Source organism: Bufo gargarizans, chromosome 3, assembly GCF_014858855.1.
Source record: "Bufo gargarizans isolate SCDJY-AF-19 chromosome 3, ASM1485885v1, whole genome shotgun sequence".
Taxonomy (NCBI): Eukaryota; Metazoa; Chordata; class Amphibia; order Anura; family Bufonidae; genus Bufo; species Bufo gargarizans.
This window is the reverse complement of record NC_058082.1, coordinates 392505541-392577629: the sequence shown is the minus strand read 5'-3', so window position 1 is coordinate 392577629 and position 72089 is coordinate 392505541. Positions and strand designations below refer to the sequence as shown.

Genomic DNA, 72089 nt, shown 5'->3' with positions numbered 1-72089 from the left:
CTCAACTGAGATGGCCGCACATACTGAGTTTCCACCTTCAACTGGCCCCTAAGCTGTGATAGGGAGAGCATGCACATGCCCCCTTAGCTGCAGCAGAAAATAAACTCTTTGAGCTGCCAGATTTTATAAGGACAAGAGGGATGTCATTGTACTGTCCAAAATTCACGGTAACTGCATCACTCCTGTCCCTGTGCGAGATACCGCAGCAACGGTCCTCAATCCCGATTGTATCGTCGACTACAATCAGTATATGGGAGGAGTTGATCTCTCTGATAAAGTCCTCAAGCCATATAACGCAATGCACAAAACCCGGGCATGGTACAAAAAAGTTGTGGTCAACTTGGTACAGGTTGCCTTGTACAACGCTTTTGTGCTGTCCCGGAGCACTGGCAACACAGGGAAAATCCTCCAGTTCTATGAGGCAGTCCTCAAGGCCCTGATCTGATGGAGGCGATGATATTGATATTTTGTAAAACTAAAATAAAAAAGTAGACATATTGGGTATCGCCGCGCCCGTAAGAATCTGCGCTATAGAAATACCCCATGACCTCACCCCTCAGATGAACACGGTCAATAAAATAAATACGGTGCCAAAACAGCTATTTTTTGGCAAATTTTCCATTTTAATAAATTTTTTCCAGCAAGAAAGCAAGGGTTAACAGCCAAACAAAACTTTATATTTATTACCCTGATTCTGCAGTTCACAGAAACACTCCATATGTGGTCTTAAACTGGTGTATGACCAAACGGCAGGGCGCAGAAGGAAAGGAATGCCATATGGTTTCTGGAAGGCAGATTTTGATGGCCTTTTTTTGGGCACCGTTTCCTGTTTAAAGAACCCCTAATGCACCCTTAGAGTAGAAACTCCATATAAATGACCCCATCTAAGAAACTACACCCTTCAAGGTATTTAAACCTGATTTTACATACTTTAGTACAGTGTTTCCCAACCAGTGTGCCTCCAGCTGTTGCAAAACTACAACTCCCAGCATGCCTGGACAGCCTTTGGCTGTGCAGGGATGCTGGGAGTTGTAGTTTTGCAACAGCTGGAGGCACACTGGTTGGGAAACACTGCTTTAGTAACTCTTTAGGTATGGCAAATGGAGATGAAATTTCAGAATTTCTATTTTTGGTATCCTTGCCTCACAGAAATGTAATATAAAGCAACCAAAAATCATATGTACCCTAAAAATAGTCCCAACAAAACTGCCACCTTATTCCATAGTTTTCAAAATGGGGTAACTTTTATGGAGTTTCTACTCTAGGGGTGCATCAGGGGGGCCTCAAATGGGACATGGTGTAAATAAACCAGTCCAGCAAAATCTCCCTTTCAAAATCCACACGGCGCTCCTTTCCCTCTAAGCCCTACCGTGTGCCCGTACAGTAGTTTATGACCACATATGGAGTATTTCTACAAACTACAGAATCAGGGCAATAAATATTGAGTTTTAAAAATAGCAATAGACAATTCAGAGGAGCTCACCAGCAACCTACTGGAGCCCAGTCTTTCAGATACCAGCTGAAAACCAAAGAATACTGAAACACAATTAGACTGGCTCACAGTATTTTTGCATTTATTACACTTGATAAAAATCACAATTATTTACTATTGTAATTATAAAATGATAAAATTAATTGCCCACTAAATGTTAAACATATCCTAATAATATATCAAAGTAGCATAAATAGGTGGGTATTTTAAATGCGGAGCTCACGCATATACCCAACTAACAGGAGTACTCCAAAGGGATAATAGGACCACTTGATTATGCTGTGTGGTGTCAGTCAGTAGCGCATTGAATCCATACTTTGACAATGTTCAGATAGTTATGAAATAACTTGCCAAGTGCTCAACATACCAATCAGTAAGAAGATATCCACCCTGCGGTCCACGGTATGTTCTTATAATGTCCGGAAGATACTTTGTACTTATTTTCGTAGCGGTATCCGCTAACTACCTCCTGCCACGAGGTAGTATCACCGCTTCTCCTTCTCGGCGTCTCACGTGACCTGACCTATAGATGGTTCACTTGGTCGGTGATGACATCCACCTGCGCCAGTCGGAGTAGCGGGAGTTCGTGTAGCAGAGCTATACCGGTACGGGGTTCAATTCCCCTTCACAGGAACTGTTTAGATGGTAGTTGAATCAGTCCTCTTTAGAGAATTAAGTCGCTGCCGTTACCGCATGGATTTTTCTCAGGTGGTTCTAGATGATAAATAGCACGGATCCTTTTTTGCACTTAGACAGAAATAGCGCACCACTGGCTGGGTCCAGTTCACACTGATTTATCCTAGACGCGTTTCAGAACCGTAGTTCCTTCTTCAGTAGGCAAATGTGAAATGCTACATGTAGACAGACTGGACATGTCTTTATATCCCCTTTTTGGGTTTAATGAAATATCTGGTCTGGATTCTTAATTATTTGGCTGCAAGGGATTTACCACTTGCAGCCTGATTTTGTCATGGATCCAGACACGGGATTTTGACACACATGTGTCATGCTTAGTGGGCAACATATATATGCTATATAGTACCAGATATAAAAAGAACTATAGACATTATTTTTAAAAAATAGAAATCCTTCTATATAGAAATAGAAATAAAAATAAAGATAGATAATAGGTGAAATGAACAATAAAAAAAGACAATAAAGATAAAATGGAGTACAATTGTCATAGAAATAAAATCAAGATTTAGAAAATGGATACAGAAAATGAATGAATGAAAATAAAAATACAAATAGACATATAAAAATAAAATAAATATGAAAATAAAAATAAATATAAAAATAAAAATCAGACATGGATAAGCAATGATGGTATGGTATTGACAACTTTATAGATGGATCCTGGGTGTGAAGGTCCTGGACTGATTTACGTGGGAGGGAGGGGGGGGGAGGAACGCAGGGAATGTCGGCGTGTCGCTACACAGCCCAACACCGACTAACCATGTGGTCCCACCCCCCTCCCCTATAGGAAACCAAAAATTTCTATCTCTGAATTCAGCCCCTGTGGCATCAGGGACCCAAACTCAAAGATCTTCTTTGATTCTTGTCTGGACATTTTTGCCAAGAAGTCCCCTCCTCTCCAGTCTGATTTAACTGACTGGATAGCACAGTATCTCAATTTACTAGGATCTCCTGCATGATGTAATTTGAAATGTTTTGACAGGGGGTGTGTTTCTGATTGTTTTTTAATGTTATTAATATGTTCTGCGATCCTAGTTTTGAACACTCTTTTGGTCCGTCCTATATACTGTTTTGGGCATGGACATTGTATGACATAGATAACTGCCTTGCTATTGCATGATAGAATTTCTTTAATCTCCCACTTGAAATCATTGGATGTTGAAGATATAGTTCTCAAGTTTCTCTCAAAGTGGGTCTGTCTGCAATTGTGGCAGCAACCACACCTGAAAAAGCCTTTTAGATTGGACCATGGAGTTATCATTGGTTCTATGCTCTTTTTTCTTATCGTGGGGGCTACCTGAAGCCCTAGATTGGGGGCCCGAGTATAGACAATTGGAGGAAGAGCCGGGAGTATAGAGCCCAAGATTTTATCATTTTTTAGATGATGCCAGTGTTTATGTATGATGTTGTTCACCATCCAATAGTCTTTATTGAATGGGAGAATCATTTTTGCAGTTTGTTCTTTATCTCTAATGCTTTTAGATATTGCCTCAGATTTAAAAAAGGTAGTTCTATCCAATTGTCTTACTTTTTTGATTGCATCCTCCAATAGTCCATTGGAATATTTTTTAGCTAAAAATTGTGTTTTCATGTGTTCTGCCTCTGCCTCAAACTGTTCTTTTTCTGTGCAATTCCGTTTTAAACGTCTAAACTGGGAGTAAGGGACATTTAAAAGCCACCTTGGAAGGTGGCAGCTTGTGCTTAAGATAAAACTATTTTTGGCTACATCTTTTTGAAACGTGCTACAGACAAATGTTTTCTGTTTTTTGTGTATATGCAAGTCCAGGAACTCAACAGCTTGTGAATTAATATTTGCCGTAAATTTCAGATTGAGCTCATTATCATTAATTTCTTGTATGAACTGCATCAGTGAGGCATATGAGCCTCTCCATATTAATAAAACATCATCAATATAGCGCCGCCATAGGACCAGGTCCGCCCCGAGTTTGGGGGAAATGATGTCCTGTTCCCATGCTAAACCATCCCGACCAAGTGAACCATCTATAGGTCAGGTCACGTGAGATGCCGAGAAGGAGAAGCGGTGATACTACCTCGTGGCAGGAGGTAGTTAGCGGATACCGCTACGAAAATAAGTACAAAGTATCTTCCGGACATTATAAGAACATACCGTGGACCGCAGGGTGGATATCTTCTTACCGATTGGTATGTTGAGCACTTGGCAAGTTATTTCATAACTATCTGAACATTGTCAAAGTATGGATTCAATGCGCTACTGACTGACACCACACAGCATAATCAAGTGGTCCTATTATCCCTTTGGAGTACTCCTGTTAGTTGGGTATATGCGTGAGCTCCGCATTTAAAATACCCACCTATTTATGCTACTTTGATATATTATTAGGATATGTTTAACATTTAGTGGGCAATGAATTTTATCATTTTATAATTACAATAGTAAATAATTGTGATTTTTATCAAGTGTAATAAATGCAAAAATACTGTGAGCCAGTCTAATTGTGTTTAAATATTGAGTTTTGTTTGGCTGTTAACCCCTTGCTTTGTTACTGGAAAAAATGGATTAAAATTGAAAATTTTCCCAAAAATTTAAATTCAGAAATGTAATCTCCATTTGCCAAAAACTCTTGAGGAACACCTAAAGGGTTAACAAAGTTAGTAAAAATCAATTTTGAATACCTTGAGGGGTGTAGTTTCTTAGATGGGGTAACTTTTATGGAGTTTCTACTCTACGGGTGCATCAGGGGGCTTTAAATGGGACATGGTGTAAATAAACCAGTCTAGCAAAATCTGCCATCCAAAAATCACACGGCGCTCCTTTCTCTCTACGCCCTGCCGTGTGCACGTACAGTAGTTTATGACCACATATGGGGTGTTTCTGCAAACTACAGAATCAGGGCAATAAATATTGAGTTTTGTCTGGCTGTTACCCTTGCTTTGTTACTGGAAAAAATGCTTTAAAATGGAAAATTTGACCAAACATTTAAATTCTGAAATGTCATCTCCATTTGCCATTAACTCTTGTGGAACATCTAAAGGGTTAACGACGTTTGTAAAATCAGTTTTGAATACCTTGAGGGGTGTGGTTTCTATTGTGTAAGCCTCACAAAGTGACTTAAGACCTGAACTGGTCCTTAAAAAGTGGGTTTTTGAAAATTTCAAGATTTGTTTCTAAACTTCTAAGCTTTGTAACATCCCCAAAAAAATAAAATGTCATTCCCAAAATGATCCAAACATGAAGTAGACGTATGGGGAATGTAAAGTAATAACTATTTTTGGAGGTATTACTATGTATTATAGCAGTAGAGAAATTGAAACTTGGAAATTTACAAATTTTTCCAAATTTTTGGTACATTTTTTTTTGTGATAAATAAAAATGCATTTTTTTTTTTTACTCCATTTTACCAGTGTCATGAAGTACAATATGTGACGAAAAACTATCTTAGAATGGCCTGGATAAGTAAAAGTGTTTTAAAGTTATTCACACATAAAGTGACACTGGTCAGATTTCCAAAAAATGGCCTGGTCCTTAAGGTGAAAATGAGCCCAGTCCATAAGGGGTTAAAAGACAAAAGAAAGGACTGATTTCCTAAAAAGTCCTTATGATATTTTAACAAACCACATCTACATAAAGCGGACATTTTCAGCACAGAATTTGACCTGAAATGCAGATTTTTTTTTTTAAACTCGTTTTATTCAAGGATAGCAAAACAAGTATGGCGTACACATGACATCACAAAGGCCCACGCAGGGGTCTATCAGAAATGATTAACACAAATGCTACAAATCCGCAGTTCTGGGGATGCAGGTAGGAGGCATACATGTCAGTAACACATAATCAACAGGAGTGAGAGAGCCCCAGTGGACTCCCCCAGTAACATCCTATGTCAGAGATCTCGAGAGACACCAAGGAAAAGATCCTCACTGGTCAAGCAAACCTCAACCAACCTCTACGGGCGCGTTGCGTGCAAAGTAAGCGGCGAGGAGCACCACTCAGACCAGACCCTATCAAACTTCTGTGTGCACCCCCTGTGTTTATAGACCACTTTTTCCATGGAAATCGCACTATTTACCAGCGACAGCCATTGACCCCTCGAGGGAAGAGACTCCCCCATCCAGCGCAGCGCAATCGCTTTTCTGGCCAAGAACAGGGTCCTTTCCAGGAAGAACCTGTGGTAATGCGACCAAGTTTCCTCGTCTACAATACCCAGAATGCACATCTTGGGGCACAGCCGCATCGTCGGAGGGACCAAGGTCTTGAGAACCTCCAAAATCGAGACCCAAAACTGACGTATGCCCGGGCAGTCCCATAACATATGCCAAAAGTTGGCGCCCTCCGCGCCGCACCTGTGACACCGAGTGTGATCCAACCTCCCCATTTTGTGCAATCTGGTGGGGGACAGGTAACTATAATGTAGTATAAAGAGCTGTGTCATTCTATTATTGATCGAAGGGGACACCCTTGTCGGAGCCAGCAGTGCCTCCTCCCATTCCTCAGAAGTCAGAGAGGGTATGTGCCCTTTCCATTTCGTCTCCACAGCAAGTGGGGTCGCCCGCATTTGACAATCCAGCAGGTGAGTATAATATATCATCCCTGATATCATCCCTCTAGGTCCCTGGGATCTCAGAACACCAATGATGGGGTACTTGGATATACCTCTGTCATCTCCTCGAAATTGGGCTTGTACTGCGTGCCTCAGCTGGAGGTATCTATAAAAGAGGGTACGCGGTACTCTAAACCTCTCCTGTACCTGGGAAAACTAGATCAGCTGCCCTCCCTCAAATACATCCCCTAGAGCGCGTATCCCATGCCTCCTCCACTCTTATACTCCCTCCAACCGTGACAGATGCAGTAACATGCAGTTATCCCATATGGGGATCTCGCTGGGCAGGTCCTTGTATAAGTTTAATTTTGACGCCTGCCAAACTTGATGGGCCAATTTATGAATCGGGAGGACATTCTGCTGTCCACAGGCCATAGCGTGCTAAGTCCGAGATGCCCATGTAAGTAAGCCTCAGCGTTAAGCCGAGGAGCTTCGGTAACCCAGCACCTCAGAAACCGCAACTGACTGGCTATGAAGTACATAGACGCATGCAGCTTTGATCTCTGAAGAACCGGGAGCGAGAGCTTTCTTCTGGCATTACCCCAGACAAAGGCCACGGTCATGGCGTGGATGCGCTTAAAAAATCCCCTGGGAATCGGGGTACAGGCATGGGACAGCAAGTATAGACCCTTAGGCAACAGTATCATTTTCACCAACTTCAGTCTACCCATAACTGATAAAGGAAGGGACTCCCACGTTCTAAATTTCTCTTGGAACAACGACTCTAAGGGGTCAATGTTCAGCGCATATGAGAGCTGTGGCGATTTGGTGATCATGACCCCCAGATATTTGAATCTATCCACAACAGGTAGGTTGCAGTGAGTATCCGGCCAATCGTGGTCCCACAACGGCATGATCGCCGATTTGCCCCAGTTTATATGCAGCCCAGAGAAACGCCCAAAGGACACAATGACCTCGATCGCTCTCGGGAGAGATGCGTCTGGGCTGGACATAAACAGAACCAAATCATCAGCGTACAGCCCAATCCTATCTTCCCTATCATCCACATTCACCCCCCGGAGCACAGGATCCTGCCTAATCCTTAAGGCCAGATGTTCTATCGCTATGGTGAACAAGAGAGGCGAGAGTGGGCACCCCTGCCTCGTACCTCTGAGCAGAGAGATTTTGTCTGAGAGCGCTCCATTGAGTTGAATACGGGCAGAGGGGTTCTTATACAGAATTCCAACCCATCTAACAAAATTGGGACCAAAGCCAAATCCCCTCAGCACGGCAGATAAAAAGGGCCATTCTAGGGAATCAAAAGCCTTAGCCGTGTCAAGAGAGGCCATAGCCCACCTTTCTTTCTGAGCAACTCCAATTTGGGCAATCACTTGCGCCCTCCTAATATTATCCGATGTGGACCTTCCGGGCATAAAGCCAGATTGATCAACATGAATTACAGACGTTATCACCTTGTTCAGTCTGTTGGCCAATATCCTAGTCAGGATTTTATAGTCCAGGTTCAAAAGCGAAATTGGACGATAAGATCCGCAGTCCAGCGGATCCTTGCCAGGCTTCAAAATCACGACAATGGAGGCGTCAAGCATGGATTCCAGCAAGGATCCGCGGGAGTGTACAGCCCTAAATAATTCCAGCAGCTGTGGGCCCAGGATCTCCCTATATCTAGAATACACCTCCACTGGAATGCCATCCGGGCCAGGAGCCTTACCCGCTGGCAAATCCATGATAGCTCTCTCGACTTCCTCCAGGGTGATATCCTCCTCCATAATGCCTCTATCCAGGCTGCTCAACTGAGGGTGGGGCACCTCACTTAAATATGCCTCTAGATCCCCTTCTGAGTATGTGGCCACCGATTTATACAAATCCGCGTAAAAGCTGTGTAAGCACTGCAAGATGCCCTGAACCGACTCCACTATACCGCCATCTGTCTCCCGGAGACGAAGAATTGGCGGGGCCATGGTATTGGCACGCGCTATATGAGCGAGCAGCTTCCCTGCCTGATTACCCGTCTCAAAAGCCTGTTGCTTAAGGAAAAACAGCTTCCTCTTGCTCTTCTCTTCCAGATGCAACATATACTGTCTACCCGCTATCAACCACTCCCCTCTGCGTTCCTCCGTGGGAGAGTCAGTAAATGCCCTCTCCGCCACCCTGCATCTAGCAAACAATTCCTCCTCCTTATGCTGTGATTCTTTTTTAACATAGGATATAGAGGACTTGATGCAACCTCTAAGGTATGCTTTTAAAGTTTCGCATAATAGCAGGGGATCAGTGGAGGCTCCCTGGGCCTCAAAGAACATCTTAAGCTGATCTGGGATCCTGTCCGTTAGGCCAAACAGGGAAAGCCAGAAGGGATGGATCCGCATTTTGTTACCCGGACTCAAGGGGCCAGACATTGTCAGCTCAGCCAGAATCGGGCATGATCAGAGGGGCCCTGGGGACCATATCTAACGTCCACCACATCCGTGTACACTAAGGAGTTGCAGAACAGGTAATCTATTCTTGATAGAGCACCTCTGGAGGGGGTGAAGCAGGAATATTCCCTGGCAGTGGGATTCCTAGCCCTCCATACCTCTATCCAGCCCATCTCCCGAGAAATCCTAGCAAGGGTTGAAGAATCCCCTCCCAACCCACCTCTGTCAGCCCCGCCGCTAAACCTATCCGCAGCTTCGCTCATCACCTGATTGAAGTCTCCCATACACAAGAAGCGGGCGGCAGGGTATTGAGTCACAAAACCTACCACCGCTTGCAGCAAGGAAAGAGAGGCAGGGGGCGGGTTATATAGGTTGACAATCACATATGGAAGGGTGTCTATGTAGGCAAATACAAAAATATACTGACCCCCCTGATCTACAACCGACCTTTGGATCTCACACCGGAGGCTCCTGTGAAACAGTAGGGCGACCCCCCTAGAGTGTGAGCTGCCATAGGCATTAAATAAATGGTGAGCCCAAGGCTTCTTCAACCTGTGGCCCGTTTCTGGGGTGAGATGGGTCTCCTGAAGTCCCAATATCTGGGGGTTAAAGGACCTGATCTGGGAAAACACTGCAATCCTCTTTCTAGGATCCCCCAGCCCTCTGACGTTCCAGGACATGACTCTCAAGGGGGCCATATCGACGTGTCGTAGGAATCTCTGACATACACCCTCCCATTGGCTGCATTCGCCCCCAGATTAAGCATCTGAACCCTCCATGTCAGCGGCCATTCTGCAATTGAAACGGTTAGTGATAGCCATACTTGATACGAGCAAACAGGAGCATACTGTAACACAACATATAACGAGAACATGAACAACCTGAGTGTGTCAGGCTTTAGGCCAGCTAAAGCTGTTAATACCACACAGGTGACGCTCCCACCCCCCTTGCAGCACAATAATGAAAACCGCCATCCACTTCTCCAACAAAAGGAGCGCAAATAAACATCATCCATTAATCGCATCGTAAGTGTCCCCATAATTCTCTTCTGAGACCAACAAAACAGTGCATTAACGTCACCTCAACGCAGCAAACATTAAGGCCAGTATCAGCATCAAAGCCTTTCGAATAACAGGGTCCCGCACTTTGCAGACATGTGGGGGCACATAGTACTTGCGATGCGAACGGCGAGCAGATCAACGCGGCGGAGGGCGCGCAGCCATCCTCGAGGCCCAGTCCTCGGCCTCCCTTGGGTCGTTGAAGAAAACGGTCTTCTCTCCGTCAATCACCCTAAGGCGAGCTGGGTAAGCCATTGAATATTGTAGATTCAGCTCACGGAGGCGACGCTTGACTGCAACAAAGGTAGCTCTCCTCTTCTGGAGATCCGCGGAGAAGTCCGGAAAGAGGGAAATTCTAGCATTCTCATGCCGGATGTCTTGCTTGCTCCTAGCCTGGCTGAGGATGAGATCCCGATCTCTCCAGTTTAAGAGGCGCACCAGAAGCGGTCTGGGGGGGGGCTCCGGGTGGTGGTTGCCTGGCGGGGACACGGTGGGCCCTTTCCACAGCGTAGGCTGATGTAAATGATGCCTCCGGGAACTGCTCTCTGAACCAGGTTTCCAGGAACGCCGCTGGGTCTCGTCCCTCAGCCTTTTCAGGTAGGCCCAGGATCCGCACATTATTGCGTCGCAACCTATTTTCTAGGTCGTCACACTTCTGCTGCCATTGGCCCACCGCTCGCTCTAGCACCTGCACTCTCCCCTCCAATGGTCTGGTCGAGTCCTCCAGGGCCGAGACCCGATCTTCAGTGGTCTTGACTCGGTCCCTCAGCTGTTGCATGTCATGGCGTAGCAGGCTGACATCGACTCTCACCTCCTCCAGCTTGCCCGTGAGCGAGGACTGACACGATGATATCGCCACCAGCAGCTGATCATATGCCGCCTTGAGGGTGAACTCGGGCTCGGTGGGCTCTTCAACCTCCGCCTGCTGCGCAGCCTGTCCTCGGGTAATCGCAGCACGCGAGGGTGAGGCAGGCGCGGCGCCATTTTGGGCCTCGGACCGAGCGAACTCCTTCAGCCTCTCTGCGGCTGTTTGTGCTTTGTTGGGCCCCATTACTGGTGTGCGGGGTCTCCTCCTGCGTTTACACACCGTCCAATCTGAGCCTGGGGTCAGGCAGTTTGTCAGGATGGCGAAGGATTGCAGAGGGTGTACGCGTGCTCTCATGCCGGCAGTTGGCCACGCCCCCCTGAAATGCAGATTTTTAAGGTTACTTTTAGGATGCCTGCACATGGTGCAGATTTTCATGTGAAAAAAAGCACTGTGTAATAGAGTACCAGCAAAGTGTATGAGATTAGACAAATCTCATCTACACGTTCTTTTTACCTTAGGTGCAGAAATTTACCTGATATGTGGATTTTTAAATCTGCGGCATGTCAGGTGTTGCTGCATTTTTCTTGAGTGGATTTCACCCTTTTCAATTTAAGGATGAGATCTGCAGGAAATTAAAAATAAAATTCCTTCCCGACTCCAATCAGGCAATCAGAATAACTCCCTGGATCAACGACCCCTCTCTAGTAGCTATAGCCTGTAATATTATTAAGCTCCAGAAATACGTCCAGGCCCCTCTTGAATTCCTTTATTGTACTCACCATCACCACCTCCTCAGGCAGAGAGTTCCATAGTCTCACTGCTCTTACCTTTTCTATGTTTGTGTACAAACCTTCTTTCCTCCAGACGCAGAGGATGTCCCCTCGTCACAGTCACAGTCCTGGGGATAAATAGCTGATGGGATAGATCTCTGTACTGACCCCTGATATATTTATACATATTAATTAGATCTCCCCTCAGTCGTCTTTTTTCTAAAGTGAATAACCCTAATTTTGATAATCTTTCAGGGTACTGTAGTTGCCCCATTCCAGTTATTACTTTAGATGCCCTCCTCTGGACCTTCTCCAGCTCTGCTATGTCTGCCTTGTTTACAGGAGCCCAGAACTGTACACAGTACTCCATGTGTGGTCTGACTAGCGATTTGTAAAGTGGTAGGACTATGTTCTTATCACGGGAATCTATGCCCCTTCTGATGCAACCCATTATCTTGTTGGCCTTGGCAGCAGCTGCCTGACACTGGTTTTTGCAGCTTAGTTTGCTGTTTATTAAAATTCCTAGATCCTTTTCCATGTCAGTGTTACCGAGTGTTTTACCATTTAGTATGTACGGGTGACTTGCATTTTTCCTTCCCATGTGCATAACTTTACATTTATCAGTGTTAAACCTCATCTGCCACTTATCTGCCCAAGCCTCCAATCTTTCTAGATCCCTCTGTAGTAGTATACTGTCCTCATCAGTGTAAATTACTTTACACAGTTTAGTGTCATCTGCGAAAATTGATACTTTACTATGCAAGCCTTCTACAAGATCATTAATAAATATATTGAAGAGAATAGGGCCCAATACTGACCCCTGAGGTACCCCACTAGTGACAGTGACCCAATCTGAGTGTGTACCGTTAATAACCAACCTCTGTTTTCTATCACTGAGCCAGTTACTTACCCACATACAGATGTTTTCTCCCAGTCCGAGCATTCTCATTTTATATACTAACCTTTTATGTGGTACAGTGTCAAATGCTTTGGAGAAGTCCAGATATACGACATCCATTGATTCGCCGCTGTCAAGTCTAGAACTTACCTCCTCATAGAAACTGATTAAATTAGTCTGACATGACCGATCCCTCACGAAGCCATGCTGATATGGCGTTATTTGCTTATTTCTGTTGAGATGATCTAATATAGCATCTCTCAGAAAACCTTCAAACAGTTTACCCACAACAGATGTTAAACTTACCAGCCTATAGTTTCCAGGCTCTGTTTTTGGCCCCTTTTTGAATATTGGCACCACATATGCCATGCGCCAATCCTGTGGGACATTCCCTGTCAGTATAGAGTCTGCAAATATCAGAAATAAGGGTCTGGCTATGACATTACTTAATTCCTTTAGGATACGGGGGTGTATGTCATCCGGTCCTGGCGATTTGTCTATTTTAATCTTTTTAAGTCGCTGATGTACTTCTTCCGGGGTCAGACAGGACACTTTTAATGGGGAATTTATTTTTGCATTCTGCATGTCATCTGACAATTTATTTTCCTCAGTGAATACATTGGAGAAAAAAATATTTAACAGCTTTGCTTTCTCCTCATCGCTCTCTGCGACTTTCCCCTCATTACTCTTTAAAGGGCCGACACCTTCAGATTTATACTTTTTAACATTTATATAATTGAAGAACATTTTAGGGTTAGTTTTACTCTCTTTGGCAATTAATCTCTTGGTCTCTAGTTTGGCCGCTTTTATTTGTTTTTTACATGTTCTATTTTTTTCCTTATAGTTTTTCATTGCTTCCGTGCTCCCCTCCTGTTTCAGTGAATGATATGCTTTCTTTTTGTCATTTATTGCTTTCTTTACAGTTCTATTTATCCACATTGGTTTCTTTTTGTTCCTTAACCTTTTATTACCATACGGTATGTACCTCTCACAATGAGATTTTAGGATGTTTTTAAAGATATCCCATTTTGTGGTTGTATTTTTATTTTTGAGGACTTTGTCCCAGTTAGTTTGGCCTATGGCCTCTCTTAGTTGGCTAAATTTAGCTTTTTGGAAGTTTGGTATTTTTGTTCCTCCCTGTAGAAACGCTCTTTTGAATGATAATTGGAAGGTTATTACTTTATGGTCACTATTTCCCAGGTGTCCCCCAACCTGTACGTCTGTTGTTCTGTCGGGCCTATTGGTTAATACTAAGTCCAGTATGGCCGTCCCTCTAGTCGGGTCCTGAACCAGTTGGGAGAGGTAATTGTCTTTGGTTATTGCCAAGAACCTGATTCCCTTATGAGATATACAAGTTTCAGTTTCCCAGTCTATATCTGGGTAGTTGAAGTCCCCCATAATAACCACCTCATTATGATTTGCCGCCTCGTCTATCTCGTTTAGTAGTAGATTTTCTGTGGACTCTGGTATATTAGGTGGTTTATATATATTAGGTGGTATGAGATTGCACAAACCTCATGTACTCTTTGCCGTGCGGATTTAGAAATCTGCAGCATGTTGGCTATATTTGTAGCTTTGGTGTGGATTTCACTATTTTCAAAGGAAGGGTAAGATCTGTGGCAAAACTGACCTAATACACACCGAAACCCGCAATTAACACTTGTGGTTTTTGGTGGGGTTTTGGGTTCAAAGACATAAATTTGTGTGGATATTCTGTACGTTCACCTGCACACTTTGCAGATTATGTGCAGTTTTTCCACATGGATGTTTCTGTGGAAAAAAACAACGCATAATACAGTGCCAGCAAAGTGAATGAAATCTGACACACCTCATGTACATTTAGCATATTTTTTCCAAGGAGAAAATCATCTGCTGTTCCCATTTTGAAATGTACAGCGTCAGTTATGTGTGCTGGTTTTAGTGTGGAATTTGCAATGTATAGGATGAAATCCATGGCAAATCTGCAGTAAAATACACAACAAATTTGCATGTAACACATAATTATGCCAGGTTTTCATTGTGGATTTGGTTCTCTTGAACAGTGTGTCCACCTACATGAAGATTGCATGGAGCAATAAGTCATATGGACAGGGAACATATCCCAACACCAAATAAAAGGAATACAAAAATCCTAATCTATTTTGGTGGGGGTATCTATGTAGATACTGTTACACAGTAAAGGGAATTGTATGTGGAGGCAGGTATTTTCCTCTCAGTGTGTGCTGCTGGACAAATTAGCAGTCAGGTAAGGTCGAACCTTTGTGTCAGGTGGAGGTGGGAGTCACTCTCGTGGTGGCTCTGCTGGACTCAGGGAGTCGGGTGACCTTTGTGAGGACTTCCCTGGTGCAACCCACTGAGTGTACGGGATGGAAAGTCGGGGTGTTCAGCATACATGGGGATTTAAGAGTACCCCACTGCTCTGGTGTACCAAATCACATGTGCCAGCAGGCAGATCCAGCATGCACTATAAAGTGATACTAGGAAGAGACTTTCCATTGTTTCCAGCCCTGTGACCGGCCGTTGTACATACTGATCCCCGGGAGATAGGGAAAGCTCCAGTAGCGAGGCATGGGCCGGTTGTGGTGTTAGAACACCAGAAACCCAAGGCGGAGGGGCCCACGGTAGGTCCAGTGGGTGAGGGGGAGACAATCCCACTGAATAGGATAGGTAGCATAGGAAGATAGCTCAGCCAGACCAAAATCGGGCCTATAATCGAGCATCTGGGGTCCGTAACTGTTGCCTGGGAGATCCGGTTTTAGTTTTTGGGCCTCCTGTACAGTATGTTCCTCGCTAGGTGGCAGGGACCCTATAAAACATAAGAGAAAGTTGGAGACACAATATACAAGGTACGCCAGTCAGGTCGGCAAAAGCCGAGGCAGGTCTACCATGTCAATTTACTAAAACCTTGGAAGGTTAGGGAGACCTGTACTGAGAACACCCCTCGGCTGTTCTAGGGGAAGAGATTCCGGTCCCTCTGCTACAGGGGAAGCGGCTGCCACAGAAAAGATTACTGACAGCCTTTTCCGCTAAACAGACTCAGGGGGTCAGGGAGTTCGTTAGTCGGAACACAGATGTGTTCTCTGACCTCCTTGAACTCCCTTCCGTAACCCACCGTGATGTTGTCACTGAGCCCCAGGCAAAAGTCTGGTTAAAGCCGTAACGGGTGCCCGTGGCTCGGCGGAAAGCCATCTCTGAAGTAGCGATACGGAGTTGGCCACGGCCCGTCACCACCTGGACAAAGAGAGAATGTCCCGGGTCACCAGATGGTTCTGGTCACTGCAGAACTTTGAGTTCATGGTGGAGCACAGAGCAGGCCGGTTGCAGGGAAACGCGAAGGCACTGTCCCGGGTGCACTGTTTATGCATGTGTTCACCCCCTCAAAGTTGAACAAAGGGGGGGGTATGTGACACAGTAAAGGGAATTGTATGTGGAGGCAGGTATTTTCCTCCCAGTGTGTGCTGCTTGGCTAATTAGCAGTCAGGTAAGGTCAAACACCAGACTGGATCGCAGGTGCCGGTCCGGGTTTTTGTTAACACCTAGCTGCCTTTAAAAGACAGCTGGGTTCATGCAGCTGGGATCTCTGTATTGTGATCTGAGGCTTGTGCAGAGGAGGAGGGCAGAGACCCTATGTGAGGGGAAACAGGCCGACTAAAGCCTGCTGATGGACTCTAGTTGGCAGAACAGGCCGCATGGGGTGAACTGACACCAATCCTGCAAGGTGACATTTTTGCTTGAAAGTGTTCTTTTGTTCTGTGAACATTCTAACGTGTGAATAAACACTGAACTTTTGGTGTACAAACTGGTTGGTGCCTCTATACTGCGTCCGCTTATCCTGTTTACCAGAACGAATCCCCACAGTACATAGAAATAAAATAGGTACATATGAGATTGTAGATATTATAGACATGATAATGATTGATAGACATAGAGGGATGGATGGATAGATATAAGAGATAAATAGATACAGTATGAGAATGATAGATAGATATGAGATATATAGATAGATAGGTAGACAGACATATAGACAGACTGACATGGATACATATGAGAGATAAATAGTTACAGTATGAGGATATGTAACACCCCAGAGTGATGTTACCACTTCTGCAACTTGCTTTTTTCTTTTATGGTCTAACCTGTATGTCACCTATATATTTATTTCCAGGTCCCTCAACATTGTGCATTTATAATAATGTTATGCAACTGTTTATTTCATGTGCCTGGTTCACCAGCAGGTGGCAGCGTTTCTGGCAGAGCTATCTTAGATAGAATGGAACTTACCCGCCCCCCCCCCCCCCCCCCCCGGAGAGAAGTGGGTTAGTCCTACTTCCTGCAAGAAGGGTGGGGACCAATTAGAGTTAGAGTTTAGTTTACCCCCTGCAAGAGGAAGGGTGTGAAGGGGTATGTCTTTGCTGGACGTGCCCACTCCAGCCAGAGCACCTTAAGCTCTGCTGGCCATGGAGGTAGAAGCCTAAAGCCTCAGGAGCCAGGAGTAAAGTTTCTTGGCTGACGATAAGAACAACTAAAAAGTGAAGTGCAGCATAAAGAAGAAGCCAAGTTATGCAGTCAGCTTGTCAGTACAGCAGAGTGAGAGAAGGATAGAGCAGAGTGGAGTTTGCCTGCCAGTTTAATGCTAAATCCTGCTGGAACCAAGACAAAGCCTGAGAACTGTTTGAAGAAACATTTATTCAAAGTAAAGCTGCCATAAAATTTCATCTGAAGGTCTGGACTCAATTTCTTTCCAATCCCTTAATAAGACTTGCCGCAAGGCCGGATCCGGAATTAATGCCCATTGAAAGGCATTGATCCGGATCCGGCCTTAAGCTAAAAGTCGTTTCGGCGCATTGCCAGATCCGACGTTTAGCTTTTTTAGAGTGGTTACCATGGCTACCGGGACGCTAAAGTCCTGGCAGCCATGGTAAAGTGTAGCGGGGAGCGGGGGAGCAGCATACTTACCGTCCGTGTGGCTCCTGGGGTGCTCCAGAGTGACGTCAGGGCGCCCCACGCGCATGGATGACGTGATTGCATGGCACGTCATCCATGCGCATGGGGCGCTCTGACGTCAATCTGGAGCGCCCTGGGAGCCGCGCGGACTCTAAGTATACAGCTCCCCCGCTCCTACTATGGCAACCAGGACTTTAATAGCGTCCTGGGTGCCATAGTAACACTGAAAGCATTTTGAAGACGGATCCGTCTTCAAATGCTTTCAGTACACTTGCGTTTTTCCGGATCCGGCGTGTAATTCCGGCAAGTGGAGTACACGCCGGATCCGGACAACGCAAGTGTGAAAGAGGCCTTAGTTTACTCTCTTTTCTATCATCATCCCCCAACCTGGAGTCCCCACAGTGTTATCCTACTGCTCACTGTGCCTCGGCCCCAATACCACAAATACTGTCCTGAAGAAATAATAGTGCCCCATAGTAATAGTGCTCCTCCTTGTCCCACCAATAGTAATTCCCTTCTAGAATGCCCTCATTAGTAATACTGCCCCCCACACTGCCTCACATTATGTAATCCCCCCCACCCTGCCCCACATTAAGTAATTTGCCCTCCACACAGAGTCACATTATGTAATTTGCCCCCACACTGCACCACATTAAGTTATTTGCCCCCCACACTGCCTCACATTAAGTAATTTACCCCCACATTGTTATTTGCCCCCGCACTGCCCTCCATTATATAATTTGCCGCCACTAAGTAATTTACCCCCACACTAAGTAATTTTGTCCTTACACTGCCCTCTATTATGTAGTTTGCCCGCCACACTGCCCCCCACTAAGTAATTTACCCCCACACTAAGTAAATTTGCCCCCACACAACTTAATTTTGCCCCCAGACTGCCCTCCATTATGTAGTCCATCCCCCCGTACTTGTGTCGCTGATCCTGTACAGTCTGTACTTGCCGGCTGCGCGAGCATGAGTTCATTTAAGTTCAGTGTCTTCGTCTTCCTGCGGCGCGTGATCCCGTGAGACCCACCACGGGAGGTTACGGGTCTCGCAGGATTGCGCGCCGAAGTGACTGAACTCATGCCCGCGCAGCCGGCAAGTAGAGGATCAGATTAGCGACACAAGTACAAGGGGGCGGGTGCTAGTGGTGTTGGGAACTTAGGTCCGGCGGGTGACACCCCATCAGGCTGGTGTCATCCGATGCTGCCCCCCCCCCCTCACCACTGTGTATTCCCTATATAAAAATGACAAAAATTTAAATGGGACGTAACCTCTTACGGACACAGGGCGTTCCTGTACGCCCTGTGTATTTCTGATCACCGCCGCGCAGCCTGGATGCCTGCTGAAATCAATCAGCAGGCACCCTGGGACAATGCCGAGAGGGGTTCTGTGGCAGCGCCTTTGGAAGTTTCTGATGGACCGCAGGGATCAGAAACTTCAAAATGACCTAAATTTTTGAATTTCCAGGATGGCCGAGTGGTTAGCAAGCAGAGTGTCAGCGCATTGCTGACACACTGCTTTAAATGGCTGACATCTGTGCTGTGATGTCAGCCGTTTAACCCCTTCCATGTCGCGGTCTGTAGGAACCGTTGTATGTAAGAGGTTAACAGGGAGGGAGCTCCTTCCCTCTCCCATTGGGGTCTGCTATGCCATTTCAGCCCCCGATTCTTGACAGTATCACAGAGGGAGGGGGCCCCCTCCCTCCCCATCACCCGCTGCTCTGTTGTGGCAGTGGGTGATGGCTACCATGGCAACCGGATGCCTTCACAGGCTTCTGGCTTTCCATGGTGCTGATCAGACTTCTGCTAATGGCAGAAGTCTGATCAGACTAAGTGAAAATACAGTACAGTACAATACATAGTGTACTGTATTATACAGACATCAGACCCACTGGATCTTAAAGAACCAAGTGGGTCTGGGTCAACAACAAAAAAAAAGTGGAAAAACAAAACAAAACATTTATCACTGATTAAAAAAAAAAAAAAAAAAAAGGCACTGCACATATTAGATATTGCCGCGTCCGTAATAACCTGCTCTATAAAAATATCACATGACCTAACCCCTCAGGTGTGAATACCGTAAAAAAAAATATAAAAAAATAAAGGTGTCACCTTACATCATAAAAAGTGTAATAGCAAACTATCAAAAAGTCATACGGCCTCCTAAAATAGTGCTAATAAAACAGTCATCTAATCCCATCTAATCCCGCAAAAATCATATCCTACTCAAGATTATCCCCCAAAAAATAAAAAATATATGACTATGGAGATACTAAAACATTATTTTTTTTGTTAAAAAAAATGAAATAATTGTGTAAGTACATAAAAAAAAGTTAGCAAATTAGGTATCGCCGCGTCTGTAATAATCTGCTCTATAAAAATACCACATGATCTAACCTGTCAGATGAATGTTGTAAATAACAAAAAATTAAAACCGTGCCAAAACAGCTATTTCTCGCCACACAAAAAGTGTAATATAGAGCAACCAAAAATCATATTTACCCTAAAATAGTACCAACATAACTGCCACTCTATTCCGTAGTTTCCAAAATGGGGTCACTTTTTGAGAGTTTCTACTCTAGGGGTGCATCAGGGGGGCTTCAAATGGGACATGGTGTCAAAAAACCAGTCCAGCAAAATCTGCCTTCAAAAAAACATATGTCATTCCTTTCCTTCTGCGCCCAGCTGTGTGCCCGTACAGCAGTTTACGACCACATATGGGGTGTTTATGTAAATTATAGAATCAGGGCCATACATTTTGAGTTTTATTTGGCTATTAACCCTTGCTTTGTAACTGGAAAAAAATGGATTCAAATGGAAAATCTGCCAAAAAAGTGAAATATTGAAATTGTATCTCTGTTTTCCATTAATTCTTGTGGAACACCTAAAGGGTTAAGATTTGCTTCTAAACTTCTAAGCTTTATAAAGTCCCCCAAAAATAAAATGGCATTCCCAAAATGATCATAAGGGGATTGTAAATTAATACCTATTTTGGAGGTAATTACTATGTATAATAGAAGTAGAGAAATTGAAATATGGAAATTAGCAAATTTTTCAATTTTTTTTGTAAATTTGGATTATTTGTATAAATACAAATTTATTTTTTTCACTCCATTTATCATGTGTCATGAAGTACAATATGTGATGAAAAAAAAATCTCAGAATGGCCTGGATAATTAAAAGCGTTTTAAAGTTATTCACACATAAAGTGATACTGGTCAGATTTGCAAAAAATAACCTGGTCCTTAAGGTGAAAATTAGCCCGATCCATAAGGGGTTAAAGAGGGAAAAAGATAAAATAGTCTGTTTTCACTTTTTTTTATTCAATTTGACAAATGTCATATATCACGTAAACAAAATTAATAAAAAGGCACTTACTAATGTATTGTGATTGTCTATATTGCTTCCTTTGCTGGCTTAATTAAATTTTCAATCATATTATACACTGCTCATATCCAGGCATCATGACCACCCTGCAATTCATGAGCGGTGGTCATGCTTGCACACCATAGGAAAAAGTGTCAGCCTCTCTGGTGGTTGTGACCATGGGAATACTTACAGAAACACCTAAGAAAATATGAAAACAGACTATTTTTTCTTTTTACATTTTCCCAAAAATAATAAATATATCAGGGGGAGAAAACAGAACTGGATCGCACATCCACAATGCTATTCTTTGATCAAACTCGCTACTCAGCATCCTATTGAAGTGTACAGCCCCCATACTACATGCTGTACAAGAGGCATTAGTGTACATTTTGATCAAAAAGCATAAGCCCACTCACCACACCAAGGTCGCCTCTTTGAGTGGGAACTACTCTGACAAAAAGGCGCAGCACAATGCGTGACAAAGTGGCACTTCCCTAGTACACGGCGGGACCCAGGAGTCAAACAAAGAAATGTGTCAGCCTCTCTGGTGGTTGGGACCGTGGGAATACTTACAGAAACACTTAAGAAAATATGAAAACAGACAATTTTTTTCTTTCTTCATTTTCTCAAAAACAAAAAATAATTAATTATAAAATTTCTCTATTTTCTCATTTATCACAAAAAATAAAAACATAAAAAAACGCAGACATTATCTAAATGACCAGATAGGAAAATAAAAGTTATGGCATTTAAAGACACATGTACTAAATAATTGGAAGATGTGTCTGTTAGGGAAGGGGGGGGGGGGGGGGGGGGGGAAATGGTCTTGAATTAGTCAATAATTATTGTCATTTACTTAGAGAAGATTAAAAAACGAAAGAAAATGGCATTTCTCTGTAAGCAGAAGGAGCTGTTCCCTGACTATAAACTTCAAGCACATTTGACCACAGGACAGCAGAACCATCGTTCGACCAATAGTTTTCAATGCTGATTTGTGTAGTAGTCTGCCCTCTCGCTCTCATCCAAGACTCCAGAATTTTAATTAGGCTTTCCTTCACAAAGATTCACTTCACGGCATAGCCCCGTACCTAAACTCCCAGGCTTGATGGGGCCCAACCTTGTAATGTACTGTGCACCGCAGTTGAGCAAGCCATATAGCAGAGCAAGTTTTCATTGCAACTTTAATTCTGATGCCCTTTCCTTAGGTTAGGCCATCACTGCTTGATTTCTTGGAGTCTGCCATGTCCCCTTCATAGTATACACAGGCACAATGCACAGCCCCTTTCTGCAGAACATGCACAATTCTAATAGGCCACACATCCTTTACATGAAATGGCACTGCCCCCTCGGTGTACATTTGGGTGCCAGAGCTGCATCTAATCCCACACACAGGTTCATGGGGAACTATAGTACGGGAAGTGCCAGAATGCTTCTGTGATGCCCAGGAGATTTGCCAACTCATGCAATAGATCTTAATTTTTCAGGAGCCTCCTGGATATTCTTTTTTCTTTTTATCCCAAATACAGAATTAAATTAAACATATCACAAAAAAAGTTAAATACAAAAGCAGAGAAATAAAATTTTTGAAAAAGAGTCTCTTAATGGCTTGGATAATTAAAGCATCCCAAAGTTACAGATTTTTAAAACCAAGTTCTGTCAAAAAGGTGAAAAATAACAGGAACGGGATAAAATCCATCTAGTGAGATTAATAATAATGCTTATTTACAGCATAGTGAAATTTAAAAAAATGTTTTCTTTTAACCATATGTACCGTGCTATAAACAATAAAGTTGAGGTATTTCAGGGGAAAAAGAGAAAAAGTATGGACACTAATGGGAAATTTAAAAGTTGCATCAACCCTACCAACACTTTGCTATGGGGGTAATAATTGGTTCTTTAATCAAGAAAATGCAGTCCACCTCACAGTCGCACACATCAGTTGTACTGCACTCAGGGCTCGGGCTGTTATGTGCTCCTCCAGTCCCAGGCTGTAGAGAACAGAGAACAGAGAGCTGCTAATTGGTGGATTTGAATCTGATCAACCAATCAGCACTTCCCCTCAGAAACATGAATGATAATTGCTGTTACAAACTGTCGTGCCTGGTTGCCGGTTGCAGGAGGAGGAAGGTCTCTCCCAGCATTGCTGCATCACCCCCCCCCCCCCCCTCTGTCTGCAAGAGAGAAGCACCCGTGTGTCTGTAGTGACATCTGCCCCCCCCCCCTGCATCACCCCCCCTCCTTTAGATCATGGTAAGTTCTCAGTCAGACATTGCAGGAGGGGGATCATTACTGTACCAGGGAACTGTAAGGAATGATTTCTGTGTATGAAGAGGTTCATCTAAACCACTGCATAAGACGAGTGGAGCTTGTTCATAGCAGCCAATAAGGTTCCAGCTTTCAGACCATTTGCAAAGTGCCTTTGGTTCATCTATTCACTGCCCTCTTTATTGTACTGGTCACTTCCCACCCTAATTTAGAGATCACTGCCTTATCTTACAATTCACTTCCATATATTACTGGTCACTGTCCTAACTTACTGGTTATTATCCTACCTTACTGGTCTCTAGCCACCCTATTTTACTGCTAACTGTCCTATCTTCAATTCACTGAGATTAATGATATAGAACACCAAATAAGATATGTTGGGAATTATGGGTTATCTCAATGTCCTGTTTTTGGGTATGGTCATAAATCAGTAAAATCCGTTTTTTGATACTACAATTAGGGTTATGGATGATATTTATTGTGGGTGACTCTCACAATTTACCCATTATTAATTACTGTATTGCCCATTATTGTATGTATCAGTGGTCTTAACAGTCTGACATTTCTACTGTCCTGTCTTACTGGTCATTACCCTATCTTACTGGTTATTATTCATCCTATCTTACTGGTCTCTGTCCTATCTTACTGCTTACTATCTCCCCTATCTTCCTGGATGCTGCTCTATCTTACTGGTCAATGTTCCCCCTATTTCACTGGTCACACAAACAACAGCAACCATGATAACACCAAGGTAAGGAGAGGCGATGATTAAGGCTACTTTCGAACTGGCGTTTTGGCTTTCTGTTTGTGAGATCCGTTCAGGGCTCTCACAAGCGGTCCAAAACTGATCAGTTTTGCCCTAATGCATTCTGAATGGAAAATGATCCGATCAAAATGCATCAGTATGCCTCAGTTTGCCTTCGTTCCGTCTCCATTCCGCTTTAGTGTCCGTCTGACGAAACTGAGCCGCAATGTAAGTCAATGGGGACGGATCCGTTTTCTATGACACAATCTGGCACAATAGAAAATGGATCCATCCTCCATTGACTTTCAGTGGCGTTCAAGACGGATCCGTCGTGGTTATGTTAAAGATAATACAAACGGATCCGTTCAGAACGGATGCAGACGGTTGTATTATCTGAACAGATCCATCTGTGCAGATCCATGACGGATCCGCACCAAATGCGAGTGTGAAAGTAGCCTAATTATTATGTCCGCTGCTTTTGGTAGTTCACAGCACAAGGAGACATTTATCATTCCTGTACACCAGAAAACTGATAAACAAAAGTTGCAAATTCTGTTTAAAATGTTTGTAAATCGCCACTCCATTTTTTTAAAGGGGTGGGCTTGGACATCAGCCCCAGAAGATTTACTTGATGTATGCCAGTTTTCTGCTGTAAATGATGACCGAAATCTATGGCAGCTGTGGGCTGTCCAAGAATTCATTCAGGGCGCATAGACTGTCAGAGGATGCACTTGATTTTTAACCAGGCATGAACTTCATGATAAATTAAATGCATACCCCCTGCTCTTGATACATTTCCCCTGAGATGTTTGGTGAGTGGTAAACAACTCCAAACATGTTCTGACAGTTGCTGGCTATTATGCGATGATGGGAGTTGTATTTCTACAGCAGCACTTGCTGAGCCAGAGGTTGGAGACCATTGTTCTAGAAGTTGAAATCATTTCTTGCATCAATCATTATCAGGGTTTTGGTTTATTTCTAGTTAACATCAAATTTTATATTTCTCCTCTATTGCCTCCACAATTGCCTGGAAATGATTTATATTTTGTATTCTTCCTTGCAGGTGTGTACATGTCCATTTTGTAGGAAGAATAACATCACAGCTGCAGAGTTCACCGTCTGATAGCCTAGCTCGACTGCCCACCTCTCCTGAGGATCCCTCTGTCGAGTGGAGGACATCATCTCTGAAAGAGGGTCCCACAGATGCATCCTAGCAGTTTGAGCTCCACTTACTCCAGGGTGGTACTTATGTTGGGATGCACCTCTGGCTGACTATCATCACTCTATAAGATATTGATGTAGGTGTGTGCTGTCAATAACCCCATAAAGATTTGTGAATGTTTAAATGAAATGGCTACTATCAGACAACCAGGAATGGATGTTTAACATCCCATGATCTTATGCAGCTTATCTGGATACTTCATGTGGTACGGGAAGTCTAAGTGGCCATTTATGGACAGGTAGGAAAGATAGTTAGCTAACAAATGAGAAATGCATATATGAGTGATAATGTAATGATCAAAAGAGGAGAAAATGTGGCAGGAAAGAATCAACTCTGATTTCTTGTATCAATCATTATCAGGGTTTCGGTTCATGTCTGGTTTCTTTTCACTTTCCTGCTTCTCCTCTATTGATATAACCTTCAATTATTGACTGGACATGAATAATATGTTATATTCCTAGTTGAGAGCGTGGATATGTCCATTTTGTAGGAAGGATGACATCACAGCTACAGAGTTGACCGTCTGATAGCGCAGCTCGACTGCCCACCTCTCCTGAAGACCCCTCCGATTTTTGAGAGTTGGGTGGAGGACATCATCTCTGAAAGAGGGTCCAACAGATGCACCCTAGCAGTTTGAGCACCACTCCTACAAGAAGAATCAATGCCCTAAAAGTGTGATTTCACCGGGGATTACTCTAGGGTGGTCCTTGTGTTGGGATACACCTCTGGCTGGCTGTCGTCATCCTTTTAGTTAGATAATTATGCGTGTGTGTGTTGTCAACAACTCCATAAAGATGTGTGAATGTTCAGATGAAATGGCTACTATGAGGCGGCCAGGAATGGATGTCTAACATCCGATGATCTATGCAGCTTATCTGTATACTTCATGAAGTACAGGAAGTCTAAGGGGCCTTTTCTAGACAGGTAGGATAGATAGTTAGCTAATAAATCAATGAGAAATACATATGTGTGATAATGTAATGATCAAAATGGTGAAAAACGTTAAAGAAATAAATTATTTCTGATACCCTGCCTGCCTGTAATCTAATTTCATTCATATTAATAATATATTCTGTGCTTGAGAAAATGATACTTATATACGCATGAAAACTTTTTTAAGAATAAGACCTCATATCTTGAGGACCCGTTGAGACAACCATCAACACCCCCACATTTCAAGAAGACAGAAGATAAGGACACATATCTCTGGAATATGACTGCTCGCATTCTAATTAGTTGTTTACCATGTTCAATACTACATGCTCTTTGCATGCTGTATGTGAGTGTATTGTAATCTTACAATATATTGTCATATTGCTTTATCGTAATTCCCTGCGGGGACCCTTAAAATGAGTGGAGAGTTAATTCTACTTGAGCTAGATGATCGCGTTAATTGTCTTATGAAGAATGCCTTCAGTTAAGTGGGCAACGTTAACTAGTTGTTGACTGACCATTTATATACATCTGGGGGGTGCATTTAACTCCACAAGGACGTTTCTGAGTGTCCTTGCAGAGTTAGGATACTTTCACATGTGCGCTTTCACATTCAGCTATTGAGATCCGTCATAGGATCTCAAAAGTGGGGAAAACGCTTCAGTTTTGTCTCCATTCATTGACAATGGGGACAAAACTGAACTGAAGGGAACAGAGTGCACCAAAATGGATTCCGTTCTGTTTCATTGTGTTCCAATGATGCAAACAAAAACACTGCAAGCAAAGCTTTTAAGTGCGTCGTGGGATGCAGAGCAAGACGGATGGTAAATAAATGGTGACAGGCACTCGGCTGGGATCCTGCTTTTGCGGATCCACCATTTACAGACAATAAAACTAATATGTATATTTACTCATATTCCTATGTAGTCTTACAGCCTGTCCACCTTATGCTGTAAGTAAAGACTTTATCTCTAGACCTCCATACATTTCCATGGAATTGACTGATTTGATTGTGTGAAGATTGGTGCTTATCTTATTTAACAATACCACAAGGGCCCAGTTGACCCAACATCTGGTATTAGCATAATTGAATTGGATGAAAAAATAGATGTTCCTACCACCACACAGCCTCCCAGATTCAGCAGAGCCGAAAGTCATCCATTATAAAATACAGAAGGATCAGAACAAAATGGGTTCCAAACTGAGTTTTTAGCAATGCCTGGATCTTGGCTCCTAGAGTTCGCGGAAGAAAAAAGCAGGCGGTAGACTGCCGATCCATCCCAGCAGAGGCCATACATCCTGGGCCAGAGGTTTAAAACTGTGTTTAAATGGGTCTTGCAAACATTTAGTAAGCTTACCATGTCAATTCATTTGAAGACCATTGGCCGGGATACCCAACTTTCTGCCTGGCCCTCAAGAACTCGGTGGTGGGCTTAGTTACCCCACCGTGGGCTTCATATTCCTCCCAGAAGCTCAATCTTCCTTCCTGGGGCTTTATCTCCACCCTGGGAAGTTCACCAGCGCAACTGTCATTCGGCACAATCCACCTTTCCCCATCCCCATGCCACATTTACATCCGCCAGTTGCGCTCACCCAGGTGCTTTTGGTCTACAGGCACATCAGATATACCAAGTGGACTGACATTCAGGGTTTCTCCGATTGCGCCCAATCATTCCAAAGAGAACCAGGATCTTTTTCATCAGCCTCTCAGCGTATTTGACTGGCCAGGTGTAGCACTCATTATCCTATTATTCATTTATGCCTTTAATAAGGCCTGAGGGCATTATTATACATATTACATCCCAATTCTGTAGAAATACTCACCAACTTCCGATTGCTAGTCATCTTTTTAATGCCCAATTGATAAGGGCCTGTCTAGTGACGTGTTCATATTAGAGGCTTTTGTAGACCCACAAAAACCCACACATGGGTGAATTTGTTAGGGCAAGAAGAGTTTCCAGTAAAGAGTCTGCATTTGAAAGGAAATGTGAACACATCATGACCAGATTGAGCAACCGCAGGTATAATGTCAATAATTTAAGTGGGGCCAAAGAAAGGTCTGATGCTTGAAGAACCTGTGTACACAACAATATCATCTCAAGATAGATTTACCTCTACATGTGACAAATTTCCCATTAGTTCACATTTTAGCCATATCTGTAAGGATATTGTGGCAGTCATCTGCAAATCCATCCTTGTCCTGTGTATGGATGCTGACCTACTTTTCATTTTACAAAAGAAAGTTATGTTTATATAACAAAAGAGCTGTTAAAGATGGAAATTCCCCCACCCCCCACACACAGCATTTAAAGGGGTTGTCCCACAGAAAATATTCTACAGTTTTCAAACCAGCACCTGGGTCTGAATACTTTTGTATTTATATGTAATTAAAAATTTTGCATAGCCACAGAGTTATTCAATAAAATGTATCTGTGTAGTGCCACCTGCTTTTTTTGTCCTGCTCACTGAGATGGCCGCACATGCTCAGTTTCATCCTTCAACTGGCTCCTGAGCTGTGATAGGGAGAGCATAAACATGCCCTCTTAGCTGCAGCAGAAAAGACACTCCCTTTGAGCTGCCAGCTTGATATAAATCTAGCAGAGCATTGAATGGGGAGACTTTCTGGCTGGTTCTAGCTTTGTTAGAAAGAGGTTGTCATGTACTCATGTACTATATGATTAATCACGAATAGGTCAAATGCTGCTACAGTTGCTGTAACTGAGATACTCTATTCTTATTATATAAATACCACACAAAAATCATCTGGGTGCAAGAGGTGGCAATAAAGGGAAAAAACTAGCACAACTAGAAAGCAAATGGATATTCATATTGGACACTTTGGCACCCAAAGGGCTGAATGAAAGCCTGGGATTTAGCTCCTTCCTGTAATTGCAGTGTCTATTAACACCTTAATGCCCCAGGACGAGATGGCTTGTCCTCAAACGCTGGCACTTAGTGCTCAAGAACGAGCGCTCTTGTCCTGGAGTCGTTCCTCCCCCGTGTGCTGGGTCTCCAAGGCAATTGTTAGCGTCTTAGAGTGTAAGACACTAACAGTTCAATACAGCACAATACAGATCAGACCCTGTAATGTTGAAGTCCCATAGTGGGACAAAAAATAAAGTGAAAAAAAGTTAATAAAATTAACAAGTAAAAAAATAAAAAAGCGTCATTTTCCAAAAATAAAGTTAAAAAAATAGGGAAAAGACATATAGACATATTAGGTATCTTTGCATCCGTATCGACCAGCTTTATAAACATATCACATGACCTAACCCCTCAGATTAATACAGTAAAAAAAAAAAATTTGATCTGTGCTAAATAAAAAAAAATTGTCACCTTATATCACAAAAAATACAACAGCAAGCGATCAAAAAGGCGTACGTCCATTAAAATAGAACCAATCTAACCGTCACCTCATCAAGCAAAAAATGAGCCCCTACTTGAGACAATCGCCCAAAAAATATAAAAACTATGTCTCAGAATATGGAGACACTAAAACATCATTTGTTTTGTTTAAAAAAAGCTGTTATTGTGTAAAACTTACATAAATAAAAAAAAGTATATATATTAGGAATCACCACGTCCGTATCGACCGGCTCTATAAAAATATCACATGACCTAACCCCTCAGATGAACACTGTAAAAAATAAAAACTGTGCTAAATAAACCACTTTTTGTCACCTTACATCACAAAAAATGTAATAGCAAGCGATCAAAAAGTCATATGCACCCCAAAATAGTGCCAATCAAACCATCATCTCATCCTGTAAAAATCATACCCTACCCAAGATAATCGCCCAAAAACTGAAGAAACTATGGCTCTTAGACTATGGAAACACTAAAACATGATTTTTTTTGTTTCAAAAATGATATTATTGTGTAAAACTTACATAAATAATAAAAAGTATACATATTAGGTATCGCCGCATCCGTATCGACCGGCTCTATAAAAATATCACATTACCTAACCCCTCAGCTGAACACCGTAAAAAAAAAAAAAAAAAAACTGTGCTAAAAAATTTTTTTGGGTCATCTTATATCACAAAAAGTGTAATAGCAAGAGATCAAAAAGGCATATGCACCCCAAAATAGTGCCAATCAAACCGTCATATCATCACGCAAAAAATGAGACCCTACCTTAGATAATCGCCCAAAAACTGAAAAAACTATGGCACTCAGACTATGGAGACACTAAAACATTTTTTTGTTTCAAAAATTAAATCATTGTGTAAAACTTACATAAATAAAAAAATTGTATACATATTAGGTATCGCCGCGTCCGTGACAACCTGCTCTATAAAAATACCACATGATCTAACCTGTCAGATGAATGTTGTAAATAATTTAAAAAAAACAGTGCCTAAAAAGCTATTTCTTGTTACCTTGCCTCACAAAAAGTGTAATATAGAGCAACCAAAAATCATATGTACCCTAAACTAGTGCCAACAAAACTTCCACCCTATCCCGTAGTTTCTAAAATGGGGTTACTTTTTTGGAGTTTCTACTCTAGGGGTGCATCAGGGGGGCTTCAAATGCGACATGGTGTAAAAAAAAAAAAACTGTCTAGCAAAATCTGCCTTCCAAAAACCGTATGGCATTCCTTTCCCTCTGCGCCCTGCCGTGTGCCCGTACAGCAGTTTACGACCACATATGGGGTGTTTCTGTTAATTACAGAATCAGGGCCATAAATAATGAGTTTTGTTTGGCTGTTAACCCTTGCTTTGTAACTGGAAAAAAAAAGGAAAATCTGTCAAAAAAGTGAAATTTTGAAATTGTATCTCTATTTTCCATTAATTCTTGTGCAACACCTAAAGGGTTATTAACGTTTGTAAAATCAGTTTTGAATACCTTGAGGGGTGTAGTTTCTTAGAGCAGATTGTTAAAGGGGAGGCCGTTGTCAAAGTCACTGTTAAAGGGGAGGCCGTTGTCAAAGTCACTGTTAAAGGGGAGGCCACTGTTCAAGTCACTCTTAAAGGGGCGGCCACTGGTCAAGTCACTGTTAAAGGGGAGGCCGTTGTCAAAGTCACTCTAAAAGGGGTGGCCACTGTTCTAGTCACTGTTAAAGGGGAAGCCGTTGTCAATGTTAAAGGGTAGGCCGTTGTAAAAGTCACTGTTAAAGGGGAGGCCGTTGTCAAAGTCACTCTTAAAGGGGCAGCCACTGTTCTAGTCACTGTTAAAGGGGAGGCCATTGTCAAAGTCACTGTTAAAAGGGAGGCCGTTGTCAAAGTCACTCATTAAGGGGCAGCCAGGTACAGAAAAACAGACAATTGTACGTAGAATAGCCTACAGTCTGTGGCAGCAGCATGGCAAGAGTCATTCAAAAAAATGCATTTTTAAAGAAATGGTCGGACCTTAAACGACATAGGATGGATCTGATCAAAGAGGTCAGAGATAAAAAATTGTCCAGGTACAATGCTTACATTAATTTTCTATCACCCACCTATTGTTATTTATGTGTTCAGTTATGCAAATAAGTATTTCTATCCCTTTACAACTGATTACTTAGTTCAGTGGTGTTGAACCAATGGAACGGGTGCTAGAGGCGGCACTCAGAGCCCTCTCTGTGGGCCGCATACCCTTGAAAAGGTCTAAGGCGTGCTAATCGGCTTTAGACATTTCCTACCATAAAGCTTCGCAGCCACACTATTAATAGCACAGTCAGCATATTGAATGTAGGCAGGCTGTTGCAGCAAAATGATAATTGTGTGGAAGACTATACTGGTATTCAGGTACAATGGTAACCTTGGCTAATTTAGTTGGTTTATATTGGGCAGACTAGATGGGCCAAATGGTTCTTATCTGCCGACACATTCTATGTTTCTATGTTTGGTTTTCTCTTCTGCCTAAAAGTTCTCCAGCACGGATTTAGTAAATGCTGGGACACGTAGCTGATTATTCCTTTAAAATATATACATACACTCACAGCGAGATACAGATATATGATGATATCCAATGTCAAAACAGTTGACTTGGTCCACTTCATTGGAATAACCCTGCAACAGTACCTTGCAAACCAATACCCCCTGAACCTCATCCTAGCTATTAACATACTCAACTGTAAACCATCTGAAAGACCTCATTTATAGTTTCATATAACACCAAATCAAGTAAAATCAAACATAGGGGTAATCATTATGCCATCCAGATCCCACCATAGATTAATTTGTGTACCGCTACATATATTTTTTTTGCTTTCCTTGTTTATCTTGGTATTTTTGGAAAATGTGTTCATTACAGGGGCTCCTCTTCCAAAAGTAAGCGCTAAGCACTGTAAAAAGAAGGTGGTGGTGAAAGAAAAGGAGATGACGGAGGATGAGGAAGATGACGAGGATGAGGAGCAGGAAGAGGAACAGGCAGGTCCATCAGGGCATCAGGCCCATAGCCCACCTGAGGCAGATGAGGTCCAGGAGGATGATGAGGAGGAAGAAGACGAGGTGGTGACCACCCCCCGCCAGGAGGGTAAATATATTCTGTTGATGTTTTAATAAAAAAAATGTCCCCACACACATACAGGTGTCAGTTTAGTCTTCACCACAGGCAGATTTTATTCAAGAAAACAATTATAAACGAGTTCAAGTTCAACCTCTAATTTTTATTCAGACTTCAAATATTACATAACCTAAAGTCCCACACTTTGCATTCACTCCAAGCAGTGTAACAAAAAGATTAGTAAATCACCACTCTTTAGGATCTGTCAGAGACCATGCTCATTTCTCTGCAGGTTCAGTTTTCACATCTCCTGTCCACACTTGAAAAGAACAACATTTTTAATACAAACTTTATTAGAATGGCTTGATGGAGTACAAGAGTTACCTGTGCAATAATATCTGTCTGGGCACTCAGTCCAAAAACCCGGACCCTAATTAAATCCACGTAAAAAGTTTATTTTAAAGCAAGCTGATGTTACTGGTGTACTGATTTCCGTAAAGTATCTGTCACAGCCACTATCTCTGGCTGTGACCTTCCGTCCTTGCTCGTTCGGCGCTCCTCGCTGAAGTTTCGTTTTCGTTTCTGTATGTTCTTTGTTATTCTTTATGGGTTAACTCCCCTGTGTTCCTATCTGGAGTTAATCCTCTCTGTCTGCTCCATGGGTGTGGCCTCTCTGCTGCACCCATGGAACCTGTATATAAGGCTGAGGTTTCCTCAGTTCTGGGTCAGCAAATTTTTTTAGAAGGACCTGTAGAGCTCTCTATTTCCCTGTGTTTCCCTCCTTGTATTCTGTTTGTGCAATAAACTCTGTTGTGACTGTACCGTATTGCTGTATGTTTTTGCTTGATGACGCGGAGGTCTCTCCTGAGACCTCCAACTTGTGACAGAATGAACAAGTAGGAAACCCACAGAGCACAGACAGACACGGATCCCATGGGTCAGCAGCATGGGAGAGTGAGTACAAACAAGGAGCAGGACAAGACAACACACACCAGGAGAGCTGACCCAGAACTGAGGAAACCTCAGCCTTAGGCCGAATGCACACGGCCGTTTTTTAACGGCCGTGAGCTGTCCATGGAACCGGCGGCCTGGATTCCTGCTGAGAGCAGGAGCGCACGGCTTCAGTGGTTGCTATGAAGCTGTGCGCTCCCTGCTGCCGCCACAGTACAGTAATACACTGGTATGATCTATACCAGTGTATTACTTTACTGCGGCAGCAGCAGGGAGCGCACGGCGTCATAGCAACCAATTCGGCCTTATATACAGGTTCCATAGGTGCAGCAGAGAGGCCACACCCATGGAGCAGACAGAGAGCATTAACTCCAGAGGAGCGCCGAACGAGCAAGGACGGAAGGTCACAGCCAGAGATAGTGGCTGTGACAGTATCTCAATGAGGCATACTATTTAATTTAAGATGTAACCAGCATCCAATATAAAAAAAAATTCTTAGAGTAAAAAATAAAGTTCACAAAACCATATTAATATTTATCTAAAAAATGGTGTAAAAAATATAAAGCAGGCAACAAAGAAGGTACAACACACAACAGTAATATAAAACATGAACACTGTAAAGTAATTAATCTACATAAAAAGCATTAACTTAATGTCACGGACGGTGTACAGGAAACAAGACAATGCAACATGCATATATGACTCACTGGATCCAAAGCTAAGGAACCAAAAGGGAGACCCCTGCACAAGACCTGGCACTTTCCCTGGCTGCTCAGCCTATGCAAAAATCCCAAAGGTGGATGGTTGCATATCCACGTACCTCGACTATATAACACCCTACAATAGTGAGGGGACACGACCACCGACTCCCTACACCAGACACGGAGGGAGTCAGGGTCACCTAGGATCCAGCAAACAGAAAATAACAGATAAATGTACAACACTTAACTTTAGTAGCAGACTGGGAAATAGGATCAGCATGCACACACACTCCAGGAAGAAGTATAAGCCGCCCAGTAATGCATCATGGGGAGGAATTTAAAGGGAAGCAATCAGTCTAACTACATGACAGCTGAGAGAGGCTAACGAGATGAGGAACTGAACACCACAACAAAGAAAACTCAAGGTTCTGAAAGGCTTCTGTCAGAGCTTCTCAGCTGTCTGGTTGTGACACTTAACTACTAAGTCCATAACCCTAAAGTCAAAAGAACTATTATTAATCCTAACTAAACCAATATATAACGGATTAACATAGTAACAGTACATAAGGCCAAAAAAAAGACATCTGTCCGCTTTTCAGTCGGTTGCTCAGCATTGCCGCCATGTCTGCTCTAGGCACCCACGCTTTTGATGAATATGGACGTCCATTTATTATCATCAAAGATCAAGATCGCAAATCTCGTCTGTCCGGATTGGATGCTCTTAAGTCTCACATTATGGCTGCTAAAGCTGTCGCAAACACTCTTAGGACTTCATTAGGACCGAATGGACTTGATAAGATGATGGTTGATCAGGATGGTCAAGTCACCATAACAAATGATGGGGCAACTATCCTTGGTATGATGGATGTTGATCATCAGATTGCAAAATTGATGGTTGAGTTGTCAAAGTCTCAAGATGATGAGATTGGTGATGGGACAACAGGAGTGGTTGTTCTTGCTGGAGCATTGTTGGAACAAGCTGAACAGTTGTTAGATCGTGGTATCCATCCTATCAGAATTGCAGATGGCTACGAACAAGCTGCCAGAATAGCTATTGAGAACCTGAATAAAATCACTGATGATTTTCCAGTTGATCCTGAAAATGTGGAACCACTTATCCAAACGGCTATGACAACACTTGGATCAAAAATAATTAACCGTTGTCACAGGCAGATGGCAGAAATTGCAGTGAATGCTGTTCTAACCGTTGCCGACATGGAACGCAAAGATGTGGATTTTGAATTGATTAAAGTTGAGGGTAAAGTTGGAGGCAAACTTGAAGACACAAAACTGATTAAAGGTGTAATTGTAGAGAAAGATTTCAGCCACCCACAAATGCCAAAGGAAGTGAAAGATGCTAAAATTGCTATTCTTACATGTCCATTTGAACCCCCTAAACCCAAGACAAAACATAAGCTTGATGTCACATCAGTCGACGACTACAAAGCACTTCAAAAATATGAAAGAGAAAAATTCCTTGAGATGGTTAAACAGATTAAAGATACTGGTGCCAACCTTGCTATTTGTCAATGGGGCCTTGATGAGGAAGCAAATCATCTCTTGCTTCAAAATGAGCTGCCTGCTGTCCGTTGGGTCGGAGGGCCAGAAATAGAGTTAATTGCGATTGCCACTGGAGGCTGCATTGTACCTCGATTCTGTGAGCTCACTCCTGAGAAACATGTTTCTGCTGGCATAGTTCGTGAAATTTCTTTTGGAACAACAAAGGATCGAATGCTGATTATAGAGCAATGTAAAAACTCAAGAGCTGTAACGATATTCATTAGAGGTGGGAATAAGATGATTATTGAAGAAGCCAAGCGTTCACTTCATGAAGCACTGTGTGTCATTCGCAATTTGGTACGTGACAGTCGCATTGTTTAAGGTGGCGGAGCTGCAGAGATATCCTGTGCATTAGCTGTAAGCCAGGCTGCTGACAAGTGTCCATCCTTGGAGCAGTATGCAATGCGAGCTTTTGCTGATGCTTTGGAAACCATCCCAATGTCACTTTCTGAGAATAGTGGTATGAACCCCATTCAAACTATGACTGAAATACGAGCAAAACAGCTGAAAGACAGCAACCCTGCACTTGGCATTGACTGTCTGCACAAGGGCACTAATTACATGAAACAGCAGCATGTCATAGAAACTCTGATTGGCAAAAAACAGCAGCTGTCCTTGGCAACACAAGTTGTTAAAATGATTTTGAAGATTGATGACATACGCAGACCTGGTGAAACAGAGGAGTAAAAATGCTTCTAAATTAAGCGACTATAAGCAAATTCCACTTGGCAGTTTCCAAAAGTTATTTATTGTGTAACACTTTTTCACATACGGTGTGTCTACTTCTATATAGAAAAATAAATTTGTCATCCTTGCAAAAAAAAAAAGACATCTATCCAATCTATCCATCCAGTTCGGCCTGTTATCAGAATAATTCCCTGGATCAACGACCCCTCTCTAGTAGCTATAGCCTGTAATATTATTACACTCCAGAAATACATCCAGGCCCCTCTTGGACTTTTTTAGTGAACTCACCATCAACACCTCCTTAGACAGAGAGTTCCATAGTCTCACTGCTCTTACCGTAAAGAATCCTTTTCTATGTTTGTGTACAAACCTTCTTTCCTCCAGACGCAGAGGATGTCCTCTCGTCACAGTTACAGTCCTGGGGATAAATAGATGATGGGAGTGATCTCTGTACTGACCCCTGATATATTTATACATAGTTATTAGATCTCCCCTCAGTCGTCATTTTTTCTAAAGTGAATAACCCTAATGTTGATAATCTTTCAGGGTACTGTAGTTGCCCCATTCCAGTTATTACTTTAATTGGCCACTTCTGATCCCTCTCCAGCTCTGCTATGTCTGCCTTGTTCACAGGAGCCCAGAACTGTACACAGTCCTCCATGTGTGGTCTGACTAATGATTTGTAAAGTGGTAGGACTATGTTCTCATCACCGCCATCTATGCCTCTTTTGATGCAACCCATTATCTTATTGGCCTTGGCAGCAGCTGCCTGTCACTGGTTTTTGCAGCTTAGTTTGCTGTTTATTAAAATTCCTACATCCTTTTCCATGTCAGTGTTACCAAGTGTTTTACCCTTTAGTATGTACGGGTGACTTGCATTATTCCTTCCCATGTGCATGACCATACATTTGTGAGTGTTAAACCTCATCTGCCACTTATCTGCCCAAGCCTCTAATCTATCCAGATCGCTCTGTAGCAGTATATTGTCCTCTTCATTGTTAATTACTTTACACAGTTTATTGTCATCTGCAAAAATTTGCAAGCCTTCTACAAGATCATTAATAAATATATTGAAGAGAATAGGGCCCAATACTGACCCCTGAGGTACCTCTCTAGTGACAGTGACCCAATCTGAGTGTGTACTGTTAATAACCACCCTCTGTTTTCTATCACTGAGCCAGTTACTTACCCACTTACAGACGTTTTCTCCCAGTCCGAGCATTCTCATTTTATATACTAACCTTTTATGTGGTACAGTGTCAAATGCTTTGGAGAAGTCCAGATATACGACATCCATTGATTCGCCGCTGCCAAGTCTAGAACTTACCTCCTCATAGAAACTGATTAAATTAGTTTGGCATGACCGATCCTTCATGAAGCCATGCTGATATGACGTTATTTGCTTATTTCTGTTGAGATGCTCTAAGATAGCATCTCTTAGAAAACCTTCAAACTGTTTACCCACAACAGATGTTAAACTTACCGGCTTATAGTTTCCAAGCTCTGTTTTTGGACCATTTTTGAATATTGGCACCACATTTGCTATGCGCCAATCCTGTGTGACATTCCCTGTCAGTATGAAGTCCGCAAATATCAGAAATAAGGGTCTGGCTATGACATTACTTAATTCCCTTAGTATACGGGGTGTATGCCACCCGGTCCTGGCAATTTGTCTATTTTTATCTTTTTAAGATCAGACAGGAATTCATCTGCTTTATACACCAATCAATGATTGTCTTTTAAAGTACCGTATTTTTCGCCCCATAAGACGCACTTTTTCTTCCCCCAAAATGGGGGAGAAATGGCCCTGCGTCTTATGGGGCGAATGCTGCCAGTTTTACATCGCTGGCAGCGATGTATGAGCAAAGCGGGGACTCGGGGATGGACTGGGAGGAGGAGCTGGGGGCCGGCAATAGCGGCGGGGCGGTGCAGTCAGTGTAGTATAGCACCGCCCCGCCGCTCCGGTATACTAATATAAGATCTCATATTCAAGTAATAGTTATTAAACATGCCCCCCAACTGCCATTACTACCTTACATCCTAATCGCTTCTGTAGAATTCAGGCCGGGCGGGCGGCAGCGTAACTCGTGTCACGTGCCTGCGCCGCCTACTTTATGAATGAAGTAGGCAGCGCAGGCAAGTGACGCCAGTGAGACGCGCCGGCCATCCGGCCGGCATGCCTGAATTTTACAGAAGCGATTAGGATGTAAGGTAGTAATAGGAGTTGGGGGGCATGTTTAATAACTGTTAATTCAATATGACATCTTATATTTGTATGGCGGCGGGCGGGGGGGTTCGGATTGCGATCTGTGGATGGCACTGTTACAGGGGGGGATCTGTGAATGGCACTGTTATGGGCTGGGGGGGTCTGTGCATGGCACTGTTATGGGCTGGGGGGTCTGTGGATGGCACATACGGTATATAACAGTGCCACCCACAGATCCCCCCAGCCCATAACAGTGCCATCCACAGATCCCCCTGTAACAGTGCCATCCACAGATCCCCCCTGTAACAGTGCCATCCACAGATCCCCCCTGTAACAGTGCCATCCACAGATCCCCCCTGTACCAGTGTCAGCCACAGATCCCCCCCCCTGTAACAGTGCAAGCCACAGATCCCCCCATAACAGTGTCAGTCATCCACTGATCCCCCATAACAGTGTCCGTCATCCACAGATCCCCCATAACAGTGTCCGTCATCCACAGATCCCCCCATAACAGTGTCAGTCATCCACAGATCCCCAGTAATAGTGCCATCCACAGACCACCATTAGTTCCAAACCCACCAAACACACAGCACACCTTTTGGTTAAAAATATTTTTTCTTATTTTCCTCCCCAAAAACCTAGGTGCGTCTTATGGGCCGGTGCGTCTTATAGGGCAACAAATACGGTACATTTAAAAATTTTATTTTCATTACTCTTACAGCTCACAACAACATGATTAAAAAAATATAAAAAAGTGCAGCGGGAGCAGCGCGAAAGAATGAAGAAGTTCAGGGCGCTGCAGATGAGAAAGATAAGGGAGCTGAAGCTCCAATTGTCACACCAGCTGACCCTAATGGAGGAGGCCAACCAAAAGGCACTTGATGAACTGCTCCAAGAGCAGAAAAAAATGAAACATTTACCATAATTTTTTTCTTTTTTTGTGGGGGCTTCTTTTATTTATGTTATTAATATTTTTCTTTATTTAAAGATTGTTTTATTAAACTTTATTGTTCTATAAAATTTGTTGTGTTTTGTTTTATTGTAACCAATGGGGTTACAGTACGGACAATTTAGTCTGGGTCAAAGTAATAATTCATTATCATTACATACAGCAGCCGCCGTTACATGGAAACAGGGTAATATACATGGCGCTGCTTATGGTCGCACCACTTATTCGCTATGACTATTTTCTTGTACCAGTGGTCATGTGTGTGCCACAATTAAAACCGAATACTGCAGACTGTGGCGCTCCTAGCAGCACTCGTGACAGGACCAGGTCCAATCATAAACCTTGTACAACATGCATACATGTAATCCAAAACTTTTAAAATACAAGTATTAGTAATTAATGTAATCATGTCATCAAAATAAAATAAAAATTATGGCTATAAATAGAATTTTATTTTATTTTAGGTTACCGTTATAACATTACATTGTATTTAAATTGTATGTGTGTGGTGTATGAGCAATGGGGTATTGGCCAATGGCCATCTGAGGAGAGGTGTACCTGTATAGTGAGGTGACGGTACGGTATGGGGTGTACAGCTGGTTCGCCTATACATCGTGCACCCTGGGTTATGGTAAATGAACCAGCGAATACTGAAATACTGGAGGTCAATCATTACTTCTCATAAACTGTGTGTGAGTGAGGAGGTGGGGGGAAGACGTGATGGCGGGTTTAAGGGGGGAGGGGGAGGGGTGGTTGTTGGGGGTTTTATAGCGTGGGATATACAGTGTGTAGCACGTAAATAGAGGTGCTATGTGCATATGAGAGATATTTGTCTGCTATCCATAAATACATGTTACAGACATTTGACACCCAATGACGTAGCTATACTTCATTCAGCAGAATAATTAAACATGGATCAATCCTTATGCGGGCGTCATGGCCATCTGCTTTGTGTGGCTGCATACACCCACGGCTAATGTCCGTAACTGTCAGTAATAACGATGGTGGACATTTAACCGATAAGGTGTAGGGGTCACTTGTTAACTATAACAATACAAGCAATACGAATCTTTTAGCAATAGTGTTGAATTCGAAATGCAACTAATATTATTGCATTGCAATTCCAGCTTTTGCAATTTTGCTATAGGTGGTATTGGTAGAATTAACTAATAAAACAAATATAGTACTGTATGTCAGAATAGTGCATTATAAAAGTTGGATTCGCAATGTGGTTAATAATAGCAAATATTATCGCATTGCGATTACAACTTAGGCAATTTTGATAATGGTGGTATTGGGAAAATTATTGGTCGCATAACGAATATAGTACTATATCTAAGAATAGTGGATTATAAAAGTTGTATTCGCAATGCGGTTAACCACTTAAGGACCACAGGTTTATACCCCCCTAGTGACCAGGCCCTTTTTACAAATCGGCACTCCACAACTTTAGCGGTTTATTGCTCGGTCATGCAACTTACCACCCAAATTAATTTTACCTCCTTTTCTTCTCACTAATAGAGCTTTCATTTGGTGGTATTTCATTGCTGATGACATTTTTACATTTTTTGTTATTAATCGAAATTTAACTATTTTTTTGCAAAAAAATGACATTTTTCACTTTCAGTTTTAAAATTTTGCAAAAAAAACGACATCCATATATACATTTTTCACTAAATTTATTGTTCTACATGTCTTTGATAAAAAAAAAATGTTTGGGTAAAAAAAAATGGTTTGGGTAAAAGTTATAGCGTTTACAAACTATGGTACAAAAATGTGAATTTCCGCTTTTTGAAGCAGCTCTGACTTTCTGAGCACCTGTCATGATTCCTGAGGTTCTACAATGCCCAGACAGTAGAAAAACCCCACAAATGACCCCATTTCGGAAAGTAGACACGCTAAGGTATTCGCTGATGGGCATAGTGAGTTCATAGTTTTTTTTATTTTTTGTCACAAGTTAGTGGAAAATGCTGATTTTTTTTTTTTTTTTTTTCTTACAAAGTCTCATATTCCACTAACTTGTGACAAAAAATAAAAACTTCCATGAACTCACTATGCCCATCACGAAATACCTTGGGGTGTCTTCTTTCCAAAATGGGGTCACTTGTGGGGAAGTTATACTGCCCTGGCAATTTAGGGGCCCAAATGTGTGAGAAGTAGTTTGCAATCAAAATGTGTAAAAAATGGCCTGTGAAATCCGAAAGGTGCTCTTTGGAATGTGTGCCCCTTTGCCCACCTAGGCGGCAAAAAAGTGACACACATCTGGTATCGCCGTACTCAGGAGAAGTTGGGGAATGTGTTTTGGGGTGTCATTTTACATATACCTATGCTGGGTGAGAGAAATATCTTGGCAAAAGACAACTTTTCCCATTTTTTTTATACAAAGTTGTCATTTGACCAAGATATTTATCTCACCCAGCATGGGTATATGTAAAATGACACCCCAAAACACATTGCCCAACTTCTCCTGAGTACGGCGATACCAGATGTGTGACACTGTTTTGCAGCCTAGGTGGGCAAAGGGGCACATATTCCAAAATGCACCTTTAGGATTTCACAGGGCATTTTTTACAGATTTTGATTTCAAACTACTTTGCACACATTAGGGCCCCTAAATTGCCAGGGCAGTATAACTACCCCACAAGTGACCCCATTTTGGAAAGAAGACACCCCAAGGTATTCCGTGAGGGGCATGGCGAGTTCCTGGAATTTTTAATTTTTTGTCACAAGTTAGTGGAATATGAGACTTTGTAAGAAAAAAAAAGAAAAATCATCATTTTCCGCTAACTTGCGACAAAAAATAAAAAATTATAGGAACTCGCCATGCCCCTCACGGAATACCTTGGGGTGTCTTCTTTCCAAAATGGGGTCACATGTGGGGTATTTATACTGCCCTGGCTTTTTAGGGGCCCTAAAGAGTGAGAAGAAGTCTGGAATATAAATGTCTAAAAAATGTTACGCATTTGGATTCCGTGAGGGGTATGGTGAGTTCATGTGAGATTTTATTTTTTGACACAAGTTAGTGGAATATGAGACTTATTAAGAAAAAACAAACAAAAAAATATATATTTCCGCTAACTTGGGCCAAAAAAATGTCTGAATGGAGCCTTACAGGGGGGCGATCAATGCCAGGGGGGTGATCAATGACAGGGGGGTGATCAGGGAGTGTATATGGGGTGATCACCCCCTGTCATTGATCACCCCCCTGTCATTGATCACCCCCCTGTAAGGCTCCATTCAGACGTCTATATGTTTTTTACGGATCCACAGATACATAGATCGGAACCGCAAAACACATACGGACGTCTGAATGGAGCCTTACATGGGGGTGATCAATGACAGGGGGGTGATCAGGGAGTGTATATCGGGTGATCACCCCACTGTAAGGCTCCATTCAGACGTCCGTATGCGTTTTGCGGATCCGATCCATGGATGCGTGGATCCGTAAAACACATGCAGACGTCTGAATGGAGCCTTACAGGGGGGTGATCAGTGACAGGGGGTGATCAGTGACAGGGGGTGATCAGGGAGTGTATATGAGGTGATCACCCCCCTGTCACTGATCACCCCCCTGTAAGGCTCCATTCAGACGTCCGTATGCGCTTTGCGGATCCGATCCATGGATGCGTGAATCCGTAAAACACATGCAGACGTCTGAATGGAGCCTTACACGGGGGTGATCATCCCATATAGACTCCCTGATCACCCCCCTGTAAGGCTCCATTCAGACGTCCGTATGCGTTTTACGGATCCGATCCATGGATGCGTGGATCCGTAAAACACATGCAGACGTCTGAATGGAGCCTTACAGGGGGGTGATCAATGACAGGGGGGTGATCAGGAAGTCTATATGGGGTGATCACCCCCCTTTCACTGATCACCCCTCTGTAAGGCTCCATTCAGACGTCCGTATGTGTTTTGCGGATCCGATCCATAGATGCGTGGATCCGTAAAACACATACGGACATCTGAATGGAGCCTTACAGTGGGGTGATCAACGACAGGGGGTGATCAGGGAGTGTATATGGGTGATCACCCGCCTGTCATTGATTCCCCCCCTGTAAGGCTCTATTCAGACGTCCGTATGTGTTTTGCGGATCCGATCCATGTATCCGTGGATCCGTAAAAATCATACGGACGTCTGAATAGAGCCTTACAGGGGGGTGATCAATGACGGAGGTGATCAGGGAGTCTATATTGGTGATCACTCCTCTGTCATTGATCTCCCCCCTGTAAGGCTCCATTCAGACGTCCGCATGTGTTTTGCGGATCCGGTCCATGTATCAGTGGATCCGTAAAAATCATACGGACGTCTGAATGGAGCCTTACAGGGGGGTGATCAATGACAGGGGGGTGATCAATGACAGGGAAGTGATCAGGAAGTCTATATGCGTGATCACCCCCTTGTCATTGATCACCCCCCTGTAAGGCTCCATTCAGACGTCCGTATGCGTTTTGCGGATCCGATCCATGTATCCGTGGATCCGTAAAAATCATACGGACCTCTGAATGGAGCCTTACAGGGGGGTGATCAATGACAGGGGGGTGATCAATGACAGGGGGGTGATCAGGGAATCTATATGGGCTGATCAGTGGTTTATAAAGGGTTAATAAGTGACATAGAGGCGCACATAGAGGCGGCAACAGGCACTGACTTGAGCGGGTAGAGAGCAGGGAATCATCTCTTAAAAGTACCGCCTTTTGAAAAGCTCGGGTAATAAAAAAAAAAAGAATATTAGAAAAACCGAATATATAGCACTATATTTGAAATATTCGCGAATTAGTGAAGTGCCGATATTCGATTAAAAAATTCGCTATTAAAATTTTCGCACTCAACACTACTAATAACAGACAAAGAATTAAATGCTACCATGTTTTTATTGAACAGACCATGTAAACATTCACACAGTGCAGGTGGAAAAAGTATGTGAACCCCCTAGACTAATGACATCTCCAAGAGCTAATTGCAGTGAGGTGTCAGCCAACGGGAGTCCAATCAATGAGATGAGATTGGAGCTGTTGGTTACAGCTGCCCTGCCCTATAAAAAACACACACCAGTTCTGTGTTTGCTTTTCACAAGAAGCATTGCCTGATGTGAATGATGCCTTGCACAATAGAGCTCTCAGAAGACCTACAATTAAGAATTGTTGACTTGCATAAAGCTGGAAAGGGTTATAAGAATCCTAGCGTGTGGGGGCGTGGCCGGAAGCTGATATGAGCTGACGCATGTAGAGGAGCTCCGGACCCAATTCCCTAACTTCTACTTTATCCTGATACTTACAGAAGGTCGGGAAAAACCTGCAACTCAAACATGTCCCGAAACAGAGCGCAGTCTGCTGCGGACCGGCTCTGAGAGTTTGCCCGCATGGAAGACCATGATGGCACGGGCTCTCGATCACTATCAGTAGAAGGGGCAAAGGAGGATCCTGTGCTTTGAGGAGCGGAACACACGGCCGCAAACCATCCCTTAAGCAAGTCACTGAACAGCTGCTGCAAGTAATTGCTACCTGCCGCACGTCCATGGTGGGTAAGCTAGAGGAGGTGAAAGTGGATATAGGCCTACTCCGCCATGACATGCAGGCCATACGGGACCGCGTTAAGGAGACAGAGAACAGGATCTCTGACGTGGAAGACCGCTTACAACCACTTCCCACAAAGATACAAGAATTTGTATCTTTGTATACAAAGAGCAGAAATGTGACGATTATGAAAATCGCACATGGCGCAATAACTTGCGGATAATTGGAATGCCTGAAAAAGCAGAGGGCAATAACCCTATGGACAGAGACCATGTGCTACAAATGGCGCGCACCAAGCAGGAGCTGAAATTTGAGAACAGCACCATTATGATTTTTCCAGATTTTTCATCTGAATTGCAGAAGCGCAGAGCAACGTTCAGCATGGTGAAATGGAGACTACGCGAGAAGAATTTACCCTATTCCATGGTGTACCCAGCCCGTCTGAGAGTGGTGGACGGAGATGTGAGACGGTTCTTTAATAACCCTGAGGAAGCCACTAACTGGTTGGATGGAAGGGGAAGGAATGCAATAGCTCCAAGATAAAGATGTGAACAGTCCCATGTTATTGTCGGCAAAAAGGAAGGGGGAACCCGGGGACTTGTACTTGGGACCAGCGGCAACATCTGGACTGACTAAATATACACCCTGTTAGAAACTCCAGAGTTATCTCAACTCCTGTCTGTTCTAGTTCTTTAGTAAGAATAACTGAGCGAGTTCATAGACAGTTATGGGTGATAAAAAGTGGTAGATAGATAGTAATAAGGATACGAATGATGTCACACACGATATATGATATTGAGCGCTGCATGTGATATCTAGTTAAATGAAGAGTCCCCCGCTAGATATTCTCACTAGAAGTTGGGGATTGGGTCCCTGGTTGAGTTACGGTTTGCTTTTATATAAGCTACAGGATTCACAGTGCTACTGGTAAATTGCCATAAGCACACCCCGTTTACTTGAAGTGCCACCTAACAAACAAGGTATTTTGTTTTTTCTGTGACAAGAGTGATGTGAATGGTTTAAGGTTACACCATGCAGGCACTCGTAGTATATGTCAGGGTAAGCCTGATGGTTCTAATGTTATGTGTTCTGTGCTGTATCAGTCATAGTGAAGTGTTGGGGGAGAGATGGGAGGTAACTGAGGTCCTTCACATTAGATCAACATGTCAGAAATACGTATAATGTCCTGGAATGTCAGAGGTTTGGGCACAGCCAGGAAGCGCACCATGGTATTTTCTGCAGTCAGGAGATTCAACCTGCATATTCTCTGCCTGCAGGAAACCCACTTAACAGCAGATAATACAAGCCCTGGGTTCAGTGGGCACAACACTCATGCTATACAAGTCTGCCCAGGGGAGTATCTCTCATGGTTCACATATCCCTTAGATGGGAGTGTGTTTGTAGCTGCATATATTAATTGTGTGTTGTACGTTATTATTGGTATATACATCCCCCACCTTTTTCCTTGCAGGTGGTTCAGCAAGCTGTGAGCTTTGCAGCCTCATATCCATCAGCCCGTATAGTGAGCCTTGGTGACTTTAATATTACTCTAGACAGAGACCTAGATAGACATCATCAGGTAGAGGCTGCTGACAACCGCCTTCATAACAAGACGTCCCTAGCTGCATTAATAGAGAAGGTGGGATGGATGGATTTGTGGCGGCTTAAATATCCTGATGTCAGACAGTACTCATGCCATTCCGCTAGTCATAATACGTTATCGTGAATAGATAATACGTTATCGCTAATAGATTACGCCCTAGGCAACTCTTCTATGTGTTCTCTGACGTATAATATAGAATATGGACCGAGAGGTATATCCGACCATGCCCCAGTGCAACTAACAATGAGGCTAGGAGGGGATGTGATCAGACGCTTGGCACGGATTAATCCCTTTTGGTTGACCCTGTTTGGACCGTCTGATAGCATTCCTGATCAATTGAAGGTGTTCATGGAGGGGCATGAGGAGGAGCCAAATAGCACATTATTGTGGGAAACTATGAAGGCATATCTTAGAGGATGCCTCAGATCTACTATATCATACATTAAAAAGTCAGCGGCTAGACAGGAATAAGGCATGGCAGCAGATTGTTCTTGACTGGAAGCAGCATACATTGCCAATCCCAATGATTTAAATAAAGAGGCGTGGTTAACAATGGGGAGGCAATACCTGGCTTTGCTTAAGGAAAAAGCTCAAAGGAAAATGTTTTTTGTCAAACAAATGTACTTTGAATTGCGCAATCAGTCCAGTAAACAGCTAGCTCACATAGTTAGGCAAAATCAGGCATCCCCCACTGTATTACGCATCAAAGCATTGGATTGACAGGTGCTGTCAGACCCAGAAGCTATAGCGGGTAGGTTTCAAGAATATTATAGAGATCTATATGAGTCTAAGGTGGATTATGGGATGGATGATGTCATGCATTATTTTGAAGATTTGGAATTCCCTACTTTATTGCGAGAGGCAGTAGACAGCCTAGAAGCCCCCATAACTGCCTTGGAACTACAGGAATCTATTACACAGTTAGCTAGGGGTAAGGCCCTAGCTGATATCCTTATTGAACATATACTATAAGATCATAGCAAAGATGTTGGCCATACGTCTTGGTAAAGTGGCTAATGCTTTAGTACATCCAGATCAATCTGGATTGCTAGGCAGATCCACCACTGACAATATTAGGAGGGTACAGGTGGTAACCAAGATTGGTCTTCAGAAACAGGAGAAATGGGCTCTGGTGTCCTTAGACACAGCAAAGGCGTTCGATTCTGTTGAATGGCCATATTTATTTCAGGTTCTCAGGAAATTTGGTTTTGGCCCTAACTTTATACACTGGGTTGAGATGTTATACAAAAATCCCAGGGCGGGTGTATTAGTAAATGGGATGCTATCGGACAGCTTCTGCCTAGTAAGAGGGACTAGACCATAGCTGTTCGCCTTAGCTATAGAGCCACTGGCTATCAGACTTAGGGCAGACCCGCAATTTCACGGAATTCAAATAGGAGAGCAGGAGGATAGGGTCTGTTTATACGCTGATGACATAGTGCTCTTCAGGTCACAGACAGAATCCACACTTTCTAGAGCAATCGCCATAATTGAATTATTCAGCCGGTTCTCAGGATTGAGGATAAACTGGTCCAAATCGACCCTTTGCCCTCTATATCAGCTGGAGGATACGTTCACCCCAGGAGAGCTACCTATTGTGCATAGTTATAAATATCTGGGTATACATATAACAAAAGATGTCACGTCCTTTCATTCTCTGAATACCTAGCCACTTATAACGTATTGTAAAGAAAAATTCTGGGTGTGGCAGAGTTTACCTTTGCCTGTGTCGGGGAGGATCAATCTGATAAAACTGATTGTCCTGCCGAAGTGTCTATATATTTTACAGCACGCACCATACACAGTCCCGAAAGTGTTCTTTCAGAAACTTACCTCGTTGTTATCACCTTTTATCTGGGGTGCAAATAGACCTAAGCTATCGATAACAAACCTATCACGTCTTATATTACCTAGCTGGGCAACTGAGGAACATCAAATCATGGTTGTCACCGGGAGGCTGTCTCTATAGGCAAGAGAAGCAACTCGCCGATTACCTGGGCCTTGCCAACCTATGGCCAGTTCTAGAACAGCCCAAATTATTCCCACGTAAGCTGCTACCAATCCATAGAGTGGCTGTTCAAGTTTGGACAGCTAGTAGGAGGCTACATAAAGTGGAGTCGGATCTGTTGGAAACCCCGATTTCCCTGAACTGATGTCACTGCGAGAAGGAGCGTTCTGGAAGGAACATGGGGTTGTCACACTGGGAAACCTATACAGTAACAATGTTTTCAACGATTTTGAATCCATGAGTCGCAGGCATGAACTCCCTAGACAGACATACCCCAATCCTACTGCCAACCTTTCCAATGATTGGAGTTATACGTTCTCAAGGACCACGTGATTTCATATCAGCATTGTATACTCACCTCCTAGATGTCAGGCTGAAAAGAGTCCCACTGCAAGCATTATGTAAATGGGAAGCTAAGATTCCAGACTTAACTAATGAAGATAAGGAGGACATTCTGGAGTCCCCCACACTAGTGTCACCTGCCATAAACAATAAGTTCATTCAAGTGTGCATAATACATCAAAGCTACTTGACTCCGCTGAGACTACATAGGATGGGTAGGCTTACCCACTCCGAGTGTCACAGATGTGCGTCAGTGGACGCTGATTTTTGGCATCTTATATCTGGGCATGCCCCTACACAAACATTCTGGGAGAGGTGATTAATTTACTCACAGATCTCCTAGATTGTGCAGTACCGTTACATCTGAAGATTTGTCTCTTCGGAATACTGGATGAGACTATTTACTCGCATCATGTTAGGATATTTCTGAGAGAAATATTGTTCCTGGTGCGGAAGGCAATTGCCATGAGGTGGATGGGAGATAGAACACCCACCTTATCGCAATGGAAACAACTAGTCAACACTGTTATACCATATGAGAACATAGTCTTTAAAAATAGGGGCTGTATGCCAAAGTTTCAAAAGGTGTGGGGGATATGGTGTGCATCTCCGAGGACTGCTTATTCAGTCCATAGGCTAACTGAGGCTTTAAGAGCAGAACAAGCCGGACAGTGAAGCTTGATGGGTGGGAGGTAATGGAACGTAGTGAACTAGACTAGTCATGATGGGTGTACAATGTTTGAAGAGTCTTATCTGTAACAAATGAGTACCTCTTGTCTGACAAAACGTCACAAATATGAAGATGCAGCACAGGTGTTTTATTGTTTTTATTTATATTGTAATGCACAGGTCATTTGTACACTTATATTTGATGTTACTGATGTACAACGAATGATAGACCATGTACTAAGACATATGTACTAATTATAATTGGCTTTGTGTGTTCAATAAAGCGAATAAAAAATAAATAAAAAAAGAATCCTAGCGTGTCAGCTAAAGACTTACAAAAGTCTCTGGCATATGCTAACATCCCTGTTAGCCAGTCTATGATCCGTAAAACACTAGACAAGAATGAATTTCATGGGAGGATACCACAGAGGAAGCCACTGCTGTCCAAAAAATACATTGCTGCACGTTTACAGTTTTCACAAGAGCACCTGGATGTTCCACAGCAGTACTGGCAAAATATTTTGTGGACAGATGAAACCAAAGTTGAGTTTTTGGAAGAAACACTATGTGTGGAGAAAAAGAGGCACAGCACACCAACATCAAAACCTCATCCTAACTGTGAAGTATGGTGGTGGGGGCATCATGGTTCGGGGCTGCTTTGCTGCATCAGGGCCTGGAAGGATTGCCATCATCGAAGGAAAAATGAATTCCCAAGTTTATCAAGACATTTTGCAGGAGAACTTAAGGCCATCTGTCCACCAGCTGAAGCTCAACAGAAGATGGATGTTGCAACAGGACAACGACCCAAAGCATATAAGTAAATCAACAACAGAATGTCTTAGGGCTCTTTCACACTTGCGTTGTCCGGATCTGGCGTGTACTCCCCTTGCCGGAATTACACACCGGATCCGGAAAAACGCAAGTGTACTGAAAGCATTTGAAGACGGATCCGTCTTCAAAATGCTTTCAGTGTTACTATGGCACCCAGGACGCTATTAAAGTCCTGTTTGCCATAGTAGTAGTGGGGGAGCAGCATACTTACCATCCGTGCGGCTCCCTGGGCGCTCCAGAGTGACGTCAGAGCGCCCCATGCGCATGGATGACGTGCCATGCGATCACGTCATCCATGCGCCTGGGGCGCCCTGACGTCACTCTGGAGCACCCCGGGAGCCACACGGACGGTAAGTATGCTGCTCCCCCGCTCCCCGCTACACTTTACCATGGCTGCCAGGACTTTAGCGTCCCGGCAGCCATGGTAACCACTCTAAAAAAGCTAAATGTCAGATCCGGCAATGCGCCGAAACGGCGTTTAGCTTAAGGCCGGATCCGGATCAATGCCTTTTAATGGGCATTCATTCCGGATCCAGCCTTGCGGCAAGTCTTCAGTTTTTTGGGCCGGAGCAAAAAGCGCAGCATGCTGCAGTATTTTCTCCGGCCAAAAAACGTTCCGTTCCGGAACTGAAGACATCCTGATGCATCCTGAACGGATTTCACTCCATTCAGAATGCATTAGGATAATCCTGATCAGGATTCTTCCGGCATAGAGCCCCAACGACGGAACTCTATGCCGGAAGACTATAACGTAGGTGTGAAAGAGCCCTTAAATAGAGGAAAATACACCTTCTGGAGTGGCCCAGTCAAAGTCCTGATCTCAACCCAATTGAGATGCTGTGGTATGACCTCAAGAAAGCGATTCCCACCAGACATCCCAAAAATATTGCTGAACTGAAACAGTTCTGTAAAGAGAAATGGTCAAGAATTACTCCTGACCATTGTGCATGTCTGATCTGTAACTACAGGAAACGTTTGGTTGAAGTTACTGAGGTTCAACCAGTTATTAAATCCAAGGGTTCACATACTTTTTCCACCTACACTGTGAATGTTTACATGGTATCTTTATCAGCGAAATTGCAGAAGGCCTCGATAGTAAAGTGTGTCTTTTTGCTGATGACACAAAGATTTGTAACAGGGTTGATGTTCCTGGAGGGATACACCAAATGGAAAAGGATTTAGGAAAACTAGAGGAATGGTCAAACATATGGCAACTAAAATTTAATGTTGATAAGTGCAAGATAATGCACCTGGAGCGTAAAACCCCAAGAGCAGGATTTAAAATCAGTGATACAGTCCTAACCTCATTATCTGAGGAAAGGGATTTAGGGGTCATTATTTCAGAAGACTTAAAGGTAGGTAGACAATGTCATAGAGCAGCAGGAAATGCTAGCAGAATGCTTGGGTGTATAGGGAGAGGAATTACCAGTAGAAAGAGGGAGGTGCTCATGCTGCTCTACAGAGCACTAGTGAGACCTCATTTGGAGTATTGTGCTCAGTACTGGAGACCATATCTCCAGAAGGATATTGATACTTTGGAGAGAGTTCAGAGAAGAGCTACTAAACTGGTACATGGATTGCAGGATAAAACTTACCCGGAAAGATTAAAGGACCTTAACATATATAGCTTGGAAGAAAGACGAGACAGAGGGAATATGATAGACTAATTAAAACTTTTAAATACATAAATGGAATCAACAAGGTATAAAAGAGGAGAGAATATTTAAAAGAAGAAAAACTGCTACAAGAGGACATAGTTTGAAATTAGAGGGGCAAAGGTTTAATAGTAATATCAGGAAGTATTACTTTACTGAGAGAGTAGTGGATGCATGGAATAGCCTTCCTGCAGAAGTGGTAGCTGCAAATACAGTGAAGGAGTTTAAGCATGCATGGGATAGGCATAAGCCCATCCTTCGTATAAGATAGGGCTGGGGCTATTCATAGTATTCAGTATATTGGGCAGACTAGATGGGCCAAATGGTTCTTATCTGCCGACACATTCTATGCTTCTATGTGTGTTCAATAAAAACATGGTTACATTTAATTCTTTGTGTTATTAGTTTAAACAGACTGTAAATATCTATTGTCATGACTTAGATGAAGATCAGATCACATTTTATGACCAATTTGTGCAAAAATTCATGTCATTCCAAAGGGTTCACATACTTTTTCTTGCAACTGTGTTTTATTGAGTAACTCAGTGGCTATGCTAAATTTTTAATTACATGCAATTACAAAAGTATTCAGATCCAGATGCTGGTTTGAAAACTGTAGAATATTTTTTACATTTTCAGATTTTTTCCCCCCATTAATTTTTATAATTTCTTTATTTATTTTTACTGTCCTGACACATAAAGCTGTACATTTCTATCACATTACTGTATTGTGATATGGGCATGACATTTTTATTTTATTTTTTATAACAATTGAGTTGTTCCTTACAAATACACTAAGGCCTCTTTCACACTTGCGTTGTCCGGATCCGGCGTGTACTCCACTTGCAGGAATTACACGCCAGATCCGGAAAAACGCAAGTGTACTGTAGACGGATCTGTCTTCAAAATGCTTTCAGTGTTACTATGGCAGCCAGGACGCTATTAAAGTCCTGGTTGCCATAGTAGGAGCGGGGAGCGGGGGAGCGGTATACTTACCGTCCATGCGGCTCCCGGGGCGCTCCAGAATGATGTCAGAGCGCCCCATGCGCTTGGATGACGTGCCATGTGATCACGTCATCCATGAGCGTGGGGCGCCCTGATATCACTCTGGAGCGCCCCGGGAGCCGCACGGACGGTAAGTATGCTGCTCCCCACTACACTTTACCATGGCTGCCAGGACTTTAGCGTCCCGGCAGCCATGGTAACCATTCAGAAAAAGCTAAACGACGTTTAGCTTAAGGCCGGATCCGGATCAATGCCTTTCAATGGGCATTAATTCCGGATCCGGCCTTGCGGCAAGTCTTCAGGATTTTTGGCCGGAGCAAAAAGCGCAGCATGCTGCGGTATTTTCTCCGGCCAAAAAACGTTCCGTTCCGGAACTGAAGACATCCTGAACGGATTTCACTCCATTCAGAATGCATTAGGATAAAACTGATCAGGATTCTTCCGGCATAGAGCCCCAACGACGGAACTCTATGCCGGAAGAAAAGAACGCAAGTGTGAAAGAGCCCTTAGTGATTTATTAACAATTTGTTTCTGGTTGACCTCTTACACCCCACAACACGTCTAGAAATACTGAAAGCACTTTGGGTATCTATTAATGCTCCTACAAATGGTTCTGACACTGTCCTTTTTATATATTCTGTAGGTAACTGGTTTTGTGCATAGCAGTTTCTACTTTGCCAGACAGGACCTGTTATGGTGCACCGCATCACCTTGTTCGTCTCTCATATAGGGATTGATGGATCTAAAGAGATGTTGTATGACCAGTCACTATGACTGTCATAGGTCACTTTTCATTATAGCCCTATAAGTGTTCTTTCATCTTGTGAATAAATTGGATTTTGCTATGTAGTTGGATTCATTTTCCTCCATTTTCTTTGACAAGTTGCCATTCACTACAGTTTTTTCCTGCAATAATTTATTAAATGTCAAACCAGAACGCTGTTTACATTAACATCAGAATGACATAAATGAGAGACATCTGCTTTGTTAGCAGTGAGGGACAAATGCTTTTTCAGAAATCTGCCTCCCTTTTAAATATTGAGCTCCGCTTCTTGTCTGTATGCACCACATTGATAAAGATGTGGCATATTTCTAAGAGAGTAACAGTTACCTATTTAAGAATATATTTTTTCTCTTGTTTCACATGAAAAGTATAAAGAATTTGAAGAAAACCATATATACACATTATTTCATTATGTAAAACTTTTGCACTCCGAATGCTCACTACACCATTAGATGCATGCTTTAAGGGATCTATGGGGTCATGTATCAAACTGGTATAAAGTAGAACTGGCTTAGTTGAGGGGCGGAGCCTAGCAGCCGAGCCACATGCACACAGTTGTGTGAGCTCTGCTGAGAATCGCTAGTGTAATGCTACCAAACCACAGGGGAAAACACATGAGGCTCAAGGTGGGCCGATGGGTGCAATAGTTCATGTACTAACGGTTAGCAGATGCCTCCCTGGGCTGGCGTACAGTGGATGGGAAGACAGCACAAAATACTCGGGGGCACTCTCGGTTTAAGGGAACATCGGCCAGATGGAAGTTGAGGTGCCCTTGATGGTAATTGGTGTTATGTGCTTTTGAGGCTGGCCTGGTTCGTGACACCAGCACCGTTAAGTGCAAATGTTGAGAGTAGTAGTAGTAAGAATGAGGAGTCGGTTGTCAATAGACTCTGGACAGTTGGTACAGTTCATCAATGGAAAGCGTGTTGTATAGTAATAATAAGTTCAATTGTACTCCTATTATCAGACAGTGGCAGTTTTTAATGGAGGGCTTCTTCTAATGCTGATACTTTACAGGTAAGGATCCCGGTGGTAATCCCAAGTTCACTCTTTACAGCACTCTGGCACTAAAGATGCTATTAGCTACATATTTAGGAGTAATCCTTTACGGTCGTTCCCCTCACGGCAGGCAAACACATCGGCTTCATTATTTGGCAGAAAGCTCTTCTTAGAAAGGTTTTTGGGTTTTCACTACTACCCGGAAGGTTTAGTTAGTGATAAAGACAATTCTGCGCATCAATTATCCATTTGTGTCCAGGTACTCGGAAAGCTACTCCTGGTCACTTGTGCTAATGAGGTCCATAAGCTATAGTTAGCTGTTACTCTCGCTAGGCTCTCTGCATCTTGATGTATAGACTTACTGCCTGGTGCTTGGTTACTTTAGTTATCTTCTCCAGGCTTGATCAGGGCCCAGAGGAAAGGAACACAGCTACATGGTGACGTTTTAGCCTGTCTCTCTCCTCCATGAACTTGCTTTTCTCCTAACTCTGACTACATTCTAATCTACTCTGCTTTAAGCTAGACCCCCCCCCCCCCCCCCACTATATATATTATGTGGTGTCAGCACCACCTAGGGGCGAATGGATGTAAAGGAAATTGCCAGACAGATAATAGAGAATACACATACATTGCAATTAAATACATATATATATATATATAAATATATATATATACAGGTCCTTCTCAAAAAATTAGCATATTGTGATAAAGTTCATTATTTTCTGTAATGTACTGATAAACATTAGACTTTCATATATTTTTGATTCATTACACACCAACTGAAGTAGTTCAAGCCTTTTATTGTTTTAATATTGATGATTTTGGCATACAGCTCATGAATACCCAAAATTCCTATCTCAAAAAATTAGCATATCATGAAAAGGTTCTCTAAACGAGCTATTAACCTAATCATCTGAATCAACTAATTAACTCTAAACACCTGCAAAAGATTCCTGAGGCTTTTAAAAACTCCCAGCCTGGTTCATTACTCAAAACCGCAATCATGGGTAAGACTGCCAACCTGACTGCTGTCCAGAAGGCCATCATTGACACCCTCAAGAAAGAGGGTAAGACACAGAAAGAAATTTCTGAACGAATAGGCTGTTCCCAGAGTGCTGTATCAAGGAACCTCAGTGGGAAGTCTGTGGGAAGGAAAAAGTGTGGCAGAAAACGCTGCACAACGAGAAGAGGTGACCGGACCCTGAGGAAGATTGTGGAGAAGGACCGATTCCAGACCTTGGGGACCTGCGGAAGCAGTGGACTGAGTCTGGAGTAGAAACATCCAGAGCCACCATGTACAGGCGTGTGCAGGAAATTGGCTACAGGTGCCGCATTCCCCAGGTCAAGCCACTTTTGAACCAGAAACAGCGGCAGAAGCGCCTGACCTGGGCTACAGAGAAGCAGCACTGGACTGTTGCATGTCATTCGGAAATCAAGGTGCCAGAGTCTGGAGGAAGACTGGGGAGAGGGAAATGCCAAAATGCCTGAAGTCCAGTGTCAAGTACCCACAGTCAGTGATGGTCTGGGGTGCCATGTCAGCTGCTGGTGTTGGTCCACTGTGTTTTATCAAGGGCAGGGTCAATGCAGCTAGCTATCAGGAGATTTTGGAGCACTTCATGCTTCCATCTGCTGAAAAGCTTTATGGAGATGAAGATTTCATTTTTCAGCACGACCTGGCACCTGCTCACAGTGCTAAAACCACTGGTAAATGGTTTACTGACCATGGTATTACTGTGCTCAATTGGCCTGCCAACTCTCCTGACCTGAACCCCATAGAGAATCTGTGGGATATTGGGAAGAGAAAGTTGAGAGACGCAAGACCCAACACTCTGGATGAGCTTAAGGCCGCTATCGAAGCATCCTGGGCCTCCATAACACCTCAGCAGTGCCACAGGCTGATTGCCTCCATGCCACGCCGCATTGAAGCGGTCATTTCTGCCAAAGGATTCCCAACCAAGTATTGAGTGCATAACTAAACATAATTATTTGAAGGTTGACTTTTTTTGTATTAAAAACACTTTTCTTTTATTGGTCGGATGAAATATGCTAATTTTTTTAGATAGGAAATTTGGGTTTTCATGAGCTGTATGCCAAAATCATCAATTTTAAAACAATAAAAGGCTTGAACTACTTCAGTTGGTGTGTAATGAATCTAAAATATATGAAAGTCTAATGTTTATCAGTACATTACAGAAAATAATGAACTTTATCACAATATGCTAATTTTTTGAGAAGGACCTGTATATATATGTTCAGATGTTTGAAGTGTCCCATTTACACACATATGTGGGATGCTGCATACCCCCCTGCTAAAAGGTAAGTCATCCTCGACGTTTGCAGTGATTGAAGCTGTGGATCTCTACACCGTCACCTGAAATACACCAAGTATACGCCACGAAAATACAAATATAGATATAAATATTGCAATGTATTATCATGGCACTTCGATAATCTCCTGTAATAAAGGGTTATGCCCAACAACACATTCTAGGCAATTTATCACATACACATTTAGCATTTTTCACATTAAACAGCAAAAAGGGATAATGGGCGTTGTTCTTCTTTTCTATGTGATGGGGACAAAATGGGCAGTGATCTCACATTTGGGGCAATGCAGTCCATGACATGGTCCTGAGACAAAGTCCATCTCTGATTTGGGGTATAAATAATTTGTAATCCAAAGGGTTAAACTGCAAAAGTCTCTAATTTAAGAGGCTGGCAGATCCAGCAAAAATGCTAGTGTGAAAGTATCCTAACATGTGTGTCAGTAAGAATCATCAGTAAGTAATCATCTCGATTTGAGTTGTTGCTTTATCTGTCACCAGCGGGGGTTTCAAACAAATTATGTGAGATGGCACTTTAGGGGTCACTTACTATTAATGTGAGGCACATGGGGTCCAGTCCAAAAGCATGTGCCCAGCCTGACACTAAAAATGTTTAAAACATGGTAGTGGCAAGATTGGAGTTAATGAGTCAAATTAACCCCAATCTTAATGGCTGCCTGATATATATGTTTTTTGCCTACCTCTATTTTTGCCTGCCTCTTGTTGGGGTGGTGTACCTGCTATGCTGGCTGCTCAGTGCACTAATGCACTCTGAGGCTGAGGACGGGACACTCAGGATAAGGAGGAGGTTGCTGCTGCTGCTGTTCACCAATCTCACTAGCTCAGACGGCGCAGCAGTTTATTCCCTCCCCCCTGTCCCTCCTCCTGCTTTAATTAGCCGTCCATTCATTGTTGGCAGTGGTGTGGGCAGCTTCATAGCCCACTCTTTTCATTGGGCTCAACGGTGGCCGCGTCATACAAGGGAGGGACTCCCTCCCTCCTTCTCCACTGTCTGGCCGTAGAGAACATATTCTCTTATAGGAGGAGATACTAGTCTGCGCAGCAGCGCAGCCTAGATAGTAAGAGCTGGCTGGACAGCCCTGGCCTACATTATTAGCATCAATCATTCATTTTCTTACTTTCTCTCTTTTCTTTCCTTAAGTCTTCTTTCCCTCAATTTTTCCAACTGTAGGAGAATCATTTTCCTCTCTAAGGGGCATTGTCTATGTAACAGTAGGTGCCGGCTCCCTCCACACGATCCTCTAGGTGGGGTTAATTCAATGTTACTTATATTGTGTATTCTCTGACACTTATATGCCATTTATCTGAGAATGTAAGCCTTAGTTACTTGAAATGTGTTATCGGCTTGAGTTACATATTTCACTACCTTGTTAAATGTTCTTTAACAGTTCATAAAACTGTTGAGATAAGGAATGGTTCCAAGGAAGAAAGAGGTCTGTGTGGTAGAATGTTAAGGAAATATCCCATCACTCCTTATATGTACCCACAAATGCCTTTTGGAACTCTAGACGTTTATATTGATATGCTCTTTTAATGTCCGGGGCATGAATGTGCCTGCCAAGAGGAGCCAAATATGTAACATGCTAAATAAGAAAAAAGTCTTGTTATTGCAGGAGACTCACTTTCGGACAAGACATGCACGATTAGGGCATCTTATATATAGTCAATGGTACCATAGCACAACTGCAGACTCCACATCTAAAGTAGTCAGTATAGCAATCCATAGACAGCTCCCCTGGGTGGTGCGTTCGACACTTGCGGATGGTGAGGGAAGATACATACGGTATTTATCAAAGGGACTCTGGGATCCCAATTATATACAATTGGAAATGTGTACATGCCTAACTCATCCCAAGCACACTGGTTGAAAGCAGCACTAGAGGCATTTCATACATTTGCTGAGGGAATAACTGTAATGACAGGAGACCTAAACATAGCACTCTTCCCTGAAGTAGACACATCTAATGGCACCTCTTCGCAGTAGCAGTCTGCACTTGATTCGCAATAATATCGCCAGAGTGGGTTTAATAGATGGTTGGAGATCATTACACCTAGGTGAAAAAGACTTCACATTTTACTCCTTAGCACACACTTCGTATCAGAGATTGGATTATATTTTCATTTCTACCTCACTTCTACCATATTGTAAAAGCGCTTCAATTATCAGATCATGCCCCCATATACTTGCAGCTTTCTTTGGCTACCGCCCCCAAAAGGGAGATGATTTGGAGACTAAATGAAATACTACTACGCTGATAATGTTAAGCACATAGAGAAAAAAATTGAAGAATAAACTAAACGAGTCTCAGGACATCTCACCCTGTGGTTTGGGGGCACATAAGGCGGTGGTGAGAGGGCACTTCATATCATTAGAAACATATATTAAAAATAAGAGAGAAGCAGAGGTCTTAGAATTGCAAACTCAGATCCAGACACTGGAATCATTGCACAAAAGGCAACTCACACCAGATGTGCTTCATCAACTGGACCTTCTTAGAGCTCAACAAAAAAAATATACTTAACAAGAGGACAGCTAAGATGTATCTCTCAGCTAAATTTCGCTACTATGCACATGACGATAAAGCCTCCAAGTTTATGCATTCTTGATTGAAGAAGAGGAAAGTCCATTCATGCATACATAGCATTCAATCATCCTCAGCTCAGGCACTCCTCCTAACAGATCAGATAGCCAGAAGGTCCCACACGAGCGGGAAGAAGAGGTCAGGACCCACAAAATGGAAACCTCCCTCAATCTGCCTAAACTCAGCAAAGAGCAAGTAGAGACATTGGTTAAAGCCTTCACACTCACAGAATTGAAAAGGATGCTAAAATCCCCTCACCACTACACAAAAGCTCAGGCCTAGATGGCCTATCTATGAAGTACTATGATTCTTTCCAAAATATATTGCTACCTAAGCTGCTACTAGTATGTAACTCAACCTGGGAAGGGAAACCTCTACACCCGCATATGTTGGCAGCTCAAATTACCATCATATCGAAAGAGGGTAAGGACCCATCCTCTTGATACAATTATCGGACAATTTCATTACTTAACAATGACCTGAAATTGCTGGCAAAGATCTTGGTCCTGAGGTTGAGATCTCTTCTCCCCAGGTTGATACATGCGGAGCAAGTAGGATTCATAAGTGGCCGGGAGGGTAGAATGAACACTAGCCGGATCATCAACTTAATCCAATATGCCCATGACACCTCTACACACATGGTCCTTTTTGGCAGAGATGCCGAGAAGGCTTGCACATATATGGAGTTTTCAAATACCTGAAGGCTTTATAAAGGTAGTAATGGCAATGTACAGAGACACAAGTGCCTGTGTCCTAGTGAACGGCACGCTCTCACCAACTTTCAAAATAAGTAATGGAACTAGGCAAGAGTGCCCGTTGTCCCTGCTTTTGTTTGTCCTTACTATGGAGCAACTTCTTCAGGCTTAACGGTTAGAAAATCCAATATTGACAAACCACAATTAATTGAATATGTGTGACACTATATAACAGAACTTCATAATTTAATGATAGAAATTCATACAATTCATAACATATATCATGATTAATAAAATGAAAAGAATGCCCCCCCCCAAGACACACAGGACCATATATATAAGTCTCCAAAGGATGTTCTATTAACCATGTGCAATACCTGACACAAAATGTCAGTGATTATATTCAGGTTATACATGAACATCCAATTACTAACAATAATACTGCCCTCCTCAGCGAAAACAATGCTATTAATTAGTGTAAGGGAATACACTCTCAGGCAGGGCGGCGATGACAGATTCTCTTGCAGACCACAGGGTTAAAGTCCCAATGTTGCTTTATTTATAACACTCCAGCAATACAGGCAACCCCACTTATAATTCACTGGGTAAGGTGAAGGTCCAGCACCACAAAACATAAACCAAACCAAAATAAACACCTGCCCGTCTGAGCTCTGGCTAATACAGTTAAGATCCTAGCTCCCCTGTTGAACACAGGTCACACAGAGAATTCAGCTTCTCTAGCCAGCAGCGCAGCCATATTCCAAGACTTTCTCCAGGCATTACTATCCCCAGACTGACAGCCTGGACTGTACTTTATTTCCCCTTGACGATCCCAGCTGGCTTCAGCTGGGGATCCCTCAGGCTAGGGGAAAACCTGTCCCGGAATGGGGTGGACTGGGGAGGTCCCTCTACCAATCCTACCTTCTCCCAGTCCAATAAAATCCAGCCCATAAACTTAACAAAACTGTCTCAGCAACCTACACATTGCTGAGACCATTTTAACCTTCTGGATTTTATTTACCTCACCCAGTTGAGGAAGCTGGGTGGGATAAACACCCCTTCCAGGACTTTACCGTTCACTTTTCTGTTCACCTTACCACAGTAGTCACATTCAAAAAGGTCCCAGCAGGGAATAACCCTGAGCAGAACATAGCAAGTAACCCATATACTATAGCAATACAAAAGGATTAAGCAAATATACAGTGTACCAGTATAACATGGAGGACAAATACAGAACAGGAGCCTGGAGGGAACACCAGCCCCGACTCACGCTTTGCCTCGCTTCCTCTTGGGGGCGTACCCTACCATCAAAACCACCCATCATTTATACCCAATCTTTCCGGTTAGACCAAAGGAAACAGGGAATAAAGATCCATAATGACACCCACACCCAAGCTGCTTTTGCAGATGACCTTCTCCTAATTGTCTCCAACCCTACGGAGGCCTTCTCTGCGATACATGCAGTGCTGGACCATTTGGTGTATTCACTAATTTTAAAGTAAACCTTTCCAAATCGCAAGTCCTAAATATTACTTTAGACCCATTAACACAGAAAACACTTGAGAGGTTTTCGCCATTTAAAGGGGCAACACGCAGTATCCCTTTTCTTTACTCCCCGACCTTCTCATTTGTATCAGGAAAACTATAAAAATCACATACTATTGATACTCTCATCAAAGCATGGGATGTTTCATTCACTTCATGGTTTGGGCGTAGATCCTTAATCAAAACTGTTATTCTACTAAAAATACTATATTATCTACAAGTGCTGCCTATAGCCCTCCCTAAGACCTTCTTTACACACATGACAAAAATACTTACCCACTTTCTTTGGAACGGATCCAGACCAGGACTTTCGCACTCTCAAATAATCAAGTCAACTAGAGGAGGTTGCCTAGGAGTTCCAGACTTTTACCTATATTATACAAGCCCTGAACGGCTTGTTCAGGGCTTTAAAAGTCCTAAAATGGCAGTGCAATGCACAGGGTAGATTAGATATATCTATAGAACAATCTATGTCAAAGATACCTCTGCGTTCCCTAGCTTTAGCCAAAAATCATAAACCTAGGGTTGAGCGAACCTGAACTTTTTCATTAAAAGTTCGGGATCAAGTTTGGTGTTCAGTGATGTAATGGAGCTTTGTGAAAGGCTGCAGGGCAGCCAATCAACAAGTGTTTGACTCGTGTGCCCTTTGAAGCCATCATAGCCATGCCTACTAATGGCATGGCTGTGATTGGCCAGTGCAGCATGTGACCCAGCTTCTATATAAGCTGGAGTCATGTAGCGCTGCATGTCACTATGCTCGTACTAGTGTAGGGATAGGATGCTGCTGCTGTGAGGGAGAGAATAGGAAAGCATCTATTTGTTATCAGAAGTTGTTGTTAACGGTTTTTTGCTAAAAAATAGATTTGCACCCCTGCATTGCATTTGTGACAGTCCAATACAAGTGTTAAATACTGCTGTTATATTCTGGTTTTAAAAAAACACCCATTTTGTGCAAGATACATTTGCGGCCTTTGCTGCCTTTGTGACAGTACAAAACAAGCGTTAGATACTGCTATATATTCGGGGGGGGGGGGGGGGTACTGCTATATATTCTACATTTGGGGCCTTTGCTGCATTTGTGACAATCCAATACAAGCGTTAAATACCGCTGTTATATTCTGGTTTAAAAAAAACACCCCGTTTTGTGCAAGACACTACATTTCGGGCCTTTTCTGCATTTGTGACAGTCCAATACAAGCGTTAAATACTGGTGTTATATTCTGGTTTACAAAAAAAAACATTTTGTCCTAGATACTACATTTGGGGCCTTTACTGCATTTGTGACAGTCCAATACTAGCGATAAATACCGCTGTTATATTCTGGTTAAAACAAAGCCTTTGCTGCATTTCTGAGAGTCCAATACAAGCGTTAAATACTGGTGTAATATTTTGGTTTAAAAAAAACACCCATTTTGTGCAAGATAATACAATTGCGGCCTTTGCTGCCATTGTGACAGTCCAATACAAGCTTTAAATACTGCAGTTATATTCTGGTTTTAAAAAAACACCTATTTTGTGCTAGATACTACATTTGCAGCCTTTGCTGTATTTGTAACAGTCCAATACAAGCGTTAAGTACCTCTGTTATATTCTGATTTAAAAAAAAAAAAACATTTTGTGCAAGACACTGCATGTGGGGCCTTTGCTGCATTTGTGACAGTCCAATACAAGCGTTCAATACTGCTGGTTTATTCTGGATTAAAAAAAAACACCCATTTTGTCCAAGACACTGCATTTGGGGCCTTTGCTGCATTTCTGACAGTCCAATACAAGCGTTAAAGGGAACCTGTCATGTGGATATTTGATTATAATCTAACTAATTATATACAATCATTAACTACTATAAAGTGCCTTAGATGTATTCACTTACTGGTGTGACAGATGGTTACCTCATAATATACACTGTCAGAACTATTGAGTATGAATAAAGTCCATAATTATAAGGCCTATATAAGTGAATGGACATGAGCCTAAGGGACAACCATTTTGTCTTATTTTAAGGCAGAGTGAATTCAGGATTTTTTTTTTACTCTGAAATTGCTAACCTAAGGTTTACGATATATACCAAAGTGTTTACCTAAGTCTGTTTTGTGAGAAGGAGATATCCCAAGGTCTAATGAAATGTGATGGCCTAGATAAGACAATGTATTTGAATTCTGATGATTTTAGTAAATAGAAAGACTCTAATCTTTCTTTGTGATTTTTATATTAATCAATATAGGAGTAGATTGATTTTATATAATCAATTTTAATAGGTGTGCTGAATATATAGTATATATATAAGAGTATAGTCCTCATAGATATATTCAATTGTAAGATTAGAAATGAGGTATAAACTCCTCTGTCATGTTTAGAATCTGTCTCAGTGAAACACACAAATTAATTATTTCTTTCCTGGAATAGGAAAATGTGGACACAGGTGATCATGAACAAACCCTGTCTCATCCAAGAACAATGAATTGAGATAGCCATATTTATCTTGATTTAATCAAGTCTGGTCAAAAGACTTAAGGATACACAAGTTAGTTGACCAAGTATAAAACTCATTGTCTCTTTAAGATCTTCTCAAGGTTTGTCTGAAACCTTAGATTACATGTTAGTGCTATTATATGAATAAGAGAAATAAATGAATGCTTCGATTTTTTTGTATGGAATACTAGTGCCATCTAGTGTTAGGGTAACAAAGATCTAGGGTATATTTTTCCCTAGAGGGAGGTTCTATTAATTATAAAGTGAGGTCACTAGTTAATGATAAAACTTGGCCAAGCCCTTTCTAAGATAGGATAAAAAGATGGTATGGGCTGACAGAAGGGATCGATCTCGCTCTCTCTCTGAACATCATCTTGACCACCTTGCCAGTCATTGGAGGCAGCCATCTTAGAACCATTGAAACTGATTTCTGCTAGCTGACATTTTGGTATAGTATAACCTTACCTATATTTTATAGGATAATTAATTAATATAATACATATCTATATATTCAATTAACCGTACTTGGTATATAGTATCTGTTTTGGAATAAGATTGGGGTGTACCTGCAGCATCATCCTGAAAATTAATCCAATACAGGGAGATTAAAAATATACTAGTGAAAGCACAGTATTATCTCCAAGGAACTGAATTCAGTTCTAGACCAGTATGGTTGATAATATATATATATATATATATTTATATAGATAAAAGATAAACCAGATTTGGGTTTAATCGGACATTTGTCGGCTGAGAGAAATCAAGTATTAAATTGAATTTTAATATAAGTGAGGGGTATTATTATAAGAAGGCATAATTGTGTATATATAGATATATGTTCTCAATTATTTTTGTCTTTACCACTATTTTGCATATCATTGATTGAATTTTATTACCGCCAATTTTGTTATATATATTATTTTGCACTATAAATTGTATTAATAAATTACATATATATTTTGTCTATAACTGGGTTTTGTCTTCAATTCAACGCAGATCACGAGCTTGTTTTAGCTTGATATTTATGATAATAAGTTAGAATCTCCTTTATTACCGATTTTAATTTATTCACATAAATCATATAGACTGTCAATCGGAGACAGCATAAATATTCCGACAACACACAAAGATGCCGCATGCCGCATGCTAATGAGCTGATTCGAGTGATGTCAGTGAGTCCAGCATATATTTAATTCAGAGCTATAGCCACTCCCCTGCCCACCTGCTGCTGGTTCATATGGAAACAAACTGTTATTCAGCAGCAGGTGGGCGGGGAGAGTCAGGAGCTCATGAATATTCATTGTGTGACCTCAAGAAAGTTTTTCTCTTTATGACACCGTCACTGCCTTACTGTAACGGATCGGCAGGGTGTTTTCCATCTGGAGCGCAGCGACTGCTCCGGTCATCACAGCGGAGTTTGCGTTCCACGCTGGAACGCAACGTGCGCGATGACGTCATGGGCTCCTCCCACAGGGCGGAGCTACCCCATATAAGCGCCGAGGCAGCTATGCACAGCGTTCCACTAATTTGGAGTGTGCGCCGTGCATGCTGCTACTGAAGCCTTCCCCATAGGCATTGGATCCGGACCCCAGAACTCCTGGGAACCTTACTCCTGACTCCGCTAACCTCTCTGGCATTCCGGGACGCTACTCTGGATTCTACCAAACCGCAAGTATAGTCAATTCAGTGGCTGAATATAACCTGGACTATCAATACCTTCCAACTAAGCAATAATATTCAAGGCACTCTGTTTTCTGTATAAGTTATGCAAGTGAGGTGTGTGTCATGCAAAGCAGGATTCATGGACTATAACTGTTGCCTACACCAAAGGAATTACTGCATCCACCTGTAGGGCGTATAGCATCTCGCCGTTAATAATACATTGAGAGCAGGGAACAGGTGTATGATGTTAGGATCCCTAACTCTCCGCTCAGTTGTTTGAGAGAGCCGCCTGGGAATCCACTACTGAATCTGATCTATAACCTCACTTTCCTTCTGGGTCTTGTGCACCGGTTAATGCAAAACGATTCCGCAGTTGAGATCCTCGCAAAACAGCTCGGTGCATTACATATTAGTGGAACCCCTATGGATCCAGCGGAATTAGCAGGACACATCGTCATCCTCTCACAGAAGGTTGAGAACCTCTCAGAGGATGTTCAGAACCTGCAACTAGAGAACCAGACATTGCGAGACCTTGTCGCACAGAACACAAACCCCCCAAGGGAGGGACCTGAGCCAAAGGTCAGTCCTCCGGAACTATTCTCAGGGGATCGTAAACAGTTCCGAGATTTCATTAATGCTTCCAAATTAATGTTTGAGCTTCGTCCTAGGACTTACCCTACTGACCGGATAAAAGTCCTCACTATGATCTCCTTTCTTAGGGGGGAGCCCAGAGCCTGGGCAAATACCTATTTGGAGAGGGAGGACCCCGTCCTAGACAACTACCACCAATTTCTTACAATCATGGCCCTCTTGTATGAAGACCATAGCAAGCAGCTGACGGCGGAATCCGCCATCAGGAGCATTAAACAAGGCAGACGGCCTGTTGAGGATTTTATTGTGGAAAAAACCCGGTGGGCTCGGGAGACTGAGTGGAACGATCTCAGTCTTAGGAACCAGTTCCGTCTCGGCCTTTCCGAAGCACTGAAGGATGAGTTGGCAAGAGGTGACATGCCCCTCACCCTTGAAGATCTTATGCAACGTGTCACCATCCTCGACAGGCGTCTCCGTGAACGCAGAGCAGAGCGGTCCTATGGATATGTACCTCCCAGTAGACAAACCGAGATGCACCCCCCTGAAGAAAAGATGGAGATAGGTGCCCTCAGGGGTCCTCTAACAGAAAGAGAGAAAACCAGAAGACGCAACCTGAATCTCTGCCTATATTGCTCTTCCGAAGGCCATGGGGTAGAAGATTGCCCGGTAATACGGAAGAAGTCCGAAGGTAAGCGATACTCTCTATGTAAAATCGTAGATCCCCAGATCAGAACCCCGGGTTACTTATACACCTCTCTTACTCTACAGTGGGACCAAAATCGACTTACCGTTGACGCAATGGTGGATACAGGATCCTGCTGGAATTTTATCGATACGCTGTTGATTAAGCGAAATAAAATTCCATTGATCAAAAAGAATTCCCCGTTGTCCGTGAGTTTTATTGACGGCACTACTTCGGCCTCAGGCCCAGTTCAAAACCAAACCCTACCTATAATGGTGACGTGTGAAAACAACCACACCGAATTTATGTCCTTTGACATTATACCCTCCCCTTTATTCCCTATCATACTAGGACTACCTTGGTTAAAACTACATAGACCAACACTACTATGGGACCAAGGGAGGGTAGGGTTAGATTCGGGGTATTGCCAGGAAACCTGCTATCCTACAAACTCCATATTACTGGTTGGCGGCACCCAGATACCAGACCACTACCAGGACTTCGCCGACGTGTTCAGTTCAAAGAATGCGGAGATGCTTCCGCCTCACAGGACATACGACTGTCCCATAGATCTACTTCCAGGAAGTGAAATACCTACGGGGAGAATCTACCCATTGGCGAAACCTGAGCTAGACCACCTCAAACAGTATCTAGAAGAAAACCTGAAAAAGGGATTCATTAGGGCCTCTACTTCACCCGCAGGATCGGGAATGTTCTTTGTTCGGAACAAGGATTCCAGCCTCCGTCCTATCATCGACTATAGAGCCCTAAATAAAGTGACGGTAAAGAACAGGTACCCACTGCCTCTCATTAACGAACTGATTGAACGCCTCAGCACTGCCACTGTCTATACCAAACTGGACCTTAGAGGAGCTTATAACTTGATAAGGATCAGAAAAGGAGACGAGTGGAAGACCGCTTTTCGCACCCGCTACGGACTCTTTGAGTACCAAGTGATGCCGTTCGGACTGTGCAATGCACCTGCAACATTCCAAAATTTTATAAATGATATTTTTCGAGATCTACTGGACGTTTGTGTCATTGTCTACCTCGATGACATATTGGTCTATTCAGACAACATCCAAGACCATAGAAGACATGTGCGTTGGGTATTAGCACGTTTGAGAGCCCATTGCCTGTACGCAAAATTCGAGAAATGCGTATTTGATACGACTACACTACCGTTCCTGGGTTACATCATCTCCCCCGAGGGGATTCAGATGGACCAGACAAAGATTGAATGTATACAAAATTGGCCCACTCCAAAATCCAGGAAGGCACTTCAAAGGTTTTTGGGGTTCGCTAATTTCTATAGGAAATTCATCAATTACTCTGCGACTACAAAACCGCTCACCAGACTTACAAGCATCAACACGAGGTTCATATGGAATGGAGAAGCTCAGGAAGCATTCCAACTACTGAAGGACAGGTTCACATCCGCTCCCATTCTCACCATAACTGACCCTAACAACTTGTACGTCCTCGAAGTGGATGCTTCCCAAAATGCTGTAGGAGCTGTCTTATCTTAACGTTCATCATTAATGACGCCCCTACATCCGGTAGGGTTTTTCTCCCGGACACACAATCCGGCCGAGGTTAACTACCCCATAGGGGAAAAGGAACTTCTGGCAATAAAAAACGCGTTGGAAAATTGGAGACATATATTGGAAGGCTCGACACACCCAATCACCATATACTCAGACCACCGCAACCTCCAATATCTAAAGACCAGTAAGACATTATCCTCTCGCCAAGTAAGGTGGAGTTTCTTCTTCGACCGCTTCGATTTTCAAATCACATACAGACCCGGCTCAAAAAACGGAAAGGCAGACGCGCTATCTCGTTTGAATGATCCCCATCCAGGGGCAGAATTCCCTTCGTGGGTAATTCCACCCAAAAAAATTATCGCCACTGTAGCTCTACGACAAAGACTCAAGGACTGTTTAACCCTAAATGAAAACGATCTACCTCCAGGACTCCGTAAGGATGATGAAGGGTTCTATTATAAGGGAAATCATCTATACATACCACCAAACGTTACAACACAAGTAATTCAACTATGCCATGATACTCCCATGTCGGGTCATCCGGGCATCTCCAAAACCGTGGATTTAGTCCGCAGATATTACTGGTGGCCCAACATGATACAGGAAATTGAGGACTACGTCGCCTCATGCGAGATTTGTGCCACCTGCAAACATGATCGTAAGCAACCTTACGGCCTACTAATGAATCTCCCGATACCCTCCAGACCCTGGGAGTGGGTATCACTGGATTTTATAGTTGATCTTCCCCCCCTCACATGGTCATAATACAGTACTTGTTGTTGTTGATCTACTAACAAAAATGGCACATTTTGTGGCCCTGAAAAAATTACCATCTTCGAAGGAGACTGCTGAGGTTTTTGTGACTAACATCGTCCGTCTACATGGAGTGCCTACTAAACTGATATCGGACAGAGGCTCACAATTTATCTCCAAGTTCTGGAAGGCTCTATGTGGGAAACTCCAGATAGACCATCGGATGTCCAGTGCATACCACCCGCAGACAAACGGACAAACCGAGAGAGTAAACCAATGCCTCGAGCAGTACCTTCGCTGTCACTGCTCATATCTCCAGGACGACTGGGAGCGCCTGCTTCCTCTCGCGGAATTCTCCTATAATAATTCCAAAAGTGCCTCCACTCTTCACTCTCCATTTTTCTCGAACTACGGATTCCACCCTTCTCCTCTCACTCCGATGAGTATCCCTACTAACGTGCCAGCTACTGAAGATTACATCTCCACATTACAGAAGACCCTCATGGAGCTTAAAGAAAACCTTATCCGAGCTAGAGATCGACAAAAATTTTATTATGATCGACGCAGAAGGCCGAATCCCCCATATCAAGCAGGGGACTCAGTCTGGCTGTCCACCAAAAACCTCCGCTTGGGTACTCCCTCTAAAAAATTGGGGAAACTGTTCCTGGGACCATTCCGTATCGAGAAGGTCGTCAACCCCAACACGATGAAACTCATTCTACCTCCTCGTTTTCAGGTACACCCCACCTTTCACGTATATCTTTGCTGAAGCCTTTTCGTCCTAACCCTTTCCCGGGCAGGAACCCTGCTCCGTCACCTCCGGTCATTGTCCAAGGTGATGAAGAGTTCGAGGTTGAGGAGCTCTTGGATTCAAGAAGGAGGAGGGGGAGACTCCAGTACCTCATACGATGGAAGGGTTATGGTCCCCAAGATGATTCCTGGGAGGAGGCCGATGTTGTCCACGCTCCAAAATTGCAAAGGGAGTTTCACCGCAGGTTCCCCGACCGGCCCTCCCCTTCTAGGGTACCCCAGAGGGGTTCCCTTGGGAGGGGGATACTGTAACGGATCGGCAGGGTGTTTTCCATCTGGAGCGCAGCGACTGCTCCGGTCATCACAGCGGAGTTTGCGTTCCACGCTGGAACGCAACGTGCGCGATGACGTCATGGGCTCCTCCCACAGGGCGGAGCTACCCCATATAAGCGCCGAGGCAGCTATGCACAGCGTTCCACTAATTTGGAGTGTGCGCCGTGCATGCTGCTACTGAAGCCTTCCCCATAGGCATTGGATCCGGACCCCAGAACTCCTGGGAACCTTACTCCTGACTCCGCTAACCTCCCTGGCATTCCGGGACGCTACTCTGGATTCTACCAAACCGCAAGTATAGTCAATTCAGTGGCTGAATATAACCTGGACTATCAATACCTTCCAACTAAGCAATAATATTCAAGGCACTCTGTTTTCTGTATAAGTTATGCAAGTGAGGTGTGTGTCATGCAAAGCAGGATTCATGGACTATAACTGTTGCCTACACCAAAGGAATTACTGTATCCACCTGTAGGGCGTATAGCATCTCGCCGTTAATAATACATTCAGAGCAGGGAACAGGTGTATGATGTTAGGATCCCTAACTCTCCGCTCAGTTGTTTGAGAGAGCCGCCTGGGAATCCACTACTGAACCTGATCTATAACCTCACTTTCCTTCTGGGTCTTGTGCACCGGTTAATGCAAAACGATTCCGCAGTTGAGATCCTCGCAAAACAGCTCGGTGCATTACACTTACTGTCAGTGAACTTAATTGTTGACTATTGGCAGTTACATTGTCGCCTGACATAAACCATCTGTTCGTTTGGTTGGGGAAAGCAAAGAATGAGGAGAGCGTCAAATAAGGGACGTGGCCCCAGTCGTGGTGCTGCTGGTGTTGGTGGAGCTCCTGTTGCAGGGAGAGGATGTGGTTTATCTGTGCCAGCTTAGGGTGACCACATTTCCTAACTGCCATTCAGGGACACTTACTTTCACAAGTGCATTTCATCAAACTTATACTTGAGACCGGCAAAAACATATCTGCCTGTGCATTTTTCAGTATTACTGCACACATTAACTGGCTACTTAGACATCTCTTAAGAAATAGATTTATACCGTATACTGTATATTGTGTGGCACAGTGT

General features: G+C 43.0%; 1 pseudogene; it reads left to right on the top strand.

The window, feature by feature from the left end:
- Positions 1 to 34834: 34834 nt before the first annotated feature.
- Positions 34835 to 36520, top strand: LOC122932150 (annotated as a pseudogene).
- Positions 36521 to 72089: the final 35569 nt, after the last annotated feature.